This window comes from Malaya genurostris, chromosome 1 (genome assembly GCF_030247185.1).
Source record: "Malaya genurostris strain Urasoe2022 chromosome 1, Malgen_1.1, whole genome shotgun sequence".
NCBI lineage: Eukaryota > Metazoa > Arthropoda > Insecta > Diptera > Culicidae > Malaya > Malaya genurostris.
Window position 1 is genome coordinate 92,568,071 of NC_080570.1, and position 58,400 is coordinate 92,626,470.

The following is a 58,400-nucleotide window of genomic DNA, read 5'->3' on the forward strand; positions in this document are numbered from 1 at the left end:
TAAAGTACATTGTCACTCTGACAGTGTATCATGACAGTGTACCGCACGATGCAAAATGTGTCCTTGAAAATTTGTCGAAGTACTCCGTATTATAATTTGTATTTGGTACATCCTCGCTCCGGATCAACCAACGCGACTTTCCAGATCGGGAGTTCATTCCATTTTGGATATATTCATCAGCAACATCGCCATAGACAGCTCTCCGGTTGTCTTCAACGAGCTCTCTTCCGACCACTTTCCAGTAATATTGACGTTGGGATCTGTAGAGTACACAGGAGAGATTATTATATCAGACCTATTTCTCAAATAAAACTATCTCAAAACGCAGAACTAATTTGATGCAAACTTGTATACAACTGTGACGTTCATGTGGTAAAGATATTATATTCAACGATACCAGATTGGATGATGCATGATTAATGAATTGATATCATTACGATAATTAAAATAAAATACATAATTAATTGCACAGTTAGCGCCACGCCAGATTAAACATGTACTTTAATAAAAAAATACTGATAAAACTGATATCACTGTAAATGGAAATTTAGCCTTACCATGGTGACCGTTAATTTTCCAATAAACAACTATACTTCGTTGATATGGAAAATTAACGGTCACCATGGTAAGGCTAAATTTCCATTTACAGTGATATCAGTTTTATCAGTATTTTTTTATTAAAGTACATGTTTAATCTGGCGTGGCGCTAACTGTGCAATTAATTATGTATTTTATTTTAATTATCGTAATGATATCAATTCATTAATCATGCATCATCCAATCTGGTATCGTTGAATATAATATCTTTACCACATGAACGTCACAGTTGTATACAAGTTTGCATCAAATTAGTTCTGCGTTTTGAGATAGTTTTATTTGAGAAATAGGTCTGATATAATAATCTCAACAGCACGGCTTTGCGAGTTCGACACAGAAAAAGAGTTTGAAGAGATAGTATCAACGGTCGCTGAGCACGCAAGAAATCGAGAGGTTAGAACAACAGCTTTAAAAATGCTGAATCGAAGAGGATGCTTCACCGACTTAGTAGACCGAGTTCGCGAGTTAGAAACTATACGCCTGAACGAGCAGTTTGTCAATCAAAAGCACGGAAAGAATGACTCAGCAATGATTGCACAGATCAGTGAATCTAATACCAGGAACTGGAATCAACCAGGCTTCAATAAATACCGACAAAACAATAGAAATTGGCGTCAGGATTCTCGAAAGGATTTTTTTTCCGGGACCAGAAACGATAGATGTTGGCGTTGTTACAGTATGTTCCATCATGCCAACCAGTGTGTTGTAAAGGATAAAAACTGTAATAGATGTGGCAAACTTGGCCATATTGAAAGGGCGTGTCGTGCACCAATTCGAAGAAAACTTGAAAAGCGTTTTGTGTACGATAATCCGGAAGCTCCACCGAAGAAAATAGCAGCAGTCGAAGTTGAAATAGAACCTAGAAAAGAGGAAAACGTGAGTGAAATATCTAACGAATAACTTATATTATATATCTACACGACACACTAACTTTTGATGTAAATTTCTTAAAAAAAAAAAAAAAAAAAAAAAAAAATGAACTTCATTAAATAAAATCAAATGGTTTTTTAAAAAAAAATATATATCATCTTCTATATTTAGTTGTACATCAAAAGCAATGTGTCCATTTTAATAATATATACTAAAAAAAAAATCCTTTATACAGGTGTTATCCACTGTAAAACAACATAAAACGGTTCTAAATGAGGAATCAGCTAGCGTAGTACATAATCTCAGTGATATTTTAATTCTGAACAGCGATCAATTTTCCGTATCATATGTAAATCCAATCGATGAAGGTACAATTGAAGGAACAGTAGCAGGAATGCTATGTAAATTTTTAATTGATTCAGGAGCGCAAGTGAACACATTCACAAAAGAGATGTTCGAGAGACTAATAGCGAGTGAGCAGTTTAAGGAGGTTTACAACGTACAATACCAAACTGATCGTGTACTTAAGGCATACGCGACTGTGGGAACCATTTCAGTGATAGCCACATTTGACGCGTTTCTCTTTATTTCCAAGAATAGACCAACATTTTTGGAAAGATTTTATGTTGTAAACGAAACACGTGCTCTCCTTGGTAGACCTACAGCTTCTAGATATAGTGTGTTACTGTTGGGCCTTGCGGTACCGGTACATTCTTCAAATTTCACAATCGACCCAATGTCATTAGCAGGTGAAATCCACTCGATTAGTAAAACTGTAGAATTCCCCAAGTTTAACGTTCCACCAGTAAGAATACTATATGACACATCAAAACCTCCATGCCGTAATGTATTTTGGAATATCCCTGTTGCAGTAAGATCGATTGTGAAACAACGACTCGAAGGATTAGTTTCCGCTAACATAATAGAGAAAGTCAATGAAGGAATGGATACTTCGTTTTGCTCCTCTATGTTAGTTGTTCCTAAAGGAAAGGATGATATCAGGCTGGTCATAGACCTTAGAGGACCAAACCGTTATATACAACGTACACCGTTTGCAATGCCAACTCTCGAGAAAATCCTAGATGAACTTAATGGTGCTAAGTGGTTTTCTACGATTGATTTAACGAACGCTTTTTTCCATATCGTCTTAGATACTCAGTCCCGCCATTTGACAAACTTCTATACTGAATATGGAATGTTTCGTTTCGTTCGGTTACCGTTCGGTTTGTGCAACGCACCTGACATATTCCAGGAAATCCTTCAACGAAATGTTTTGGGTGACTGCAATGGTTGTAAAAATTATCTTGATGATATCCTTGTTTACGGAAAAACAAAAGAGGAACACGACGCTAATCTTGCTTGCGTGAAAGCTCGCTTAACTAATCACAACGTAATGCTCAACGAATCGAAATGTGTTTATAGTAGTCAAGTGGTTAATTTTCTTGGATTTGTTTTGACTCCGGAAGGTTGGCAAATAGAAGATGGAAAATATGCAGCTATCAAAAATTTTTCCCGGCCTTCCAATTGTTCCGAAGTAAAAAGCTTCCTAGGCTTAGTAACATTTATGGATAAATTCATTTTTCATAGAGCAACAAAAACGGAAAACATACGTAGACTTGCTACAGCAGAAAATTTTTACTGGACTGAAAAAGAGGAAAAAGAATTTGAATTTTTGAAAAATGAGGCGCTAACCTTGATCAAAAAACTTGGTTATTATAATCCCGATGACCGAACGGTATTATACGTTGATGCTTCGCCTATAGGCCTTGGTGCTGTTCTCACGCAGTTTGATTCAAAAAATGTACCTAGAGTAATAGCTTGCAGTTCAAAAGCTTTGACTCCTTCAGAACAACGTTATCCTCACACTCAAAAGGAAGCACTAGCAGTTGTGTGGGGTGTTGAACGGTTTTCAAGCTATCTCTTGACAAAGAAATTCGAAGTTCGCACAGATGCCGAGGCTAACCAATTCATATTTAATTGTGATCATAGACTCGGTAAGAGAGCACTCACAAGAGCTGAGAATTGGGCACTTAGATTACAGGGTTACGATTTCTCAATAGAAAAAGTCCCAGGTAAACAAAACACCAGAAACAGTGCCTATTCAACCTCGGAGGAACTATTATCGCACCGACTGGGTCCAAATTTCTACAAATCGCCGACCAACTTATTAATATCGATTTGCCACTAGATTCCCCAATGGAAATCGATGCGGCCCTATCTTCCTTCCAGCATTCAATCACAGTCGCTCGTGATAGGACGGTTCCAGTACAACGTATGCCGAGTTCCTCTCTTCAAATTGACAGTGTCACCAAGAAACTCATCCGACTTCGAAATATCTACCGGGGCAGTATCAACGAACTGGCATCCTAGATAAGGAGACTTATTGCAACAACTTAACTAAGATAATCCAGAAAAGGATATCTGAGCTTCGCAACAAGAAGGCCCCCGGCTTCGACAACACATTCAACATTGAGCTGAAACATTTGAGTATTCGCTCATTTGTTTTCTTAGCTAAAATTTTTAACAGATGCTGGGAGCTCTGTTATCCCAGTTTTGAAACCGGGAAAAGATCTTTCCTTTTCCAAGAGCTATCGGCCCATCAGCTTACTCTCTGCCCTATCCAAGCTGTTTGAAAAGTTAATACAAAGGCGAATTCTTGCTTTCGCAGATGGACAGGATATATTACTGGAAGAACAGTTTGGGTTACTGAAAAGAAGATCCACCATCCACCAACTCACAAGGGTTAACAACGTCATCCAGCAAAACAAATCAGTGTTCAAAACGACTGCTATGGCAATATTGGATATTGAAAAGGCATTCGATAATGTGTGGCACGATGACCTGGTGTTTAAACTGCATCGGTACAATTTTCCCATGTATCTTATCAAAATTATCAAACATTATCTTGCAGATAGAGCATTCCAGGTTTCTCTGAATAATGCACTTTCAAAAAGATTTACTATTCCTGCTGATGTACCCCAAGGAGGTATCCTAGGTCCCATTCTATACAACATTTTTACATCAGACATCCCACCTCTTCCGGGTGGTGGTGTTCTGTCAAAATTTGCTGATGATACTGCCATTCTTTACAAAAGTCGTGTCATTAATTCTCTGAAGAATAAACTACATACAGGTCTCCTTTTAAAAATGTATCGCAAATTTAACTACTCCTCAGTAACTCGTAATGTCAAAACGGGTTTGCATAATTTTTTTTGTGAATCTGGTAACACAGTCGTAAAACTGTTGATTTTGAATAACATAACCTTGGTTACTAGTTATTGAAAATAAGGTATGTGAACAAATCAACTTACAAACTGTGCTTTTGTCGTGAATACGACTTACTTTACTATGGGGTGCTTTTTCAAAATTTACCCTCTGAGAGAGTGATAAGTTTTTGATCGCGAATATCTATTGTTGTATCTAATGAATCAACATAATTCTTGCGACATGCCATACAAATCCGAAATGAAATAACCAACATTAAAATTTTGTATGCTGCTATTTTTATAGCCGTTAGGACCGCCCATTAGTGAAAAAGCTACAAACGAAATCACATAAAAGGAAATCTCTTAACAAAATTAATAATCTTCGACAAGAGCGATTACGTCACAGCTTCCAGTCATTAGCAATGGTGAAAAAACAACGGTGGAGAGCATTACACAAAATTAGCCGTTCTAATGGCTCTAAATGATTTCTAAAGAACTATTAGGATTTGTTGTTCGCAAATCGGAGGTAATTATCCTCAGTTTAGTGCAAATCAAGAACAGTTTGGTTAGATTTGTGCATTTTTCGCTGTGTGAAATTCACAGTAATCGAGATCAAGTGAAGCTTTCTTTGTTTTTGCGAAAAATGTGAAAAAGGGCATAATTCATACAATTCATATACGGAAGTGTTAAGGAACATCAGTCAGTTGTTTTCGTATTCACGACATCCAGTTATGTCTCTGACATTACCCACCCTCCTTTTTTTTTATTACGAAATTTAGAACAAAAAAATATCTGCCGTCAGTTCTGGTTCGAATTGACTTGTTTTAATTGCAAATATAGTGTTTATTCCGGATTGTTCGAAACTTTTCTCCAATAAACTTCGCTACATTTATATCCATGAAGAGAAAAGGGCATCCTCTGAGTAAAAGTTCTTGCACCAGTGACGAGCTATAGGCAAATACAAATTATAATACGGAGTACTTCGACAAATTTTCAAGGACACATTTTGCATCGTGCGGTACACTGTCATGATACACTGTCAGAATGACAATGTACTTTAACGAGTTTTCTTTAAAACTAGCAACACTGAAGGGTAAGAACAAGTTCACCATAGTTACTGTTTATTGTAGTGAAAAATAAACTTGAACTATGTTGTTGTTTATGAGATATGGTTATTCCATATCGGATTTTGTTTTTTGTCCTCCTTGGCTTTTTAGAAATTTGCTCCTTGGCTTTTCGGAAATTGCTCAGTATTATATGTTAGAATGTCTCGGCACTGTTCACCGAATCGTTATGGTAGCCATCCGTTCTTCACATTGCAAATCACTCCAGTCAGAGGAGCAGGAATTTTTCCAACATCTGCTAAATGCGGGGAACCTTTACGTCATAATACTAATAGAAAATAATTCAATTAATAAGTTTATCCATCACGAAAGAAAAACTGTTGTGTCTGCCACCGTTCGGGCTATAATCAATTTGTCTGGGTCACGCATATATGAGTGACTATTGGGAAAACGCATACACAGCTTGCATTTGTTTCTCTTTTAATTTTTATTTTATCGTGTAGAGCGCTAATCGCTGTTTCCGTGGTACGTATACGAATCGTACCCATGTTCCACACCAAGGCCCGTCTATGAAATAAAGTCCCATCACTGCCAAAAAATATCGCAATTCTTCATTCATCAATTAGCTGGAGTGTATCTTTGAATTTGTTGCAATACAACAACGGAAAACATAAACAAACAAACTTGTTTTGCGCCGTAGCAACTAGCATAAAGCGTTGCCAGAAACGATCTCCTTCCACATTTTCAAACTATCGCAACGAAAGGGAGTAATTTGCTAGGCTTACTTGTTCAGGGTGTGAACCAAACATTGGCGGTTCGTTTGTATGGGACTTAGGGCAAATACAAATTATAATACGGAATACCTCGACAAATTTTCAAGGACACATTTTGCATCGTGCGGTACACTGTCATGATACACTGTCAGAGTGACAATGTACTTTAACAAGTTTTCTATAAAACTATCAACACTGAAGGGTAAGAACAAATTCACCATGGTTACTGTTTATTGTAGTGAAAAATAAACTTGAACTATGTTGTTGTGTATGAGATATGGTTATTCCATATCGGATTTAGTTTTTTGTCCTCCTTGGCTTTTCAGAAATTTGCTCCTTGGCTTTTCGGAAATTGCTCAGTATTATATGTTAGAATGTCTCTGCACTGTTCACCGAATCGTTATGGTAGCCACCCGTTCTTCTCATTGCAAATCACTCCCGTCAGAGGAGTAGGAATTTTTCCGACATCTGCTAAATGCGGGGAACCTTTACGTCATAATACTAATAGAAAGTAATTCAATTAATAAGTTTATCCATCGTGAGAGAAAAACTGCTGTGTTTGCTACCGTTCGGGCTATAATCAATTTGTCTGGGTCACGCATAGATGAGTGACTATTGGGGAAACGCATACACAGCTTGCATTTGTTTCTCTTTTAACTTTTATTTTATCGTGTAGAGCGCTAATCGCTGTTTCCGTGGTACGTATACGAATCGTACCCATGTTCCACGCAAGGCCCGTTAATGAAAAAAAAGTCCCATCACTGCCAAAATATATCGCAATTCTTCATACATCGATTAGCTGGAGTGTACCTTTGAATTTGTTGCAATACAGCAACGGAAAACATAAACAAACAAACTTGTTTTGCGCCGTAGCAACTAGCATAAAGCGTTGCCAGAAACGATCTCCTTCCACATTTTCAAACTATCGCAACAAAAGGGAGTAATTTGCTAGGCTTGCTTGTTCAGGCTGTGAACCAAACATTGGCGGTTCGTTTGTATGGGACTTAGGGGTATTATTATTTGTATTTGCTTAGGGGTATTATTATTTGTATTTGCTATAGGTTTCGTTGGGGAAGCTTTATCAATTACGCGTACCGAGGACCGAGGACTATTGGTCCTATATTTTAGTAGATTAATTTATTATTACAATTGCGCCTTACAATTTTTATCCACGCTTACAATTGTAATCATTTCATGTCCATCGCAGCAAAAAATGTAGAATAAACCCAAATTGCATGTAATATTTTGTTTCAATGTTGGTTGGTTCTACCGAGGTTGATAAACGTAATCAGTATCTGTCTTTGAAAATACACCCTCCTGGTGTTTATGGAATCATTCTAAAATTACAAAATTTGGGTTCGGAATGCACGCTATAAAAATGAATTTATTATGGTAATTTTTTACAATATTTTCTGTTTAAATGTGATACAATTTTTCTGGGCCATATTATTTTTTCAAGTACTTTCGTATTTGTAAGTATTTTGAAAGATTTCCGGGTTTCGTAATAGGCATCAATAACTGCAACTAAACAGAGTTCCTTTTGCATCACGGATTCTGATAATGATTGATAGTACCCGTATTAGCTAAATGAAAATAGATACAAGAAGGAAACTGTTAATTTCTTAATAAAAAAAAACAACAACTTGACTACTCTCCTGCTCTTTTGATAGTACTGATTATGACTGTGGTGTTTGGTTCTGTCGTTCACTACAAATAGTCACTCTTCCTCACAGAATTTACATAAAGTCCACTAAATAAAATATTTGTTGAATTTTCGTAGCTTTCTTCAACTGTTTATTTATTTACGTTAGGACTCCTTGGCAACTAGCTCATAACATATGAAGCAGTGTTGCTCGAGAATATTAATTTTATCATTAGCAAGGGGTTGCTCAATTTGTAGTAACTGATGGTGAATCATTCAAGAACTCTTCATGCCGATTTTTCTTCGGAGTGGTTGGTCGTGTCGTCGCTCTAACTGAATATTTTATAAGCTGGAAAATTGTGATCAATGCAGCAAAAACTCAGGTCATCTTGTTTCCACATTCAAGATCTCCAAAACTTGTTCCATCAGACGAATGCCGAATACGATTCGGTGATGTGGCCATCTAATGGTCCGGCGAAGTTATCTAGCTAGGACTCACCTTTGACAGACATCTCGTGTTCAGGTCACATGTTGACAAAATTGTTAAAAAATGCAGCATTCTCATTAGGTCTCTGTATCCGCTAATTTGTAGAACATCTAAACTGTGCCTGAAGAATCAGATGGCTGTCTATAAACAAATTATCTGCCCCGCAATTGAATACGCAGTCCCTGTTTGGCGGGACTGTGCACGAACACACAAACTTAGGCTTCAGCGTAATCAAAGTAAGATCTTAAAGATGATTCTAAATCCCCCCTTGGACAAGGACTAGTGAAGTACATGAGATGGCCTCGCTGGATTCACTAGAACAAAAATTAGAACAATACTGCACGAAATTTGAAGAGAGGTGCTCAATGTCTGTAATACAAATAATTCATAATTTGTACGTATTAGGTTGGGGATAGTTATAAGTAGGTAGATATTTTATTATTAATTAAAATAAATATTATGATTAAAACAAGAGTAACTAAAACACCTATTATTAATAACGAATCATATGAACAACAAAGATGAAAGGCCAAAGGGTCAAAACACTTGTACTGTAAACCCGAGCAAAATAAAGTAGCAAAATAATAACATGTTTTGCTACTTTGTTTCAGTAACACAGTTTGTTATAATTATGGATCCGTTAGTTGCTTAAATAACATAACTGATAACAAAAAACTCATGAAACTTATCAAAAAAATAACAAAAGTTAATACATCTGTAACAAAATAGGAGCAATTTCAGATTTGCGTGTGATAACAAATTTTGCTAGAAACTTGTTACTTTATGTTATGATCAGTAACAGAAATATAACTTATTTTGTTTTTGGTTTAATAGGTCAAATTTTGTTTCAAGTCAAACAATATAAATTTGTATTTCAATCCATTTATTAAAGTAATATTTCAACGCATATTATTTGTTATAATTCAACTTCAAAAATGTCCCATTTTGGCATAATATGCAATTACTCTTGCCATATGTCTTCCGGATTGTCTCGCAGATTCTTGTGCAGCAGTCGTTGGATCCATTCCAGTCAGTATTTTTCTTTCATAAAGGCGTTCTAAAACAGGTAAAAACATAAATGATTTTCTCATGTACACTTCAAGAATTTTACCTTTAACATAGTTGACCTTTTCTTTCTCAAGTGGTTCTTTCCCAGAACTATCGTTTGCCAAGGGCATATGAACTGATGAATTAGCATTGCTGACATCAATCGGTCGACCTGAAGGATTATTAGATGCTCTACCAGTTACAGTTCTGCCGTGAAATCCCTTTGGCCAGAGTTCTTTCATTACAAGTTTAATGAAAATGAAATCACTATCTCCAGCGTGATTCGAGAGCTGAGTTAATTTATCCGCAGATGGATACCCGGGAACTGTCTTAAAATTGAAATTGTCTTCACTTGGCAATAGACGAGATGTTAATGCACATGCTAAACGGTTTGATTTAATGCGTAAATCACGATATACTCTCGTAATCTTTGTTAAACGTTTTGTTAAACTTAGAATTCTTTTACTAAGTATCTTACAATTGACGCAACCTGAAATCGATTAAGTGATTAATCAGAAAATTAACGAATCATACCATAAAAAAATGGGTTTAATAACCTTTTGAAGAGTAATCGCCAACGTTAGCCATATCGTCAGTTGAGGAATCTGTAAAGCTGTTGGTTGCTGGAGATACCCTATTACTTAAGGGGGTCAATATAGACTGCATACGATTTTTATTCTTTGTGGTATCTCTAATGATTGTTCGAATTGTTTTAGACATAGGTAATTTAGAACGAGAAACGAAATATTCGCCGTTGACATCATCCAATGACGTAAAGTCTGTATCCGAAGATTATATTAATTTTGATTCCATTCTTGTAACAACTTTCGCATTATTGGTGACAGAAGAGTTGTTAATCTGCAAATATTCTACATGAAACTTAAAAAACTATAACTATTTTCCACTTAAGTAAATTTACCGGTGGATGTTTTCCAACTACGTTAGCTGTCTTCGTTTCTCTCAATAGATCTGAGTCACATATCGAATTCGTAATAGCTGATCGTCGCGAATTAACTGTGTTCAGTTTGGATTTTCCAGCAAATATGCCTTCAAACTGTTGATTTGCCTTTAAATTCATCACGGCCGTCTCTTTTATGTCGCTGGGATAATCAGAGCTCAGATATCGTTGACGCAGTTTATCTGATTTTAATGTAATATTTTTATTTACAGATTTAGTCGTTGGTTTTGCTTCAGTTGAAATATCAGTAGAATCAAAATCTTGAAGCCTCACCGAAGCGCTTTTAGAAAAACTCTGAACAAAACAAATGTTGTAAATGTTATGTATGGAAAGTTTTTTTACATACCTCCACTGAAGAACAGCGAGTCAAGGTTTTCGTAATTTTAGAATTTCGATTAAATTCCGAATTTTGATTTGCAATGCATGGTGTGCATGAACAAATTTGTCTTTTCTTTCGTAGCCGTACTCTGCAAGACCTCGATATGCCAGGTATATTACAATTTTGCGTTCTCCGTTCTTCCATTTCACATTCTTCAACAGATTCTGAATGGTTATCGAGACATAGTTTGTCCAACTTCGACCTCTTTTTTGGTGAACATACACTTTCCTTTGAGCTATTCAAATCAGGTTGTTGCAAGCGAGCTCCACTTGATCGGGAGCCGGTAGCTGGTATAGGATGTTGACTTTCTGTTTGTTTTGGTTTCGGAGACCGTTTACAATCAGATTTTTTGGCCGTTTTTCTTGGAAATTTCTGTAGAAATTAACAATACTTAGTATAACGAAGACGTACAACAATAATTTTGTTACAAACCTGAGGGGAATCGCACTTTTCCGTTGCATCTGAAACATTGTGCTGATGAACATTCTGCGAAAAAGTGAGGTTATATAAAGTTGATAGTTTTTCGATAAAATTAAATATTTTTACCTCTTGCTCAGATCGAACTATTTCAGCGACAAATGCAATGTTGTCACGGTTCGATTTCAAACGCAGGCTTGTATTTTGCTTTACAACTCTTGTATTTTTCTTCTTCATGCTGCACCAGTTGAAAAACTAACCACGATAGGAAAACGTGACCGTTGTTTTTTCCGACAATTTTAATTATGCACGTTAAATTAAATATATAGAATTTTAAGTGAAATGTACTCCTCTCCTTGAATTTCTGAATTTTAAAAATATTTGCTAACAATTAGTTATCCACCAAAAGAAGTTAAAAATATGATATGTACAATAGAAGTGTCGTAATTTCTATGCGGATTTCCGAAGTTTTGCGATGCGTACCTTCCAGATAAAGGGAGATGAGTAATATGACAGACATAATTGGAGGACGTGAATACGAATAAAAATGTTAATCGTTCGTATTAGTTGATTGTGTGAATTTCGCAACTTTTACTACTTCCAGAATTAAAGCGGTGCATTTCTACTAAAGATTGAGTTATTGGCAACAAATATTTTCTATCATACAATTATACAATACGGAACGAACGAAGCCATAATTAGCAACATACGGAATTTTGATGTCGATTATTCCATTTCGGATTTGCATATTTCAGCAGAGAAATTATCGAAATACTGTACGGAATCTCTGACATCCAGAAGGGCCAAATTGTGTAGTTCTCTATAATCTTAAACACTGTTCGGATATAAACGATAGCAAACACTGTTGCAAATTTTGCTTTAGAAAATTGCATAACGCTAATAAAATTCATCTAGATTTGTACTACACTGATAGTTCTAATCTCCGATTTGCAAAGAAACAATCTTTATAGTTCTTTAGATGACATTTGGAGCCATTAAAAGGGCTGATTTTGCATAATGTTCTTCATTGTTGTCCGATTTTTGTTGTATTTTGCTCCAATGCAAACGCAGCTGAATGACGCAATCGATCTTCGTTGAAGGGAAAATGGTTCTGTAAACGTCCCGCAATTGATTCAATACTGAACTGAACTATTGATACTGCAACTGGAACTGAGCTCTGGACCTGAACCAACTGGAATGATAGATTTACGTAGTAGAAAAGCTTCGTATAGCTTTTTGGGAATATATTAATAGTTCTAAAAAGAACCGATTTTTAGAATTAAAAAACTGGACCACAATTCAAGAACTAAACAAAACTCAAAAACTCTATTGCCAAATTTTATCACAAATTTCTGATCACATTTCCGATAGCTTGTAGAAAAAATATGTTGTTGGGTTAATTACATCAAGAGATATTCGCGATAAAGTTCTGCCCATTCTCGTACAGGCTAAATTTTGAAAAGGCACCCCATAGTAAGTAAGTCGTATTCACGACGAAAGATCTTCAGTGTATTAATTCACTAACGTTAATAGATAAGTCATATGTTATGAAGCACTTTATAATCCATTTTGTATAATATAACAACGAAATAGGGTAACAGAGGTATTTTGGCCCACTTTAGTATTGATTTTATTTTGGCCCACTTTGTAAAAATATCCACCAAATATTGTAATATCTTTAAAAACTCCTTCCGCAATAGGTAATTTAATGTGATTAGCTTCAAATTGATGCAAAATGAGTTACTTAAGATCGATAATATCCGATGAAATCGATAAAGTTTGTTAGGTGGGCCAAAATATATGAAGTGGCCAAAATACCTCTGTTACCCTATATGCGAATATATAATAAAACAGCACGTCACTTTCGTGTAGTTTTCCAGAACTAGCTCACATATCCACACATTAAAAAGATCGAAATAACTTATCTAATTCATATCTTAATTCTGACTGAACTCATTTTCTCTGGCTATAATTAATAAACTACTCATTATATGAATATTTTCAGTTAGCGTGTATTCTGAATTGACATATCCATGCACCAGAGATGCCAGTATCATAGATTAATCTGTGAAACACAAATTTTCGAATTGTTGCACAGATTTCTATGAGACTCACAGATTTGCTCAGAGATCGCAATTGTTAAACACAGATTTTGGTTACTTAACACCAATTTGAACAGATTATATGATGGTGCACATTCGTGAAACCTTTAGCTCGGCAAAATCGATTTAGCAAGCAAAATTTAAAGCCTTCTTTACCTTCACAGATATTGGTAAAACATGACATGGCATCCCTGGCTCACACTATTTGTTATCAGCTAGCGATGTCAGATCTACGGAAATCTCCGTAGATCTACGGAACAAACATTTTCTACGGATCTACGGATCCGTGGACAAAATCAACAATTGGGTTTTTTCTACGGAAATTAAAATTTATTAACGGAGAACTACGGGAACAAGTTTTGTCTGGCGAGCAAAAAAAAAGCTTTCGTTTCCGAGAAAAATTCCAATCTACGGAAATGACACTACTATTATCTGGCATCGCTGTTATCAGCTCGTTGACAAGAATATGCCGCCTCAGCTAATTTGAACGTAGTGAACATCTATAGTGAACAAATCGGTTCCAACCCCAATTTCTTAACTGTTATGATTCTTGATCACCCGTCAGAGGACTGATTCATATTCGTTTTCTACCATTTGTGGAACACCTATGTAATAATAAGTTCTAATAAAGGCATTCAATTACTCGTAGGCATGAGCAATCGTCGTCCTAAACATTATTTTCTCAGTTCTCCGTGGTACGGCAAGAAATATGTAAAAAAGGTGTGTAGGTTACAATGTACAATGCACTTTGATTGTGTGATTTGCCTGAAAATAAAAACCTTATTGTACGTGTGTATACAATTTATAAATTCTTTGATATGTAAACAAAATCGTCAAACATATCTATCCGGAAAATATTTTCAAATGTTGATTTCTTCTACATAGCAGGCTTCTGGTTAACCAGTTATGTTTTCTAATAAAATCTAGCAGTGACTTAAGGCTGAACTGAAAACTCAATCAATTTATGATTATCTTGATCTTCCGCAGAGGCGCACACGAAACATGTGTGTTATCAATGACGTAGAAAGTCATCCATACACATCGAGGATTCCAAATTTGTCATTGAGTGACATTGCTTCGGATGAACTTAGTTGGGAACAGAATGCGAGTACGTACAGAAGATCCATACGTTCTATTTGATTTAAAATACAGTCGGTTTTCAATAACTGTTCAGGAAATTTTCAAAATATTGGAAAATAAGTATAATGATTATGTGTGCTAATAAAAATTTTCACAGCATCTCAAGTAATATGCATCGGTACACCTAGTAGCAAAATCAAGATTCAAAATCAAAGAGACGGAGTGATTTTACCACAACACACATCATTTGGGGAATCAGAGGTGTCCGAAGAACTTATCTCAACCGGTGAAACTTCACACTTGAATTATTTCTTTGGAGAGGTAATCATTAATTATGTTTCCCAAATTTGCATGAACACAAAATTGGAGAGCACATTTGAACTCAGGAATATGGAATACTTAATACTCATTTCAGAGGTTTCAATAATATTAAAACGAAGCATTTCTATTACAGGAAGTGTCCGGAAAATTCAATGAGTTTTTGAAACTGACGAATAGCTTGCAAACTTTCGATGTTATGTTTATGTTGCTGAACTTCTATATAAGACATCAATTGACCCAACAAGCATTGGAAGATCTACTGTCAATGATGAACATCATCGTCGGCAAGAAAATTTTTCCAGAAACCTTTTCAAGTTTTACATCTGCATTTCCCGATAAATATGACGCAACAAGGCTTTATTTTTGTAAGAATTGTCAATCCAATCTTGGGACTAAAAAACCTGATAAAAATTTCCGTTGCTTTATGAATCAATGTTATAGTCAAGAATTTGACTACTTCATAACATTCCCGATCGAATGTCAAATCCGTGAAACAGTCCAACGGTATGAGAAAGAAATACAACAATATTCCAAAGAAATATTAGAATATAACCTCAGTGATATAAGAAACGGATATGTTGCAAAAGAGATTATCGATAATGAAGACGGAAGATTTATAACTCTATCAGTGAATACGGATGGTGTAGAAGTGTTTGAGTGTTCAATGAAAACACCTATGTATCCTTTATTTGTGGTAATCAATGAATTGCCTCCAAAGGAACGATTCAAAAAGCAAAATTTAATTCTGGCTGCATTATGGATTTCTAATGGTGAACCGAACATGCCACTTTTCTTTCAAAATTTTTGTTTAGAAATGAGGAAACTTCGTGAAGGAATGTTCATAGACAATATTTTATACAAGATTGTAGTTCTCCAGTGTTGTGTCGATTCAGTTTGTCGATGTAAAATCCAAAACATGAAACAATTCAACGGCTATTTCGGATGTAGTTTATGTCTTCATCCAGGAGTAGCAATCGGTAAACAAGTTCGTTATCCATACCGAAAATGCCAAAAAAGGGATCACAGTAGTACTAAACAACATATGATAATTGCACAGGATACCGCCAAAGAACTGTTTGGTATGCAGAGATGGTAATATTTTAATCGTATGAACAGAAACTTTATTTTTCAGGTATAAAGGGTTTATCTGTCTTGTTAAGTCTACCGAACTTTGACATTGTTCGCGGATTTGGTGTTGATTATATGCATGCTTCGCTCCTAGGAGTGACCAAACAAATGTGGAATCAGATTGTGACAAGTGACCTAGGAATCAATCGAAACGTAGTTGAGGAAAGACTAATCAGCATAAGATTTCCTAGCGTTTTCCCACGACATCCGCGAAAACTTGACGAGGTAGCAAAATTTAAAGCTAGTGAATGGGAGTGCATCGCATTATACTGTTTTTACCCTTGTTTTTATGGTTTAATACCAAAAATCAACATGGAACATTTCATGAAGTTTTCATCGAGTTTATTTCAATTGCTTGAAACAAACATTTCAGTTGAAACTCTAAAAACATGTGAAACAATGTTAGTGGAATTTGCTCAAGAATTTGCACATCTTTATGGCACTGATCAAGAGGTTTACAATGTTCATTTACAAACACATTTATCAGATGTCGTTAGGAATCTGGGAGGCTTGTGGAATAGTTCACTTTTTCCGTATGAGTCTGGAAATGGAATGTTATTAGATTTAAAAACAGGTCATAACCATCCTGTCATTCAAGTAACTAAGAAATATTGTTTAAAACGTTTTTGTCATTATACACCAATGCCTATTAACTCACCGATCAAGAATTGGGTGTATAATCTATGGGAGCCACGAAAACTTCCTCGTTTGCGATATGATTCAAGATTTAAGTTCGTTGCAGACAGAGAAATACTAGATAAAGATATTATTGCTACTAATTTTTCATATCACAGTAAGTTTTCCTTCAAAGGAATCAGGTATTGCACAAAATTAACGTGTGAAAAATTCAAATATGATGATTCTTTCATATTTTTAAACAATTGTTTCTTTCAAATACAGAATATTCTAACCGATGAGTATGATAACATATACATTGTAGGACAGGAATTGAATTCAAAGCGTGTTTTTAATAATTTATTTCTATACGAGTTCAGCTCCTTATGTCGAATCATCAAGATAAACAATACAATAAGACAATGTGTGAACATGACAATAAGGCAGGTAAACGAAATACTAAATTTCATCTCTATTTGTAAGTTTCGTACTCAAGTCGACTAAAAAGTACAAATAACTACAGATATTAGCAGCATATCAATCAATAATTGTAAGAGACATATGGAAAAATTTAAAACTTTAGAGACTAGCATAAATCTCCAAATGTTTTTTAAGTTTCAGATAAAAAAGTTTGTGATAGTAAACCTACACTCGTAATGAAATAAACCAAAATTATCGTTTTTATTTGTTGGTAATATTTTTTGGTAAGAAAAAAAACTAACATAATAAAAGAACTCAGTTATTTCTTTATATTTTCCGTTGATAGCAACCATCAAATGTGTAACAAATTTTTAATTATTGATAACAAGTGGATATCAAAATTTGTTACCTTCTACTTTTTTCAGGATTTGGAACCAAAACTAGTTCTTTTTCTGTTTCTCGTAACAAAATAAAATATTTTTCTGCATCTGGTTTGTTATTCTATTATACTCGGGAAATGTTTATTTATTTATTTATTTATTTATTTGGGAGCAGGGAAAAGCCCGCTGGAGCTGAAATTTACAATCTCTCTCTCCAGCAGGCATAAAACCTCCGCATCTTTTTATATCAACAGATTACAAAGATCCAACAGATATACTGCTTAATACTAAGGGCTTAAAGTAAAATTATTCCCGGCGAGGGTCAAGAGTGACTGGCCGGTGACGTTAAGGGCCTCATCCTGCTGTCCGTGAGGGTCCGCGGGAAAACCCCCAAGTCACAAACACTCGGCGGGTGTCCGGCATGCTGGACATCAAAGAGGGTGGCCCTCGGAGAGTGGCAATGCAGGAAAAAAGGAGAACAAAAGAGAGAAGTGAATATTGTAGTAAATGGAATTACGAAGGGGTTCGAAGGGGTGGAAGGGGGGGGGGGCGTTTCGAAAGAAGTAGAAAGCGGCAAAAGATCTAGTTAATTGTCACAAAAGATGGTGAAAAGATGAAGAGGGGGGGATGCAAAAAGTATTAGTAACATCATAAAGATCTAGTTAGTTCCGAAGAAGATGGTGGACAGCCGGGGAATCGAGAGAGTCGAGCGGATGTTAGAAACAAACCTAATGGTGAATATTATTCTTGGTTGCGTAATCGATAGAGAATGGAAGTAGGCTTACTGAGGGAGCACTAAACTAAACTTGTGGGTTGGATACTAAATCACCCTAACGCTAAATCTAGAATTTAATTATTGGAGTTGGAAGGACTGTTTGAGATTGTGTTTAAAAAAAATTGTTTTATGGTATTGCGAGACAGGGTAAAATCAAATACATGAGCACATCGATTGAATAGACGACACATACTGGAGAAAGGTTCATTATAGCCATAATTAGTGCGAGCGGTTTGAATTCTCAGGAATTGATGAGATCGAAGATTTCGGGAATGAATATTTAAATTTAGTTTGCCTAACAATTCGGAGCAATCAATATTAGATTGTAACAGATCTGACACGAATATTGCCCTGGAGAGATCTCGGCGATCAGATAACAGGTGTAGATCGATCAGTTTACAGCGTTCCTGATAGCTTGGGAGGTTGTTGGGATCTCTCCAAGGAAGACTACGAAGAGCAAAGCGAAGAAATTTACGCTGAATAGCTTCGATGCGATTGATGTCCAGTTGATAATAGGGGGCCCAGACGACAGAAGCGTATTCTAGGATAGAACTAACCAGTGCGCAATATAGTGATTTTAAGCAATATATGCTTTTAAAGTTCTTTGTGACTCGAAAAATAAAACCAAGTGTCTTGGAAGCCTTAGAGATAATATACTCGACGTGATGCTTGAAACTAAGTTTAGAGTCCAAAAGAACTCCCAGGTCTTTTACAGTCGATTCTCGCTTGAGGATAGTTCCGGAAATAGTATAGTTAAATACTATCGTTGTGCGTTTGCGAGTAAAAGAGATCACGGAACATTTAGATGGGTTTAATACCATTCTATTGAGGTCGCACCAGTTGGAGAAAATATCCAACTGTTTTTGCAGGAATCTGGCATCTTCATGATCTTTAATAAGATGGAACAATTTAAAATCGTCGGCGAAAGATAATTTCAAGCATTGCATCGAATGGTTCAAATCGTTCAGATAAAGTAAGAATAAAAGGGTCCAAGATGACTGCCTTGAGGTACGCCCGAGTTAGCTCGAAAAGGTTCAGCTGTACAGTCACCGATTTTAGTTATCATACTACGACCAATCAGGTACGAATGCAACCAATTCAAAAATGATCCATTGAATCCAAGTCTGTCAAGTTTAGCAATAGCTATTTGGTGATTTATTTTATCAAAAGCAGCGGAGAATGGCGTCAACCTGCTGTCGCGCCTGTAGCGACTGAATTACGTAGGATGTATAACATACCAGGTTTGAAGATGTGGATCGTTTTGGCATAAAACCGTGTTGAGTTGAAGATATGTAGCTAGAGCAGTTGTGGGTAATGAAGTCCAAAACAATTATTTCAAAAAGCTTAGATACAGCACATAATGCAGCAATTCCGCGGTAATTTGATATATTGCTTTTATCACCTTTTTTAAATACAGGAAAGATGAACGATTCCTTCCATGAATTAGGAAAAATTCCTGAGCGCAAGGAAATATTGAATAATATCATTAAAGGAACCTGTAGACTTTCCGAGCAATTCTTGAGAATAATGGAGGGTATTCCATCAGGTCCAGCGCATGATGATCTTTTCAGTTTAGTTAAGGAAGCTTTCACCATATCTATGGTAATAATGGGATGGGGACCAACGGGGGGGCGTAAAGGAACATTGTTGGCAGCTTCGAAGATGTAATTACTAGCCAGATTTTCTTCACAGAAAACGCTGCTGAAGTGTTTGCCAAAGAGATCACAGATATCACGCGGGGTCGATGCTTGCAGAGTGCCGAGCGACATATGATTAGGTAACCCTGATTCCTTTCTTTGCTCATTAACGTGATTCCAAAACCTTTTAGGGTGGGATTTAAGATTCTTCTGGATGCGACATTGAAAGGCATAGTGGAGCGATTTATTCAATCGTTTATAACGATTGTTGTGGAACAGATAATAAGATCTAGAATGAAGAGTAGGCTTTTTGGTGAATTTCCTCAAAGCGCATCGTTTGGCTCTTTTAAAACGCTTCAAAGTTCGGTTTGACCACGGTGGACAGAGCGTTTTTTTCCGTAGCTTTTTGGGTATAAATTGATTAATAGCGTCGGTTATTTTATGTGTCCAAAGATCAACGGCAGAATTACAGTCACGATTTGATAGTAAATAGTTCCAATCCAGTTCCATCAGAAATCTATTCATTTCATTGAAATTACCATTTCTGTAGTCAAAGAAGGTTGATTCGGAGACGTCATTGAAAACAACAGACGGAGAATCACGAATGGCAATGTGAAGTGGGGGATGATGTTGGCAAGATTTAACGAGCGGTGAGGGGGCGAGGGTTATTAGGCAAGTATTTATGAGTTCAAGACTAACAAAGCAGAGATCAAGCAAGCGATTGTTACTATTATTTTGATCGTTGAACTGTACTAGTCTTGCAGTACTATAGCTATCAAGAAGTTTCAGGGAAGTAGGTGTTTTAGACGAGCTTGCAATATCGGGAAATAAATAATTAGACGAAGAGCGAGACCATTTAATGCCGGGGAAATTATAGTCGCCTATAATAATAACCTTATCGTCTAAAGCCATATGGTTTTCAATTTGTGAGAGCGAGTTCAAATGCTGATCAAACAGGGACATATCATTGATGCGATCAGGCGGGATATAAAGAACACAAATATAGAGCGTGTAATCTGAGAACATGAGAGCAACCCAAAGCTGCTCGACACCGGTGCAGTTCAAGAGAGACAACTGTTGAGATTTGAATTTTGAACGACAGGCGAGTAATACACCACCGCCGCTTTTTTTATGGCTGGTCTGCTCGGTGCGATCCTGCCTGTAAACAGAGAACGAATCACCGAATATTTGCTTAGAGAGAGTGTTGCCGTTTAACCATGTCTCCGTAAATAAGTATATGTCGTAGGCACCGTCAGAGCAAGCGAGACGATAATCTTCGAGAGAGCAGTTGATTCCTCCAACGTTCTGATAGTACATGCTCAGACTAATGTTGTCAGAAATTTTGATTTTTGCTGGAAGGGAATAGGGTTCGGTGAGCGACGCATGGGGGATCGTGGGTACACTGGACGAGGCATTTTTGATGGAATTGACGGCATTAGTGGAGATTGCAAGCGAGTGCTGTTGTTGATATAAGGAAGCCGGGGAAGTGGGGGACGCGGTGAATTCGGTATGTGATGAGCTGCCTGTTTTGAACTGAGTGATAAAAAAGGGGAGATAGATATGCCATGTGGCCAGAATTCTGGTGAATTGATCACCTTTTCAAAGGTATTTGGAACGGCAATTTTGAAAGAGACAAAAGAAAGAGGTCGGTTAGTATTCAAACGTACCAGTTTTTGACACCTAATTGAACTTCTGCTACACTCAATTCTAGCACTAATATAGTTAATAATATTTTCCTCAGTTTCAGTAGGCATGAATCGTGTTAAGTAGTACCATTTTTCGGTATCAGGTTGGACGGAGGGAGCTACTAATAGAGGTACACTTTTATTTCTATAATCTATTGTGTGGTTATTTTCAGTTTGTCGTTGTGGGAGGGAGGCTATGGTATTTACTACAGTATAGACAGGGGAGATTGTCGGCGGAAGAGGGCCAGTATAGGGAACATTTGATATAACAGAAATGGTAGCTTGCCTGTTATTGTTTGTAGACGGTTGTGGCTGCCGAGGCTGCACTGAACAGGGCGGTACTGTTGATGAAGAACTAGTAAGTTGGGAAGCTGCATACGACGATGGTTCTTGTACTGCCTGGATGAAGTTACTACACAAAAATAAGATTAATAAACATATATTTATGCAAAAATAAATAAAGCGAGACTGCCCGGGTTGGCGGTTCAATGCATAGGACGCTGGTCTTACAAGCCAGTTGTCGTATGTTCGAGCCCCGATCTGGAAGAATTCTTAGTGTCAGTAGGATCCATAGTACTAGCCATGCTGTACACTAAGGATTGGCTGCGAAGTCTGTTGAAACAGAAAGGCCAAATTCCACAAAGGGAACGCCTCTTGCTTTTTTAAGCCTTCAAGACTTTTCTAAACAAATGTTTTTTCACCAACACTTTCTTTTCGTAGAATCTTTCTGTTATGCGAGTTTGGTAGTTGTCGTTTGATGGAAAATATAGAAAAACTGAAAATTTTTACGGTCCTATCGGTAATCCGTCTCTCTATCTCTTTACGTAAAATAACGACTGAACCCATCGACTTTCGATCTGTAGTTAAGAAATTGTTGGAAAATACAGGGATATGCCGTAATAACTGAAAGAGCAATTAAACAAAGAGAATCTGTCAGTTGCACTTGGGACCTTTTCTAATGTTCATCAAGAATTGTTAGGTCCTGTCCTAGAATTTTATTTCAGGTAATACAGATTTTCTATGAAAATATCTGGCATCTCTGGTCAGAAAAGTTAATGTGTCCAGGGATGCCAGATTCACAGATTAATCTGTGTTTGATTTTCAACTTTCTGCACAGATTTTCACAGATTTATGAAAATGATCACAGATTTTCACAGATTCTGAAATTAATCACAGATTTTTGAAAACGATCACACCAAAAAGTACAGAGCGGTTGAGTAAAAAGGTACAGAGCGGTGTTGGTAGCGAGATCTTTTTCTTTGCTTACCAAAATGATTCCGATCTGCTTTTATGATACGGGAAACGTCCACAAATTTGCACAGACAGGTTTTTGGCTTGATCGCAGATTTTTGAAAAAATGACCTGGCATCCCTGAATGTGTCCTATATTGATAATCTGTATAAATGGCATCTCTGGTGCCCCGCTTGTTCACAATTTTGTTTGGCATCCATGATAAAGATTTGCCAACAATTAAAATTAGGAAAATCATAGTTTACTTTGAAGGTTCATTATCTAGGCGAAATAATTTTATACACAATTAAACGCGAAAATTGTGCTAAGTGGTTTCTCGTCTATTTAGTTGATAATCGATAAAGTTTAAAAGAAAAATGAGCCTTAATGATAAAAGTGACGGAATTTCTAGAGAAGAATGGCAATCGAGATTGGAAACGTTTCCTTTCAAACAAGACGATATTAATAAGCTCATTATGAACTATTTAGTCACAGGTAAGAGATGAATCTTCATCCTTGCCATTATTGTCCATGCTATCGGAAAATTTTTAGCAGGCTTACAATTTATTTTTCTATGCAGAGGGTTTCAAGGAAGCGGCAGAAAAATTTCAAGCAGAATCTGGTGTGGAGCCATCCGTTGATTTAAGCTCTTTAGATAATAGAATATTAATACGAGAGGCGGTACAGAACGGCCGAATACAGGAGGCAACACATCTTGTAAATCAGTTACACCCGGAGCTGCTCGACAATGATCGCTATCTGTATTTCCATCTTCAACAATTACATCTGATTGAACTAATTCGGTAAATATGTTCAAATAAGTTCATAACAAATTAACACAACGACATATTGCTTGTTTTTTTCGAATTCTGTATAAAATGTTAAAAACGACGAATATAACAATGAGAGATTCTCTTTGTTTACTTTCTCTTAATATTATTACGGAATATTCCTGCATTTTTTGGTAATTTCTTCAGTGCAGATTAAAAGATTATAGCCTTAGTTTTTATCACCGGGCAATAATCAGAGAGAAGGATTACTAAGAGTATCGTAACAGAATGTGTTTGAGTATGTAAAAAAAGATGAGTGTACAAGGAGAGTTACGGCAGCTGTTTGTTATGAATAAACATTTTTAGTGCTCTTCCAAACAAGCAAATGGCCTGTCGAATTCAATATCAGTAAAATAGATGTAAAAGCTTTGTTACACACTTAGAAAATTTCACAGTATTCGGTAATTTTTTACCGAATTTTCAACAGCTGAACGTTCGGTAATCAGTTCGGTAATTGAATTGATTACCGATCGTTCGGTAATTGCTGAACTGTCAAACAACTACCGTAAACTGTAAACCTAGAGTGCCTATAACCAGAGTGACGACATCTCATTCGTAATGTTGGCAACAATTCAAAACATTCCATTAGCTTTACATTGAATTGACAGGTCGTTTGCTCGTTTGGAACTGGTAGCTGTCATTCCAAACGAACAGCTGTCGCCACTCTGATTATAGTCACTCTATGTAAACCAATTGGATCTAACAGATTGTTCGGTAATTTTTGTTTGTTTGTTTTCCTTTGGTTGAAAAATTTTCGGATTTCAAAAAACAACACATATTCACAAAACCGAATGGAGAAAATGGTTTTATTCCACGAGAAATTTAAAAATTGTCAGATGTTCCAACTGACCGGAATTATGAGCGCCCTCCAAAACACTGCACAATCCGTCGAGTTCAACAAAAATTACCCTTGAACGATTTGTGTTGGCAGCAAGTGGACAAGTGATACAAAATTATTTTCTGCCTATAAGTAAACAAAAAGTTGTTAGTGGCTCTAATGTCTTGAATACTTTTATCACCTGTACCTCAATCCATTCGATGAACCCTTCAACATTTTTTTCGTTTGGTTAATAAAAAGATACTCACTGAATAATTTAATAAATATTTGACAGTTAGTTTCATGACAATCAGTTTTCACCGAAGTTCGGTTATTGGAAGATAACTTTACCAAACGGACAGTATGATTTTTACCGTATTCGGCGACTATTCAGGTTTACCGTATCAATTGTATATCTAATACAGAATTCTGTAATGAAAATTTACGTTAAACTGATCGTTCGGTGAAAATTTGCATAATTGTTGTAAAATAAAACCCATGTACCGAAATATCGGTTATTTCTATAGATTACCGAAAAATCTCGTCAAAAATATTACCGAACAAAGAAATTAAATCTTAGTGTGTAGTAAGAATGCATGAAATTCTAGAAATCCTAATCCTAACACTATGTTGGCAGAATAATTTACCTACAACATCTTGACACCACTCTTGGGCAAATACAATATTGCACCGATTGGTATGTTCATAACAATCACACCAGACATCTGAGAGAAATCGAGGTGTAATCTAACTTTGATCGTACTTCCGGAACATTTTTCCACATACAACCATGGGAACGCTCTCAGGACTTTTTCTATACGAAATCGCTCTTTGGGGTAGATTTCTGCCACAGACCATGAAATTAGTCTAAAATTACTAAATTTCAATGTATTTACAAATAAACAGTATAGTTTCATTCCAAAACATATTGCAAAGAAACCTCTATAATAATATTAGAGATCGGTATATTTTTCTTTGAAATATACATTTTTTGTGAAACATGTTCCTAAATACGTCAAAATTATCCTTTTACCTTCATTCTCCTAATACTTCAACATTTTACATTCAATTTTAGATGGATTATCGATGATAAGATGCAACCTATTAAACTTTGGTATTGCATGTTATGAAAATAAAAACATAATTCAGTATAACGGATGTGTTTTGTCTCTTATTCGTGAAGGGAAAAATATCGACATTCCGATACTCGATTCATTTTTTTATCAAATATTTACTTGCACAAACAAGATATACATTGCCAGTGTTTAGTAACTTTGTAGCTAACGGTATCTTTCACATTTTTCTTGGCTTGATATGTGCTTAGATATTTTGCTCCCAGAAAAGTTATCAGATTTCCGTATTTTTCACTTCCAACAAGACACTAACGTAAGGGCTCTCGTGGGCTACATTTCTACTGAGCTATGGGTTAAGTGAAAAAAAATGACGTGCCCCACTAGAGCATTCTAGAGTGGAAAACGATTGAAAAACGGTGTTTGCTTACCTGCTCTTTGTTTTAGACTGGTTAATTAGTCGTTGATTGTATCTTATTGTAATACTAGCTGAATTACCCGGCGTTGCTCGGAAATGTTTCGTGAAGGGAAGGTCGAAAAAAATTCTCGAAGTTGTCCTGCTTAGTGAAATACTCTTGTAGTGAAACATAACTTAGACGGAAACCCGATCGAACAATACTCCGTTCATGTTCAGATTGCGAATGATCAGTGTCCCATCTCAGAACTCACAATAATCATAATTTTCATGGTATTCTCGACAAACTGGGTCAGTTTTATATTTGAACCCTTTTGTTAGAAACATTTGAAACACCTTTCTCTCTATTAATACCTTCTTAGTAACCTCCGAGTTTCATATGTATATGTGCTTGTAACGTACTTCCGTACTTCCTCGTCACAATCGATCTACAATACCTTTGTCTTCCATGGATATAATCACTTGCTACTCCCTCCTCTTTATAAAAATTTTATGACATCATGAATTGTTTAAAATTTTCCATCTGATAATGATTATTTTATAACGAAAGGTTGTTTAACATCATAAATACATTCGTACTATAGAATAACATTTTTATATAATTTATTTTATCAAGGCTTTAACCATTTTGGCCGTTCATCGGGGAGGAAAACTTATGGAATAACGATTCAGTTAATACAAATGTTGTCGTAAACTTATTTCGATTACCTTGAGTCGACAGTTTTTTTTCAATTTACATAATAAAATGCACATTGGTTGTATGATTTCGTCAATTCAGATCAATGTTGAGAATACTTATTCCCCCTCACTCTTGTGAATATTTTTGTGAACCTCACTTAGTTGCTAGAAATATACTGTACTCGTAAAGAAGTACCAATTTTTCGTAAAACCTGATCAATTTTCCCTTTCACTTTCCAAGTCGGGACAATTACCTCACTCTCTCATGTTCATTCACAAAGCACTGTACCAACCAGGAGCTTACATCAATTTACCATTGTCGGTTATCACTCGCCAACGAAGTAGTAGACAAGCTGGCTCGTTACTGCGAGCATGCGCCTCGACTAACTTTGGTCAAAACCGAATAATGTTTCATGGCCCAACAGTCTATAAATATCTACCTAATACTTTGGAACAAATAACGAACATAAACATATTCAAAACTAACCTGAAACAACATTTGAAGTCGAAGATAGCCGATTATATCGTTTAAGTGTATCAGCCGTATAATGCATATTAGATTATATTATACTATGTTACCTGTAGTGATGTCAAACTGTGTTACTAGCGCATGCATTTACTAAACTCATGATTATCAACTTTATCTATTCATTCATGTATTCAAACAAAGTCTTGGCATTACATTCCTTCCGTGGAATTTGGCCTTTCTGTTTCAACAGACTTCGCAGCCGATTCTTAGTGTACAGAATCATTGCATGGCTAGTGCTATGGATCCTACTGGCACTAAGAATTCGTCCAGGTCGGGGCTCGAACATACAACAGCTGGCTTGTAAGACCAGCGCCCTATGCATTGAACCGCCAACCCGGGACATTTGTACATCATGTATTCAAACAATCATTATTTCATCGATCCAGCCACTCGTTCATTCATTCTTTTATTCATTCACTTTCACTCATCCACAATTCATTCATTAGCTTATTCATACATTCATCCATCAAACCATTCATTCATTCACTCATTCACTCATTCATTGACTCAATTATATACTCATCTATTTCTCCACTCTCTCATTAATTAACACTTCAAGTTTCTTTTATTCACATATTATTCCAAATACGTAACGAAAAGATGAGGAGGTTTTTGTGCCCTTTTAAGAGTGTACTGGTCTAACAGTCAGCTCAAAGGGGCTTTTTCCTGCTCCAATAAATGCATAGAAATTTTGTTGTAAATTATTATTAGATTTTTAAGATATTTAAAAGAGCCCCTTAAAAGAAACCGTACATTTCCGTACATCGTGCTCTTGTTTTGTAACAATAGTCTATTGCCTCCTTCGCTTGTAATAACCGTTAATTGTAATACCCTCAGCTTGTTAACATCGTGTTGTAATCTTTTGTTTTGTTGTAAAGTTTTTTAATTTTTTCTAAGCTGAGGTTTGTACATGTGTCCGTTACCAGGGGGCTCCAAACGTGAGCTCTTTGGTGCGGAGGAGTGTGGAGAGCCAATAAAAAAAACAAAAAAAGAGAGAAGACGATTTTTTTGGTTCAAAAGTAACTTTATTCATCAACGTAATCTCTATCAAGAGCAATCATTGTGCTTTAACTTTTCAATACCACTTTTGTAGAACGATTTATCTTTGCCTCAAAATTGGACTTAGTATCAGCGATTGCTTCTTCATTCGTTCAAAATTTCTTACCAGTGAGCACTTTTTTCAGGTCTGCTATCAGCCAGTAGTCGCTAGGAGCCAAATCTGGCGAATACGGTGGGAGCAACTCGAAGTTCAATTCATGTAGTTTTGCCATTGCTTTGATTGACTTGTGATACGGTGTGTTGTCTTGATGAAACAATTTTTTTGCCATATGCGGACGTTTATATGCAATTTTAGCCTTCAAACGCTCCAATAATATTTAGTCTACAAACGCTATATAATATTCATTGTTAGTGGTATTTCCGTTCTCAAGATAGTCGATAAATATTACATCACGGGGATGTCGAGGTATGGGCATTTTCAGCCGGTTGTTGTACTTTCAGGCGCTTTGGACGAAGTTTACCAGATGCTGTCCACTCAGATGACGATCGTTTTGATTTCGGAGTGAAGTGATGAATCCATATTTCATCCATTGTCACATATCGACGCAAAAATCCAGTTTGTTACATTAAACATGGCCAAACACTGCTCAGAATCATCTACACATTTTCGGGTTTGGTCAACAGTGAGCAAACGCGGCACCCACTTTCAACAGAGCTCTCTCATAGTCAAATGCTTATGCAATGCGCCTCATTTGAACGTCCACTGCGTTCTGCAGCATCGGGGTCTCTATGACCACGTTTGAAGTCATAAAAACAACGTTTTATCGTTGTTTCTGATGGAGCGGAGTCTCCATAACACTTTTCAAGCCATTGCTTTACTTGTTCGTATTTATCATTTAGGGATAAGCCAAATTTATTTACCATCAAGCAGGCCCGTATCCAGGATTTCATTTCGGGAGGGGCCCATTACTGAAGATTGCTTATGTATTTAATTCTCGGTGTGCCTTTTACGGCTGTTTTAACATACACTTTTAATTTTTCCACTGGAACTGATATTGTATTACATTTCATTACGTTTACTGTCTTGTTATTTCTGTAACACATGTCTGAGACATTCTAAATAATTATATGTTTTTGATTTCGGGAGGGGCCAGGGCCCCTCGGGTCCCCCCTCTGGGTACGTGACTGCCATCAAGAAGCAGTGAAAAATTGAAACACGAAATTGTCTTGATCCATTGTTCTGAAAATAACAAAAGTAGCGTCACTCTTAGCATAATAACTCACAAACTAATGAATATAATATCATGAAATTTGAACAGCTGTCTTTTAAAGGTTATTATTATTTGAAAAAAGGAGCCTGTAATAAAACTAGCGCCATCTATGTGTTAGGCCCGGGATTTTTCAGCCCATGTGTTAATAAGCCGAAACGTTATGTATTAATTCTCATCGAAAGAAATCAACAAACAACTACAATTGAACAAAGTTGCGGTGACTATAACAAAGAATGATACGACACATTCGTTCGAAAGCAGCTATGGCAGATTATGCAAGAATACGGTTTGATGCGATTGGTCAAAGCAAAGATGGATAAAGTGATATGCGACGTCCAAATGTCTGGGACACTTTCGGTCCATTCGAATCACGAAAACGGGAACGTGCCACTTGAGCCAATTAGTTCTGATTCCTGATTTATAATATACTAGCTGACCCGTCGAACTTCGTTTCGCCCAAAAATAATTTGTTCCCATTTAGCGGAAGATGGGGTAAAACGCACCCCCGAGGCATAATGCACCTTTTGTTTTCCTCAAAAATTACCATTACCATTTTTTTCACTGAAATTTTAATAAAATTGAAAGTCCGCCATAACTACAGATTACTATGAAATTTTGGTAGGGATGGTTCAATCATATCTGGAAAAAAAAACAATTATGTCTCTGTTATAAGTAATTTTTAATGTTCGTTCCATAGTAATTTTCTAGGGTGAGGAAGACGATTTTAATTATGTAACCAGTTCCTTGCCAATCATTCGGGTGACTAAAATTAGTTATAATACAGACGATGTATTTGCAATTTTATAGAAAAGTTGTCAAATTTATCGTCTCATATTTTTGGGAGCAAAACGACCCGAATTGTGTGAGGCAAAATGCTCAAGAATTCGCTTACAATAATTATCCATAAGTTATCAATTTATTGAATAATAGAGAACAATCTTCCACCTGGCAAATATTTCGTCAACGAAAAGTCTAAAGCTTTCTTTAAATAAGAAGAAGAAGCTTTGTGAGAGTGCATATTGCCCCGTGTTTGTCATGAGCTTTAACACATTGCTTTGATGGATGTTTACCCGTTGTTTAAGATCATCCTGCCTCTATGTTCAGATAATCGTCACTTCGCGTAATTTAAAATGTATATTTTTCATGTTTTCCACGATCGAGCGTCATGCTCCGCATATATTTCAATAGACAAGGGGTTTTGGAAAATAAATATTTCAGGTATTTTTCAATGCATTCAGCGAGTATTTGTACGTAATTTTGAGAAATAATGATTACGCAAGATAGTCATGCATGAAACTCTTCCGTGTTATTCTCTATAGGGGAAAGTCTTATAAAGCGCCTCTGCTAGCCAAAATGCCCCCTTTCCTTTCTTAAGCATTGAAGACTTTTCTGAACCAAAGTTTTATCACTAACACTATCTTTTCGTAGGATCTTTCTGCTATGCAAGTTTGGTGGTTGTCGTTTGCAGGAAAGTATGAGAAAACTACAAATTTTTTTTTTTTATATCGTATATTTATACCCGGCTTTAACCTAATTTTGGTCGTTCGCCGGTCTAAAAATTTCATTTGGCAGCTTTTCGATGTAAAGTTTTGCTTCGACTAAATAGATGTTCCATCCGCCATTTCTTTGACATACTGATTATCTCAAAACAGTAACTTTATGGACATTTCAAGAAGCATAATGCATCATTGTTGTGGGATAAAATGTTGTTGTGTGTCATGCCACTGATTTGTTGTGAGACATATTTTATGGCTACTGGGGCATTATGTCTGAGGCGAGCGAAAAAAACTAAGAATGTGGCCGTTTTGGAAAATGTATTTATATCAATCAATTCTCATCTTTTCTATTGGAGTCATTGAAAATTATGTTCCTTATCCGTATTGCAATGAAATACTTACATTCTCGAGGAAAATATATCAATACACTTGGAAATATCTCAATATTTTCTTAAGGGGGGCTTATTATAACACTTTACCCTAGTTAAGATATAGCTACAGGGTGATTTTTTAAGAGCTTGAGAACTTTTTTAAACAATAAAACGCATAAAATTTGCAAAATCTCATCGGTTCTTTATTTTAAACGTTAGATTGGTACATGACATTTACTTTTTGAAGATAATTTCATTTAAATGTTGACCGCGGCTGCGTCAGCAAGAAGTATCTGTGCCAAATTTGATAGCAATCCGTTCGGTAGTTCCGGAGTTGCGCCGTTACAAACATTACACCCTCCTTTTTAAAGGCACTTGCTACATCCACCCCACACGAATACCCTAAGTTGCACAAAAAGTATCTATGGTCTTCAAAAAGTATCGATTCTCGTCAAATTAAACAATTCTTTTCATGACCCCTGTTAAGGATAGTTGCTACGCTCTCTCCCCCATAAAAATACCCTTACAACTATCTCTGAAGAACAAAAAGCAGCTATGCCAAGTGTGATAGCAATCCGTTCAGTAGTGTCGGAGTTATGCCGTTACATCCCCCTTTTTTAATGCAATTGCTACATTGACTCCCCATATCTATCATATCTAAGGTATGGAAAATATTTGCATGATCTTCAAACATTATCGATTCTTGTCAAGTTTCATGAATTTTTTTTCTTGGCCCCTCCTGTTAATGATACTTGCTATGCTTCCTCCCCTATAAAAATACATTTATGACTATTTCTGAAGAGCAAGAAATAACTGTACCAAATTTTAAAGCAATTCGAGCAATAGTTCTGGAGTTATGCCGTTACAAACATTGCACTCCTTTTTAGAGGCACTTACTACACCCTCTCCTAACAGAATATCCTTATAATCTAATCTAAGTTGTGCAAAAAGTGTCTTCAAAAAGTACCGATTCTCGTCAAATTAGATAATATTTTTAATGACCACCTTTGTTAAGGACACTTGCTACGCTCACTCCCCCCATGGAAATATTCTTATAACCATATCTGAAGAGCAAAAAGTACATGTACCAGGTTTAATAGCAATCCGTTAAGTAGTTTTGAAGTTATGCCATTACAAACATTACACCCCATTTTTGAAGGCACTTGCTGCATCTATCCCCCATTAAATTACATCTACGGTATGCAAAATGTTTCTGAGATCTTCAAAAAATATCGGTTTTCATCAAGTTATATGAATTTTTTCATGACCCCTCCTTGGTTATGACACTTGCTACGCTCCCTCCCCCCATAAAAATACGCTTATGACTATCTCTGAAGAGCAAGAAGTACATGTGCCAAGTTTGATAGCAATCCGTTCAGTAATTCCGGAGTTATGCCATTGCAAACATTACACCCCCCTTTTTAAAGGCACTTGCTACATCCACCCCCCATATAGTCATATCTAAGATATGCAAAATGGTTCTACGGTCTTCAAAACGTATCGATTCTTGTCAAGTTATATGAATTTTTCCATGACCCCCCCTTGTTTATGATACTTGCTACGCTCCCTCCCATACAAATATACTCCCTAAACCATCTCTGAAATACAATAAGTGCCTGTGCCAAGTTTGGTGGCAATCCGGTTAGTAGTTTCGGAATTATGCCGTTTTAATATATATATATATATATATATATATATATATATATATATATATATATATATATATATATATATATATATATATATATATATATATATATATATATATATATATATATATATATATATACAAGGTGAGATGAAAAAACTGCAACCAACTTCAGACTGCTGTCATTTCTAAACCGCTCGTCCCACAGCTGTCAGATTTATTCTAGTGACAGCTCATTATATTATTTACAAGCGCACAAAAGCATTTTGGTGGGAATTTTTCAGAAAAAAAGTTATTTGTGATGGAATTCAAGTGTGATAGTGTGATTGCTTTGCATTTGGCTGGAAAACCACAAGTGGCTATCGTTAGAGCCCTCCAGCATTTAAAAGTGAATAAATCTTTTGTGTCTCGTACCATCGCTCGTTACCGTGATACTGGTAGCGTAGCCCGACGTCAAGGAAGTGGACGAAAAAAAACAGCAACATCGGCAGAAATGGTTCGAAAAGTGAAGAAGCGAATTGAACGAAATCCGCGTCGCAGTGGCCGAAAAATGGCTCGTGAGCTGAACATATCGCAATATGCCATTCGGCAAATATTGAAAAATGAGCTTGGACTAAAGCCATTGAAGTTCCAAAAAGTGCAAGATCTTACTGATGCGCAAAAAAAAGTTAGACTCGAAAAAGCTAAAGAGTTGCTTCGCTTGGCCGAAAGTGGTGAACTGCCGAATTTGGTTTTCTCCGATGAGAAACCATTCGTTATCCAGCAGTTTGTAAACAAACAAAATGATCGTGTTTACTTGCCAGAGAGGTCAGCTGAAAATTTGCAACTTCGGTTGGCCACCAGAACTCAAAAGCCGGCCATGGTGATGGTGTGGGCCGCCATAACAGCCGATGGTCGCTCGCCGCTCGTATTCATCGACCGTGGGGTCAAAATAAATGCGCAAATCTATCGCGAAAATATTTTGGAGGGAGTTCTGAAGCCCTGGGCACGCAAACATTTCGGCCGCAGACCTTGGACATTCCAACAGGACTCAGCACCATCGCACTCAGCACGCGCCACCCAAGAATGGTTAAGAAATGAGGTTCCTCGCTTCATTTCCACCGCACAATGGCCACCAAAATCTCCGGATGCCAATCCGTTGGACTATTGTGCCTGGGGTATTTTGGAAAGCAAGGTTGGCACTAAAAAATACCAAAGTGTCGATCATCTCAAGCAAGCGCTTCGCCGAGAATGGGACAAAATACCGCAGAGCCACTTTTGGGCAGCGTGTGATGGTTTCATTGGCCGTTTGAAGGCCATAGTTCGTGCCAAAGGTGGCCAATTCGAACAAATCTAAACCGATTCTCAAATTTGATGTTATTTACGACATTTTTTGCTTTCATTCAATAAAATTTAAAAAAAAATGAAAAAATTATGGCGTTTTACTTTGTTGCAGTTTTTTCATCTCACCTTGTATATATATATATATATATATATATATATATATATATATATATATATATATATATATATATATATATATATATATATATATATATATATATATATATATATATATATATAGATTATATCGCATTCCTAAGAACTGAAGCATCACCGTATTTCTATCTTTCAAAATCAAAGAATAAATTCCACAAATAAAAAACTTGTAGTAGGTAATGCTAGAGACATAACCGCAAGATTGACGTAGGACTGCTGTCGACAAGGGGCAGATCATTTTAAAAATGCACATTTATTTTGGTACATTTCAATTAATATCTCATTAGTTCTGTATAAAATGCTTGAGATTCTGAAAAGAATCGAAGGTTATTATTTTTCCAACTTTCAACACAGTTGACCATTATTTCCACGAGCATAATTCGGTTGCCTCTTGTTTGGTGAACCCTAAATGCGGATTGCAACACTATGGCCCTTAGAACTGTCGATTTGTGTATGTAACATATTCTCTACGTTGTGTTCATATTCTGACTGAATTTTCGCACTTGTTTGAAGCGAAAGCCGCAGTGTAGATCATAGTAGATCAAAAGATCAAAAGATCGATTCTAACGGCTGCTAAAATAACACCATATAGAATTTTGAGGTCAATTTCTTCATTTCGGATGATCATTTTTCATTTTTTATGTATTTTTTCTATTACTCGCACGCAAACGACCAGCAGATGAATGATGTAATCGCGTGATTCATTTCAGACTTCCAAAGCAAAGCCTTGGTACTACATTCCTGTAGTGAAATTTGACCTTCTGTTTCAACAGACTTCGCAGCTGATTCAAAGTGTACAGAACCATTGGGCTAGTACTACGATTCCCTTCCAGATCGGGGCTCGAACATACGACAACTGGTTTGTAAGACCAGCGCCCGCCAACCCGTTACAGATTTCCTACGATATTGATGCTGTTCGGACTTTGTTTTCTGGAATGCTGACTTTATTTGCACTCGTTTGGTACGAATTTCGCACAGCGAAAAGTGCACAAAGCTGACAAAATTATTCTAGATTTGCACTTAAATGATGATTTCTACCTTCTTTTTTTTGTTGTGTCACTAACATAGGCTAAGGCCAGTGATGGCCCATCTTGCCCGTGTATTGTTAGATTATAATTTAATTTTGTGTTTTAATTTCGATTGTGTTTTTTTGCACATGTATTGTTAATTTATTTTCGTATAGGTTATGTTTCGGTGGTATTATTATTTTCGAATATTTTATAATTTTTGATTGTAAATTCTTTTACATTGACTCCCGATGATATTTCGCGACGTCGCCACACAGATTCACTGTAGGACGAGAAAAACTACAAGGATCAGCCCCATGGGGTTGTTCGAGCCATTGATGTGAAACAATTCAACCAAACTTTCTAATGATCTACAATCAAACAGTTCAATCAATCGTCACACTTTCGAATCCGCAATTGCACGAGAGTCTGCCTAGATTGATCTTGATTAGGTACCAACACTGAACATTGTTTGTTTTATAGCCGACGAAATTACACCAATATCCCAAATGTATGCAATTATATCTTTGTGCATACTTGCGATACGGATTTTGATTTTAAAGCTTCTCTTCGCCAAGCTTGTGTTCAAGTTTTGTATGCAAGCAGTTTTTTTATAGCGTTAAGTTTCTCTACCATTCTGCGATTTCGGTTGAAGCGATAAACTTTTTCTCATTATCAATCGAGTTCATCATATATAAATTAGAAATTAATCTTAAACACTCAAAATTTACCCTCATTTATAATTGAAAATACGTGGCTTGATGCATTCAAATCGAATCTTAGGAATATTTCCATTCAAATAATGAAATAATATTAATAATTGATACAAAATATACTGAGCTGTAAGTGTTTAAAACCTGACCACATTTCTACGTGTATTTTTCCTTGAGTTCTTAATTTGCATTCCTATATAGAAAATATAGATGTGTTCCACATCCAAAAAATTTCTTCCGCGAACAGAAATACACAAAATTTTATCGCACTAGTGCGAAACTATATGCTTACACTTTGAGGGCTTCTCCGGAAGTAAATGTTTACCTTCGATTTGCAAAGAAATTCGTTTTCTCGCAGTGCCGGTTAATTCCAAACCAGGGTTGCATTTGTCAGACGAAAAATCTGTAAATCTGTATCGGGACATAAAAAAAACCTGCATTGAAAATGTGTATCTGAAAGTGAACGATCGAAACACTACGAAATGAAAAAGTCTTTAGAACCCAAATTTAAAGAAACCAACACTTTTCTTGGCCTGAATTTTATGATGTAGTTGGAAAAACTCTGGAAGTCTCTCGAAATGATGATTTGATGAAAAACTTATAAAATCCAATCTAAAAGTGAGAATTTAGTTTGATTATTTTCACCTTCGTTTATTATGTATAATGTAATTGGCAATCTTTCCTTTTTTTCAATCTTTCCTACCTTACGTTATGACCGAGGCCATCATCTTTCTATCTTATCAGAAGAAATTTTTGAAAGCATAAGAAATTACGCTACACTAGTTACAAGAAAAATTTAGCATAGCAAACCGGATTTGACCGGGATGTTGTGCCCTTGATATTCTCTTTTATGTTAGTTTTATCCTCTTACTAGAATTAACACAAAATGAGGATAATTGTTTTACTTCGAGAAAAAACAGAACTATTATTTAATGTATTTAAACTCGATCATTAAACAATCAATCTTGGTCATAAATTTATCAGAAAAATATGTAAAATGCTGATTAATCTGAAACAAGGATTCGCTACCATATTGAAAAGTTAGATTGAAAAGAATGTACCACTGAATATGTCATGTTCTTCTGTAGAATGATTCCTGTTATTTCTACCATGTCCATTTGTACACATGCACATGGTAATTTTTTTTTCGCCTCGAACGGTCATCGGGCGCGGCTCGCTTTTTCGAGCGCTCCGCAAGTAATTTATATTTATTTATTTTTTGACGCGTAGCCTACGTCGCGCGCGGGCTTTTTTCATAGCCTTTCGGACAAATTTTATCTAGAATAATGAAGTGCGGTGTAAAATCGTGTGTTAATATTGACGATCGCTTCCTTTGGAAATGCGAATTCTGTGAAAAATCGTACCATTCAGCCTGCATCGGCGTGCAGCGGCATCAAGAAAATTTTATTCTGGCATTTATGGTACCAGTGTGTGCCGACTGTCAACATTTAATAAGGACAGGGGCTGAAACTCTAAAACTACTTCATCTACAGGAGCAACTTCTAAAGCACACAAAAAATCAAACGGAAACGTATCACCGGACCACTGCAGACATGAAAACCCATTACCTGGGAATATTCGACAGTGTCGAGCGCTTGCTCATCGACGTGAAGCAGTCATTGTCCAGTATCAGCAGAAACGACCACAACATTTGCGGTAAAGTAGGTCAGCGCATGCAGTCATTCGAGGCCTCGTTACACAGTGCCATAAAAAACGTTAGCGATTTTAGTAAAGTCAATGACCAGCGAACGGCTTCTTCGCCTCGAAGAAAAATTCTTACTACCTACCAAATCTGAAGTCCCTGCAATAATACCTAACACTATTCTGGAAGAATTGAGGGATGAAGTCAAAGCAATATCGACTTCAATCTCCAGTATCGGAACCAAAGACCAAAATACCAAACCTAAGTCTCTAGCTGAAGAACTCAAAGAGAAGGAAATTCAAACATGCGACAGTGGCTGGCGCTTCATTGGAGGAAAAAAAATCTGGAAACGAGAATGGAACCAGGAAATTATTTTTAGAAAGAAACACTAGAACAAATTATGCAAAATACAGTCCAGTCAATCGAATAATGCGCCATTACAATCAATACTGCGAACATCTTGACCTTACTATGTCAAAAAATCAAATCAAATCTCAGCTTTGTCGTAGAAATAATGGTAGTATGTAAGTGAACATTGTAAACAATTTATATGTAGTCTACATTTGCTTGACGAAATAAATAAATAAATAAATGTTCATAATTTCACAGTACAATGATTGTATATTTTACCATGCCATCTCTGTTGGAGCTAAGGGTTGATATTACTATGCGCATAGTTGTTTTCGATATTTATAACTGGTTTAAACATATCATCGAATTTTACCATAGAATAGTAAAGTACATAGTATGAATTAATTCATCAGTTGAAACTGAATCTAACTTCGTTTCGATTCTAACTTTTGCTGATTAATATGCTTTGGTCGTAGTTAGGATCGATTCTCAGGAATTTTCCGCTTTTTTTACTAAAACAATTGATTTAGGTTTCACGTATTTTATACATTTCGAGGTATTAATGAAAATTTTGTTCACCTTTTTCATTTCGTTTCAAAATATTGTTGAACGTTATATTTATTGGTTTATGTTTCGTTGTTGCTGTTATCAGTCCTTGAAGTTGACTAGTGGTGGAAAAATTGTTATAATATTATTAGTAGAACAGTTTTGGTGTATATTTTACATAAATATCTTACCTGCGGATCAGATTTATTTATTTATTTGGAAGCAGGGAAAAGCCCGGTGGAGATGAAATTTGGCAATCTCTCAGCATAAAACCTCCTCATTATTTGTATCAACAGAATACAATGATCCAACAGATACATTTAGGCTTAACACTAGAATCAAAACTAACAGTTAAAACAAAATTTTTAATACTATAACTAGTTGAAGACACCAAGCATAACAGATTAGTAGTAGTATTCTTGCTAAAAAGATGAGAGAGAGAGAGAGAAGAAAAGTGGATAGATAAATGGAATACGAGAGTTGGTGGAGGGGATGCTAAACGAACGCATGGGTTAAAATCGGCATGTAGATCTAATTAATGATAAAACAAAATGGATGGTGAAAGACAGAAAATAGAGGAAAGAACGACCGGGTTAATTTAGGCGAGCGAAATAGTTAGTTTACAAATGGTACAATATAGGACTTCGATTAAACTGAATTACATTACAAATAGCTGTATAGTATTTGCTTGTAAAATTGCCCTAGCTCTACAACTAGATAGATAAGGAATCACGGAACAATCGCTTTATTGCATTTCGGGATAGATGAAAATCAAAACCATCGGAGCAACTATTAAATAAACGACACATACTAGAAATAGGCTCATTATACCCGTAGTTGGTTCTAGCAGCGGGAATTCTAAGAAACGGGTGTGAACGAAGACTGCGAAGATGAATGTCGAAATTGACCAACCCGTAAGAGATCAGCACAATCGATACGCGATTGTATTAAGTCCGCTATAAAAACGGCCTTGTGAACATTCCTTCGAACAGACAGCAGATCCAAGTCAATAAGGTGGCAGCGATCCAGATCCAGATTGCGAAGAGCGAATCTAATGAATTTACGTTGAATAGCTTCAACACGATCGATGTCAGTTTGGTTATGAGGTGACCAAACAATAGCTGCATATTCGAGGATTGACCGGACCAGTGCACAATTAAGAGCTTTTAAGCAGTGTATGTTACGAAAACTTTTAGCAATTCGAAACATAAAACCTAAGAGTTTGGAAGCCTTTGAAATTACGTAATCGACGTGGTTCTTGAAATCAAGTTTGCTGTCTAAGATTACTCCTAAGTCTTTCACAAACGATTCACGTTTAAGAACGCTTTGCGAGAGGTTGTAGTCATACAAAATTACTGAGCGCTTTCGGGAGAAGGATATAACGGAACATTTGGAGGCATTCAGTACCATCCTGTTGACATGACACCATTTTGCAAAAGCATCAAGTTGAGCTTGTAGAAAGCATGCGTCATTCAGACCATTTATCAGATGATATAGTTTGAAATCATCAGCGAATGATAGCTTGAAACATTTTACAGTGAAGTTGAGATCGTTGAGATAGAGTAAACATATGAACGGTTCTAAATGACTTCCTTGAGGAACTCCAGAACTAACAGCAAATGGTGTTGTTATCCTGTTTCCTATTTTCACAGACATCTCACGACCAGTTGATATGACTGCTTCCATTCCAGTAGAGCACCATTAAAGCCTAGTCTGTCAAGTTTGGCTATTGCTATTTGATGGTGTATTTTATTAAACGCTGCCGTGAAATCAGTGTAAATTGCGTCGACCTGTTTGCGTGATTGTAGGGATCGGATGATAAATGAAGTGAAGGATACTAAATTTGTAGAAGTTGATCGGCATAAATCCGTGTTGCATTTCAGATATGCAGTCGTTGCAATTGTGGGTTAAAAAGTCAAGAATATTTTTTTTCAAATAACTTTGAGACAGCGCAAAGTGAAGCAATTCCGCGATAGTTAGTTATGTCGGATTTGTTGCCTTTTGTCGTGAATACGACTTTCTTTACTATGGGGCGCCTTTTCAAAATTTACCCTCTGGGAGAGTGATAAGTTTTTGATCGTGAATATCTCTTGTTATACTTAACGCAACAACATAATTTTTCCTCCATGCTGTCAGAAATATAATCAGGAATTTGTGATTAAATGTTCAACAGTGTAAAATAACCATAAATAACTCAAAATCTATGTTTTCTCAAACTTTTGGAAACAACGAGAAAAACTCATCACGTTTGCTTGCCTTTTTCGCACCAGGACGACGGTTTTGAGGTAGTCAGGCACATAGCGGTTCCGATGTTTTACTGGCCGAGTGTAATAGGTAAATCTTGACCGAGAATTCACAGAGAAATGACCGTTCATTTTTTCTAGTACTTTAGACGGAACTGGATATCGTGCTGAGGTTCTTCCACCAACATCAGTAATAATGAGGTGGTAAAAACCTCAAATGTTCAGGTGGAATCAATGTTGCTTTTCTTCGCATTTGGACGTCGTGGATAGCAGTAAACCAGCAGTAGCAGAGAACTGAATTTTTAGTTAAATTCAAGAACTAATCTCAGAAACTAGATTCTGGTCCACCTGAATTCTGAAGTTAGTTTTAGGTTCCGAATTTAGTTTCATATTTAAAAATTTTGTTCCAGATTACAAGTTCCGAATTTAAAACTATGACTCTAGAACTCCTATTTCTGGATTTTGAAAATGGTTTCAAATTTAGTTCCTTATTCAGGAACTGGAATCCAGAGATATGATTTAGGATTTTTCAGGATTCATGAACAAAATTCAGGATATGAATTTTAGATCTGGATTCTAAAACTAAATATTAGGTCTGAACACCGAACCTTGATTTGAAAACTGAATTGAAAACCAGAGTTTAATTCCTGAATTTAGTTTCAGAATTTAATTCATCAATTCAGTTTCAGCATTCATTTCCGGAATTCAGAACCTACATGTTGGAACTAAATTGTGAACATGATTTCTGGAACTAGATGCTGGAACTGAATTCAGTTTCTATATCAAGACTTGGAATTCAAGTTCAGAATTTAAATGTATAACGCAATTTGGAAAATTCTAAAAATAACTTCAGTTCCTTACTTCTAGAACTAAATTTAAGACCTGAGTTTTTGATCTAGATTCCGAAAATTTGCAGCTGAATTCGGAGCGTGCCCCAGGTTTATATATTAGTTCTTTAATTTTAACAGTTATAACCATTTAACAAATTATGCAAAACGGTTTTTTAAAGCCACTAAAATATTTCCAAAGGATTTTGAGAAGTTTATTTCTACTAGTATCTAAATCTACAAAACTGTATTTGTTCCGTGTTATTTAATTGTTTGCCGTCAATTAGTTGTACTGTAGTATAGATGCTTCGTTAAAATTCAGGAAGCGAAGCAATGAAAGGTGGAAAATATACACAATCTAATACGAATGATTATCTTTATCCTGAAGTGAGAAAGAAACATGTCAGTTTTATTCGTATTCACGTCCTCCAGTTATGTCTGTGACATTACCCAGCCGCCTTTTTTTAAACACTGGGAAGATATATGACTTCCAGGAATCGGGGAACACTCCCGACTCGAGAGATGCATTGAAAAGTATTGTCAGTGGCGTTAGGAGACTGTTCAGACATCTTTTCAATACTATTGAAGGAATACCATCTGGTCCAGCGATAGTAGAACATTTCAACCTGGAACAAGCCGTATTAATCATGGTCGTTGTGATACGAGGGTGAGGTCCAATAGGGGAACGACGAGGAACGTTAATGACTGTTTCGGATACCTGATCGCTGTTGAGGACTTCTTTAGAGAAAACGCTACTGAAGTGCCTTCGAAATAGATTATAGGTATCGACTAGGGTTGATGACTGAAGTTCACCGAGTTCCATATGAATTGGTAATCCAATTTCCTTACGCTGTTCGTTAACGTGATTCCAAAAGCTTTTAGGGCTATTTTTTAAATTTCGTTGCACACGAAGTAAATAAGCGTGATGCAAAATTTTGTTTAGTCGTTTATAGCGACTATTAAGATACATATAATGAGATCTCAGCTGGAGTGATGGCTTTCAGTCCACCAGACTAACGTGAAGCATCGGATGATGGTGGCGTGATTTAACGAGAGCAGAAGGAGCAGTAAATACGGTACAGGTACTAAGTCCTGACTGACAAAACACAAGTCGAGTAGACGATTGTTGCTATTGTGGATTCCATTTAGTTGCACTAAACCTGCGGTACTGTAGTCGTCCAAGAGTCGTGATGTTGTAATCGTTTTCGATGAGCATGTAGCATCCGGATACAAATATCTGGATGAGCAATTCAAGCCCATTTGATCCATAATTATTGAAAGAGAAGACAAATGTCGTTCTATCATATCAATATAATTTACGCGATCTGGCTGGAAGTAAAGAACGCACAAATAAAGAGTATAATGCGTGAAAGAAAGAGCTATCCAAATTTGTTCTACACTAACAGCATGTGGGAGAGATACCAAGCGACATGTCGATCTACAAGCTATAAGATTTCGATTTCGATTCAGTCTAAAGACAGTATAACTGCTATCAAATATTTAATGAGACAGAGTGTTTTCGTTCAACCAGGTTTCAGTAAGTATCAGTAGATACCAGATAGTTCTGATTTTATTTTTTCCATTTGTACTAGTCACAAAACTTTAAAAAGACGTACAAGAGTACATTCATTCGCGCACGACAAAAGTCTTAATTTGTCATGGCTACTCAATTTCAGCACATAAAATACAATGTTTATGATAATTATAAATTTTAAATCATGTTTAGCCAAAAATCTTGATTGGTTCTTTTCGGCAAGCATTAACTGAGAGAGACGAAAGAAAGGAAATGAAAAGACGGATAGGTAGTCTAGATTGAATCAGTTATAAATTTAGAATGGAAAAGCTAGCCAAGGCAGGCTCATATAAGCATGATCAGATTAAAGAAATGAATTCTATTTTACCTTCCACTTGAGGGGGTCGAACACTAAAAATTCGAGTCCCCAAGTATGCTCGTGTAACAAGTGTAGTTCTTCACCACACTATGCTACTGACACCGGTAAAATAGAATTCAAATCTTCCCGCCTAGATCCGATCACGCGATTATTATTCTCTTACTACTGACACCACAGCTGTGTCCAATGCTTTTTAGACACCAAGTTAGAAGTGCCAAGTGTGCGGAACGAAAGGCTACGAGTAGTTCAAACACAATAGGTAGCGTCCCAGATACTCGGACGTAGCACATCCTTCTATCCATCGTTGCTTTGACCAATCGCGTCAGTTTATCCGGAAAACCGTATTCGTGCATTATCTGCCATAGCTGTTCTCGATCGATTGTGTCATATGCCGCTTTGAAGCCAATGAATAGGTGATGCGTGGGTACGTTTTATTCACGACACTTCTGGAGTACTTGTCTTATCGCGAATATGTGATCCGAAGTCTCGCGGGCTCCAGAAATCCCGCTTGGTACGGCCCTACAGATACCTTAGCTATTGGTGATAGACGACGGCAAAGGATTTGGGAGAGTACCTTGTAGGCGGCGTTCAGCAATGTGATTGCGCGGTAATTGCAACAGTCTAGCTTATCGCCCTTTTTGTAGATGGGACATACCACTCCATCCATCCATTCCTGCGGTAGAATCTCCTCCTCCCAAATCCTAGAAATCATCCAGTGCACCGTTCTAGCCAGTGTCTCTCCTCCATGTTTGAGCAGCTCGCCTGGCAACTGGTCATTGCCCGCGGCTTTGTTGTTCCTCAGCTTTCCGATCTCCTCACTTATCTCCGACAGATCAGGGGCTGGGAATCTGTCGTCGACTGAGCGTACACCCAGATTGATTCCTGTACCGTTCTCTGTATCTTGTGCTTCGCCATTCAGATGCTCGTCATAATACTGCTTCCAGCTGTCGATCACCTCACGTTCGTTCGTGAGAAGGTTACCACTGGTATCTGCACATTTCGGCCTGTGGCGTGTAGCCTCTACGTGAGCGGTTCACCTTCTCATAGAACTTCTGTGTGTCCTTTGCGCGATACAGCTGTTCCATCGCTTCGAGATCTTGGTCTTCCTTGTGGCGCTTTTTCTTCCGGAAAACCGTGTTCTGTCTGTTCCGCGTTTGTCTGTATTGTTCCTCGTTCGCTCTAGTGCGGTGTTGCAGCATCCCTTGCTGTATTCTTCTCTTCGATCAACTGCTGACGTTCGCCGTCAAACTAGTCACTTCCTCGATTCGATAACCTCGTACCTAGAACGGTTGCAGCAGTGCAAAGGCTGCAAAGTTTACGCATTGTTGACCGTTGTCGTTTGTTACCGCGTGCAGGCTCTCCACCCCGATCACAGGCCTGTACATTGCCTCCCGGCCTACCTGAGCATTCATGTCGACGATGACGAGTTTTACATCGCGCCGTGGACAGCTGTTGTAGGTTTGTTCCAGCTGCGCGTAGAATGCTTCCTTCTCGTCATCGGGTCTCGTCTCATGTTGCCCAGTGCACGTTGATGATGATGTAATTGAAGAAACGGTCCTTGATCTTTAATACGCACATTCTATCACTGATTGGCTGTCACCCAATCACGCGCTGGCGCATCTTGCCCAACACTACAAATCCAGTTCCTAGAACATTGGTTGTGCCACAGCTCTGATAGAAGGTAGCCGCACGGTGCCCACTTTTCCACACCTTCTGTCCCGTCCAACAAAGTTCCTGCAGTGCTACGACATCGAAGCCGCGGATTTGAAGCTCATCATGCAGCATTCGGTCGTATCCTGGGAAGCCAAGCGATTTGCAGTTCCATGTGCCAAGCTTCCAATCGTAGTCCTTAGTTCGATGATATTTTGATAATTATTTTATATATTTTATTTATTTCAAATAATTAGATCTACCAAGACAAATCCTGATCATTTCTTGCCCCACTAATATTTCTAATTTTCTGTGACACTACAACAAGGGTGGAACTAACAATCCTTTTTCGGGATCATTGCACTGTTAGCTGCTATATTGGTGAACAGTTTCTCTTATTTTATTTGAAACTAGCTGAATTACCCGGCGTTGCTCGGAAATGTTACGTGAAGGAAAGGTCGAAAAAAATTCTCGAAGTTGTCCTGCTTAGTGAAATACTCTTGTAGTGAAACATAACTTAGACGGCAACTCGATTGAACAATACTCCGTTCATGTTCAGATTGCGAATGATCAGTGTCCCATCTCAGAGCTCACAATAATCATAATTTTCATGGTATTCTCGACAAACTGGGTCAGTTTTATATTTGGACCCCTTTGTTTTAGAAACATTTAAAACACCTTTCTCTCTATTAATACCTTCTTAGTAACCTTCGAGTGCTTGTAACGCACTTCCGTACTTCCTCGTCACATTCGATCTACAATACCTTTGGCTTCCATGGATATAATCACTTGCTACTCCCTCCTCTTTATAAAATTTTTATGACATCATGAATTGTTCAAAATTTTCCATCTGATAATGATTATTTTATAACGAAAGGTTGTTTAATATCATAACTACATTCGTACTATAGAATGACGTTTTTATATAATTTATTTTACCAAGGTTTTAACCATTTTGGCCGTTCATCGGGGAGGAAAACTTATGGCATAACGATTCAGTTAATACAAACGTTGTTGTAAACTTCCATTACCTTGAGTCGAAAGTTTTTTCAATTTGTATAATAAAATGCACATTGGTTGTGTGATTTCGTCAATTCAGATCAATGTTGAGAATACTTATTCCCCCTCACTCTTGTGAATATTTTTGTAAACCTCACTTAGTTGCTAGAAATATACTGTACTCGTAAAGAAGTACCAATTTTTTGTAAAATCCGATCTTTGAATTCCCCGGCAAAATGGAACCAGATCTTTTGAAATTATTTAAAGAAAAATACGACCTTGAAATTCTTGCCACGCTCTTGTTTTATAAAAAATGGGAGATTAAAATTTATTTTCAAAAACCCCTCCTAGTCTAAATGTCGAATCTCTTCAAATTTCGTCATTGACCCTCTCCCTCCATGTTAAGGACACTTCCTACACACTTTCCCCCCTGAAAATGTCCTAATGATCATTTCTGAAGAGCTTCTTTGTGCCAAATTTGATAGCAATCCGTTCAGTAGTTCCGGAGTTGCGCCGTTACAAACTTTACATCTTCTTTTTAGAGGGACGTACTACATCCACCCCACACGAATACCCTAAGTTGCACAAAAAGTATCTATGGTCTTCAAAAAGTATCGATTCTCGTCAAATTGAATAAATTTTTCCATGAACCCTGTTAAGGATAGTTGCTACGCTCTCTCCCCCATAAAAATACCCTTACAACTATCTCTGAAGAGCAAAAAGCAGCTATGCCAAGTGTGATAGCAATCCGTTCAGTAGTGTCGGAGCTATGTCTTTACATACCCCTTTTAAATGCACTTGCTACATCCACTCCCTATATCTATCATATCCAAGGTATGGAAAATGTTTGCATGATCTTCAAAAATAATCGATTCTTGTCAAATTTTATGATTTTTTTTCAAGGCCCCTCCTGTAATGATACTTGCTACGCTTCCTCCCCTATAAAAACACCTTTATGACTATTTCTGAAGAGCAAGAAATAACTGTACAGAATTTTATAGCAATTCGTGCAATAGTTCCGGAGTTATGCCGTTACAAACATTACACTCCTTTTTAAGAGGCAATTACTACACCCTCTCCCCACAGAATATCCTTATAATCTTATTTAAGTTGTGAAAAGAGTGTCTTCAAAAAATACCGATTCTCGTCAAATTAGATAATATTTTTAATGACCACCTTTGTTAAGGACACTTCCCACGCTCCCTCCCCCATGGAAATATTCTTATAACCATCTCTGAAGAGCAAAAAGTACATGTACCAGGTTTGATAGCAATCCGTTAAGTAGTTTTGAAGTTATGCCATTACAAACATTACACCCCCCTTTTTAAAAGCATTTGCTGCATCCATCCCCCACTAAATTATATCTACGGTATGAAAAATGTTTCTAAAATCTTCAACAAATATCGGTTTTCATCAAGTTATATGGATTTTTTCATGAGCCCTCCTTGGTTATGACACTTGCTACGCTCTCTCCCCCCATAAAAATACGCTTATGACCATCTCTGAAGAGCAAGAAGTTCATGTGCCAAGTTTGATAGCAATCCGTTCAGTGATTCCGGAGTTATGCTATTACAAACATTACACTCCCCTTTTTAAAGGCACTTGCTACATCCACCCCCCCATATAATCTTATCTAATATATGCAAAATGTTTCTATGGTCTTAAAAAGTAGCGATTCTCGTCAAATTAGACAAATTTATCATGACCTCCCCCTGTTAAGAACACTTACTACGCTCCCTCCCCCTTTAAAATATCCTTATGACCATCTCAGAAGAGCAAGAAGTATCCGTGCCAAGTTTGGTGGCAATCCGTTCAGTAGTTTCGGAATTATGCTGCTTTAAACATTACACCCCCCTATTTAAAGGCACTTGCTACATCCACCCCCCCTATAGTCATATCTAAGGTATGCAAAATGGTTCTACGGTCTTCAAAACGTATCCATTCTTGTCAAGTTATATGAATTTTTCCATGACCCCCCCCCTTGTTTATGACACTTGCTACGCTCCCTCCCATATAAATATACTCCCTAAACCATCTCTGAAATGCAAGAAGTACCTGTGCCAAGTTTGGTGGCAATCCGTTCAGTAGTTTCGAAGTTATCGCGTTACAAACATACAAACTTACATCCATTTTTATATATATAGATAGATTTCTTATTTAATTCATTATATTAATCAAATCAATAGAAAAATTTAAAAAAAAATACGAAGAAGACTACACCAATAGATAGACTTTTCGTTATCGCATTATTAATTTTGGTAATTTTTGATTTTCCAGTGCTGGCAAAATTGAAGAGGCCTTGACGTTTGCCCAAACGCAGATTTCCGAAGCAGGCGAAAGTAATCCCGAAGTCCTAAATGAACTGGAACGGACACTTGCACTTTTAGCTTTTGAAAAACCTCAGAATAGTCCATTTGCGGACCTCCTCGATCAGACACACCGACAAAAAGTGGCTAGTGAGTTGAATGCAGCAATACTCAAAATGGAACACCAGGAGCAGTCCAGTCCTCGTATGATCAACGTTCTTAAACTGATCTTATGGGCTCAAGCCGAACTAGATCGGAAAAATGTTAAGTACCCAAAAATGATTGATTTAGCAACGGCTACAATTGATCCGAAATAAAACTACAATTAGAATTACGAAACGTTGATCAACTATTTTCTGCTTAATATTGGAATATTAATCTGATTTTATGGTTTCATTTATGTTCGATAAGTACATGCAAATCGATTCTATTGGAAATGCTAAGAGTGTAGAATAAAACTGAGAATTTCGTCATATTACAAGGCATTATAAAATGCATATTTCATTTAAAAGCTCATAAGTTTCATGTTTCCATATCCTTGACGTCATCTCTAAAAGTATGCAATGAGTGGCTCAATGTAACCATAAGGTAACAAATCGGAAATTTCTAACAACATTTTCTCTATAAACCGCTGAATATTGTGCACTTAAGTGAAATTTTCATCAAAAATAAAGCCGTAGTATTTATTGGATTTTAAGGTGTTATTCAATTTAATGTATGTACTAGATCGACAAGAAATCATTATCTTAGTCAGTGTATAGATAGGATAAAAAATAAAGGTGCGCCAGCTGGATGTATCCTATTTCAACATTGAACAACTCCGCCCATTTCCAGTTTTTTTTATATTCTATACCATTTATTCCATACCAGGATTACCAGGTTTAGTACACAACGTCGAATCAATGACCAGCGCATTTGATGCACAAAATGTAGTTCTGTTTTTAATGTATTCCTATTTATTGTAGTATGAGTTAAAATTAAATTATTACGATTAAAATTGTTTTCAGCTTTGGTCACCTGCAATTTCATGCCTTCAATTATTCGGTGGCCTTATCGTTAACTTTTCCTTGTTTCCTACAAATAAATAAATAAATAAATATTGAAAACGAAAACTTTATTTACGTCCAGCAAAAAGTTAATTTTTCTATTTGTCTTTACACACGTGCTGGAACACGGTCGTTTATTTTCGTAAAACCACGTCAATAGCCCCTACAACTTTACGGAAGTTAACGATAAGGCCGCCAAATAATTAAAGGCATCAAATAGCATTTAGGGGTTAACCTAAGTTTGTGCTTAGGGCACATAACCATATGTGTGAGTGTTTGTTTGTTTGTGTAATGGGAACAATGAACTTATATACTGGGAACGGGTATAGCGTGATGGGTAAGTCGAAGCCTTTCACGCAGCCCACCTGGGTTCGATTCCCAACCCCGCACATTGGGTCTGGCCCGAAGAGTTAAAAGACCTTAAGGTTAAAACCTCTATAATCGAAACAAAATAAACTTATATACTGTAGCAGTTAGAATTATTTTGAAAGGAATCTACCATCTACCTAACATAGACAAACCCTATTATTTTATTTAGTTATATTTTTGCGTGTATGAGTCACGCATCCGGTGATCACTTCCTAGCTCCAAGCCACAGAAACAACACGTAATAAACATAGTTAATCATTAAACACGCTTTTTTCCACTGAACGACTGCGTTATTCAATCTAAACGACTCAAAGCTTACAGATCAAAAGTGGAATTATCCCGAGCGGTGAGGGAAAATGGTGAAAATATGGAAAACCATCGGAATAGAGATTACAACGACGATGGGACCCATCATCATCATTGCAGCGTTCTGCCCCAAACAAACCAATCTTCGAGATGGTACGTGTGCATCATTGAAGCGAGATCTAGCTATGCTCACTCGACGACAGAACAAATTCATCATTACTGGGGACATGAACGCACGGCATGAGCTGTGGGGAAACAAAAGACAGAATCGAAACGGATTCGTACTTGCCGAAGATTACGAAGCTGGACAGTACAACATCCTCGCTCTGGATCAACCAACGCGACTTTCCAGATCAGGAGTTCATTCCATTTTGGATATATTTATCAGCAACATCGCCATAGACAGCTCTCCGGTTGTCTTCAACGAGCTATCTTCCGACCACTTTCCAGTCATATTGACGTTGGGTTCTTCACCAGAAACAGTGCCTATTCAACCTCGGAGGAACTATTATCGCACCGATTGGGTCCAATTTCAACAAATCGCCGACCAACTTATTAATATCGATTTGCCACTTGATTCCCCGATGGAAATCGATGCAGCCCTATCTTCCTTCCAGCATTCAATCACAGTCGCTCGTGATAGGACGGTTCCAGTACAACATATGCCGAGTTCCTCTCTTCAAAACTCATCCTACTTCGAAATATCTAGCAGTATCGACGAACTGGCATCCTAGATAAGAAGACTTCTTATAACAACTTAACTAGGATAATCCAGGAAAGGATATTTGAGCTTCACAACAGGTACTTCCAGCAAAAGCTTCGAGAAATTCTCCCACATTCAAAGCCCTTCTGGTCCTTAACGAAGGTGCTTAAGAAAAAACTGAAGCCTATTCCTCCTCTGATGTCACCCCAGGACGCAGCTGAAGGAATACCTTTAATCACACCAGTAGAGAAGGCAAATGCGTTAGGCCAGCAGTTTGTGTGTTCTAACAATTCAGGACTCAACATTGTTAGTCCACATGAAAGAGCCGTTGCTGATAACGTAGCTGAGGTTGACCAATCAGACAGCTTGGTTCCGGAGGAAAGTAGAGTCACTACGAATGAGCTGATGGCTATTGTGAAAAAATCCAAAAATATGAAGTTTCGACAACACAATCAACATTGAGCTGAAACATTTGAGTATTCGCTCATTCGTTTTCTTAGCTAAAGTTTTTAACTGGTGCTGGGAGCTTGGTTACTTCCCTTCAATGTGGAAGTTAGCTAAAGTTATCCCAGTTTTGAAACCGGGGAAAGATCCTTTTTTCCAAGCGCTATCGGCCCATCAGCTTACTCTCTGCCCTATCCAAGCTGTTTGAGAAGTCAATACAAAGACGAATACTTGCTTTCGCAGATGAACAGGATATATTACTGGAAGAACAGTTTGGGTTCCGGAAAGGAAGATCCACCATCCACCAACTCACAAGGGTTAACAACGTCATCCAGCAAAACATATCAGTGTCCAAAACGACTGCCATGGCAATATTGGATATTGAAAAGGCATTCGATAATGTGTGGCACGATGGCCTGGTGTTTAAACTGCATCGGTATAATTTTCCCATATATCTTATTAAAATTATCAAAAATTATACTGCAGATAGAGCATTCCAGGTTTCTCTGAATAATGCACTTTCAGAAAGATTTACTATTCCTGCTGGTGTACCCCAAGGAAGTATCTGAGGTCCCATCCTATACAACATTTTTACATCAGACATCCCACCTCTTCCGGGTGGTGGTGTTCTGTCACAATTTGCTGATGATACTGCCATTCTTTACAAAGGTCTTGTCATTAATGCTCTGAAGAATAAACTACAGACAGGTCTGGACGCTCTAACTGAATATTTTACAAGCTGAAAAATTGTGATCAATGCAGAAAAAACTCAGGTCATCTTGTTTCCACATTCAAGATCTCCAAAACTTGTTCCATCAGACGAATGCCGAATACGATTCGGTGATGAGGTCATTCAATGGTCCGATGAAGTTATCTAGCTAGGACTCACCTTTGACAGACATCTGATATTCAGGTCACATGTTGACAAAATCGTTCAAAAATGCAGCGTAGTCATTAGGTCTCTGTATCCGCTGATTTGTAGAACATCTAAACTGTGCCTGAAGAATCAGATCTATCTATCAGCTGTATATAAACAAATCATCTACCCCGCAATTGAATACGCAGTCCCTGTTTGGCGGGGCTGTGCACGAACGCACATACTTAGGCTCCAGCCCATTCAAAGTAAGATCTTAAAGATGATTCTAAATCTACCCCCTTGGACAAGGACTAGTGAAGTACATGAGATGGCCTCCCTGGATATACTAGAACAAAAATTCGAACAATACTGCACGAAATTTGAAGAGCGGTGCTCAATCTCTGAAATACAAATAATTCAAAATTTGTACGTATTAGGTTGGGGATAGTTATAAGTAGGTAGATATTTTATAAATAATTAAAATAAATATTATGATTTTACATACTAATGTAAAACAAGAGTAACTAAAACACCTATTAATAATAACGAATTGTATGAACAACAAAGATGAAAGGCCAAAGGGTCAAAACACTTGTACTGTAAAATGTTGATGTAATACATAAAAATAAGATTAATAAACAGATATTTATGCAAAAAAAAATTGTGAAAATATGGACCGAAACATTAATATTTGCTGAAATTTTGTGATTTTCTGCAACGTGCTGAACAGCCATCTTGCGACTACGCAACCATGTCATCATCGGACGAAACTGATGCAACGATCGTCGGACAGCGCATTCAACGTACATACTCCGGTTAATAAAGGTGAAAAACGAAGAAATCTCCGAAAGAGAATAACCACAGAAATCATCCAACGTGAATTTTGTAGACTGCATGGATGTGGAAAAGGTTTTTGATAATAGTGACGCGATTTCTAGCATTTCTTCCTGTAACGCATCAGAAGAATTTTCTTACCAGGTAAAGCAGGAAACCTAAATAAATAAAAGATAAAGCACCGATCGAGTAGGCCAGACATTCTGGCGCAGATAACGTTTTGAGCGTAGGGAAAGGACCGATCGAATAGGCCAGCCATTCCGGCGCAGATAACGTTTTGAGCATAGGTTATATCAGCAAGAGGTGCAATAAAAGTTGGATTCATTCCTTCTCATTTTATCATACGCGATTAGTAGAATTTGTTATTAGATATGTAAGCTGAAAACTTGTATAAAAACCCAAGAAAATTGAATAAAGTCAAGCATTCCTTGGAAGAGTGTTCTCGTAGTCACTACTTCGAAAATCCCTTCTTGGCAATCTGACGATAGTTCTTCAGTTTTGAAGATTTCTAACGTTCGTTGCAATAATCAATTGATTTGCGCACGGAGTTCAGGAATTATTCATCCTCGTTGATCCTCTCGCTCAGATAGTTCTAGAACGTGTTTTTTCCAAGCTTCCGTTCTATACTCACTCCTTAGTGGAGTTTGTACGAAGGCAGCGGGTTTAACCGTTCAAAGAAGTTTCTACCGTGACTTGACAGACTTCCAATTTGCTTCAAGTTAAAAGTGTCCCATCTTAACTCAGTAGGGTCGTTTCCTTCGCACGACCGAGTTCAAGATTGGATACAAAATTTACATTTGGTGTCCTCCAGAGAGGAACGACTCAACGGTTTACTTCTTAGAGAGAAGGAGTAAAAGTAATGTGCGTGCTCATCGCCATAAGAGTGAGCTAAACAAACAAAAAAGTTAACATTAAAGTTCAAGTGTTTCGAACCAACCAGAGAGTTGTGTCTCATCAGGTTTACTTCCTAAATAAAAGGAGTAAAAAACAAAAGTGCGTGCTCATCGCCATAAGAGTGAGCAAAACAGAATAAAAAGTTAGTGGTGTTAGTGAACCACAGGAATTCCTCGTTTAAGGATAACAAGATAAAGAATCACGTGTTGAACTGATTCAAAAGTGCATGTTCCTCGTGTAAAGAGAGAACGAAATAAACAAATCACGTGTTGTAGTGATTTTAAAAGGTACGCGCTGCTGATAAAAACAGATATGCACTGCTGACAAAAACAAAGTGAGTGAAATTAAAACAGAGTTTCAAAAAAGTACGCGCTCCTCGCAATAAGAGTGAGCGGGATAAAGAACCAGTAGAGTGATTTTAAAAGTGCGTACTCCTTACCATAAGAGGGAGCGAAACCAAGTGATTCTAAAGTGCCAAGTGTTGCAAGAAAGAGCCAGGTGATCAATTAGGAGAGTAAAGTGACTCAAAAGGCTTGCAATGATAAAATTTGTGCAAAATACTACAGGAAACTGCCGTTTGTGTTTCGATCCCGATCATAAGGATGATATGGTTGAGTGCGACGAGTGCGACCGGTGGTTCCACCTCGGTTGTGTTCAATTAACAGTCGAACCAACCAAAGAAGAAAGATGGCTCTGTACAAAATGCGTACATCAGCAGAAAGAACTGCATTCATTAAAAAGGGACAACGAAGCCAAAAATGAGCAAATTAAACAATTAACAAGTAACATTGAACCTAAAATTAAACCAGAAATGCGGATAAATCCAGATAATGACTGGACAATATATTTGAAGCGGCAGGCATTGGTTACTTTACCAAAGTTCTACGGTGCACCAAGGGAGTGGCCGAATTTTAAAAAGCTGTTCGATGAGACATCTTCGGAAGGAAGATTTACAAACTTGGAAAATTTAATGCGCTTGGAACACTCATTAAAAGGAAACGCGTATAGAAGCGTCCGACCATTAATGCTACACCAAGAAAACGTTCCAAAGATTCTAGAAAGGCTAGAAGAGCGTTTTGGTATTCAGGATTTGGTGCATGAGAAACTCTTATGTGAGTTCACAAAAATAAAGAAAGATAACAATAAAGTGTTTTCGGACCTGTCTCACCCCCAAAACAACTTTGAGAAAAATAATAAATTCGACTGCACTGCGCGATTCGTATTTGACGATTTTGGTCTTAACAATGTGGTTAATACACCGGAGCCACAAGAGAAAGAAGAGTCACAAAAGTTACCTGAAGAAATCATTAAACTTAAAAATGGCAGATATGAAGAATTATGGAAATTTAAAAATATTTCTCCAACGGATCAGGAGGTTGGTAATAACGCGATGTTAAAACATACTCTTGATGAAAACAACAAAAGAATCAACGAGGTCGAAAAACGATCTAATAAAGATAAAGCTTGTAACAACGATGAGCAGAAGTACGAGACATACAATTCGTGTGAATTTCCGATTAGTGCCCCTGAACGAGATGGCAACATTGCAAAGAAACTAGTTAACAAAATCAACGTCAATGACAATCCGCCCATGATTAGTCACAGAGAAGTTAGTAGTGTAGATCATAATACAAAGTTAAACGATCCAAAAATAATGAGTTGGGATCTTTTCGCATACGGTCACGTTAGAGACAACATTGACGGCAACGATGTGAACGAAAGTTCACCAGAGTTAGTATCTAACATAATACAACTATCCCAAGCGGAAAATAAAGAAATTAAATTGCCTTCGCATGCAGCATATGCTAACAACAAAGATTCTGGGAAAATTTATGGATCTATGATAGGAGCTAGTATGATTAGTAACAGAGAACATCTCAGCTCAACTTCACCCTTGGATAACGAAACAATTCAAGTGAATAGAGGCATTCTTACGTTATCCTCGTATCAAACAATTTCAGTTGAGGTACCAAATGATAACGATAGTTTAGTTGGTTTTGAAAACAAAGATTTTCATGTCATTTATAAAAATACAATGAACAACGTTGGCTTCAAATATACTACATTGGAAAACGATAATAAATATAAAACTGCAAAATCAAGTTGGGATGAATGCATCCACCAAATCTTCGGAATATTACCAGATAGAAGACTGATCTATCTCCACGCAAGGCCTTATCAAGAATTTAAGGCACCATACAAAATAACCGTGCTTGTTGGTGATAACGGAAGTCCGGCAACAACAGCTACAACGCATATGTTTGTATTAAATTTGGGCGCTTACGACAATTATGCTATCTTTGTGATTCAGCTATATAAATTCCAACACGAGGAAATTATTTACCAAGAAATGGGAAATGTTGTCACTTTGGCAAGTAAAGCAGAAGTCAATGATGTTGGCTTACAGACTAAACAGGTGTTAAATAGAATAACAATACGAAATATCCTCAATCGGGAGGATAAGTTTAGCTACGATTTCGAGCAAGTTCAAATAAGCAAACGACCGGCGACAAAGGTAACAGTATTAAACATACGGAAAGAAAATAACCAAGAAAATACTCCATCAAAAGACAAAAATACCATGTTCGTTGGAATACATCAAGATAACAGTGAACGTATAAATACAAAACGCAAGGTTATCAATTATCAATCAAATCCAATCAACAAAGTGCAAAAAATTAATCCTTGTACATGGTATAATAATATGTTGTCTGCAAACACCACGAATGTCAAGGTGCAAGCAGATTACACTAAAGACAATGAATCGAGACGTAAGATCAGTTGGAACACAAATGTCATAAAACCGTTAAGTTTAATACAAATAGGAATAATGGCAATATTGTTCCTGGCATGTAGTGTTATGGGCACAGCATCACATGGATTAATTGCCTATGACTGTGCGAACATCGACGTTAATATGACTACATATTCTCTAATGGATGTAGCATCTTGTTTGCCTACAACTAATAACCTTACAACAACTGAACTTCGAATACAAATGCTGCAAAGAGTATCAAAAATTGAAACAAAGGTGTTTCAATGCAAGGTGATTATAAAGAGATCTATTCGACATTGTGGGATGCATTCCCACACTTCTGATTATCAACATGGATTTGTTTACATAGTGAAGGAATTCACATCTGAAGAATGCAGAAAGGCTCATATCAGTGGTACCGTGACATTAGCCGATAACGTATTAATCCAAGAGCTGCAATTAAACAGTACAACTAGAGGAGAAGAATTGATAATAGGAGAGTATTTGGAAGCTCTTGTGATGGAGGAATTTACAGAACCAAATTCTATACATGGACAGGAGCTCTAGTTTACTATGAATATGCTATTTCACTTTATGACTATACGGCAACAGTGGATGTTGAGAGTAATCAAATTTTGCTAAAAGGTGGTCTAACTTGTTCTTTTGCTCACGGACGATGCTTGGACGCTGAGGAAGGATATCTAACATGGGATGTTGATATGAATCGACGATGTGAAGACAGCGAATTTGAAGTAATATTCGAAGGATTGGTTAATAAAACAAAAAATAATCAAATTAAATCCATGGGAGAAGTTATAGTATACAGCACAATATCGGAAAAACATTTATTCTCGATTAAAACTAAAGAGAAAACACAGATATGTGGACATATAGGTTTCAAGACTGATCATCCAAGGATATTGATTATGGAGCTATCAGATATTAGGTCTCCATTCGTTAGAAAACCTACATCGGCAGCTAATAACGATTTGTTCACATACTTCAATTCAAAAATAACCTTCGTGGAAAATTACATTGGCCAAAAGTTGGATGACGTCTACAATTCAGTAATGACCGAAATGTGCAAGTTGGATAAGGCACTTATGGAAACCAAACTAACGTTAGCAAGAATCAATCCAACAGAGTTTGTTTCCAGTATTATTAAGAGATCAGGATACACTGCTGTTGTAGCTGGTGAAGTGCTGCACGTTATTGAATGCAAACCAGTGTATGTGACTCCACGATTAGAATCTCGATGCTTTCAAGAGATTCCAGTTGATTACAACAATAAATCAATGTTTTTGGCACCAGTTACACGCATACTTCAAAACCGTGGAATTGAAATAGATTGTACACCATTACTACCAGCAAAGTTTATGTTCGGTGGAAAGTGGTACACAGCTGACGGACGATTACGAGAAACAGTACCACCAGAAAAATTAACTTCGGATATCGTTACAACTTGGTCTTATACACCACTACCAAATCTGATGCAAAGTGGTGTTTACGACGCTGATAGTCTTCAAAAAATGCGAAATATGATTTACGAGCAAGGCGATCGCAGAGTAGCAACAAATGTTTTACATAAGGTATTGCTGGGA

The 58,400-nt window shown here is 36.9% G+C and overlaps 2 protein-coding genes across 3 annotated transcripts; one reads left to right on the forward strand and one right to left on the reverse strand.

Annotated features, from left to right (window-relative positions):
* Positions 1-9,526: 9,526 nt before the first annotated feature.
* On the reverse strand, positions 9,527-11,757 carry LOC131439665 (uncharacterized). Of its 2 annotated transcripts, XM_058611004.1 has the most exons (7): positions 11,570-11,757; positions 11,456-11,509; positions 10,991-11,395; positions 10,606-10,938; positions 10,244-10,544; positions 9,751-10,176; positions 9,527-9,696 (listed from the first exon to the last, which is right to left on the reverse strand). In XM_058611004.1, exons 1-5 carry the CDS (start codon positions 11,675-11,677, stop codon positions 10,479-10,481), a joined length of 966 nt encoding a protein of 321 aa, XP_058466987.1. In that variant the 5' UTR covers positions 11,678-11,757; the 3' UTR covers positions 9,527-9,696; positions 9,751-10,176; positions 10,244-10,478. The 2 variants fall into 2 exon arrangements, with proteins under 2 accessions (XP_058466987.1, XP_058466976.1); XM_058610993.1 differs by having other exon boundaries at positions 11,456-11,757.
* An 11,239-nt stretch (positions 11,758-22,996) lies between these two features.
* On the forward strand, positions 22,997-49,283 carry LOC131440735 (glucose-induced degradation protein 8-B homolog). Its single transcript, XM_058612266.1, has 3 exons — positions 22,997-23,308; positions 23,394-23,616; positions 48,564-49,283. Exons 1-3 carry the CDS (start codon positions 23,191-23,193, stop codon positions 48,907-48,909), a joined length of 687 nt encoding a protein of 228 aa, XP_058468249.1. The 5' UTR covers positions 22,997-23,190; the 3' UTR covers positions 48,910-49,283.
* Positions 49,284-58,400: the final 9,117 nt, after the last annotated feature.

Excerpts from the sequence above, each read along its gene's own strand:
- LOC131440735 (XM_058612266.1), top strand. The coding sequence starts at position 23,191 with ATGAGCCTTAATGATAAAAGTGACGGAATTTCTAGAGAAGAATGGCAA. Across the intron at positions 23,309-23,393 it reads TATGAACTATTTAGTCACAG|AGGGTTTCAAGGAAGCGGCA; the intron begins GTAAGAGATGAA and ends TTTTCTATGCAG. Across the intron at positions 23,617-48,563 it reads CATCTGATTGAACTAATTCG|TGCTGGCAAAATTGAAGAGG; the intron begins GTAAATATGTTC and ends TTGATTTTCCAG.
- LOC131439665 (XM_058610993.1), bottom strand. The coding sequence starts at position 11,677 with ATGAAGAAGAAAAATACAAGAGTTGTAAAGCAAAATACAAGCCTGCGT. Across the intron at positions 11,396-11,455 it reads AAAAGTGCGATTCCCCTCAG|AAATTTCCAAGAAAAACGGC; the intron begins GTTTGTAACAAA and ends TAATTTCTACAG. Across the intron at positions 10,939-10,990 it reads CTCGCTGTTCTTCAGTGGAG|AGTTTTTCTAAAAGCGCTTC; the intron begins GTATGTAAAAAA and ends TGTTTTGTTCAG.